This window comes from Miscanthus floridulus, chromosome 10 (genome assembly GCF_019320115.1).
Source record: "Miscanthus floridulus cultivar M001 chromosome 10, ASM1932011v1, whole genome shotgun sequence".
Lineage (NCBI taxonomy): Eukaryota > Viridiplantae > Streptophyta > Magnoliopsida > Poales > Poaceae > Miscanthus > Miscanthus floridulus.
The window spans coordinates 108,057,542-108,128,713 of NC_089589.1; the positions used below are offsets into that span (position 1 = coordinate 108,057,542).

The following is a 71,172-nucleotide window of genomic DNA, read 5'->3' on the forward strand; positions in this document are numbered from 1 at the left end:
AAGGGCTTCCCCTGAGTGGAAAAAGAGTGCAGCTCGTTTACATTTGTATTGAAACTTTGGAATGTAAAAACTAGTCTACTTCTATCATAGAACTTGTAAAAAAATTGAAGTCTAAGGGTAGTATCTCTGTAGAGCCTCAATATTCCAGGTGTGGTCAATTTCTTCTCCATTCATGTTTGACAAGTGAAATGCTCCCAATTTGTTTGTTCTTGTGATAAGATATGGCCCTTCCCATTTCTGTTGAAACTTCCCAACTGTGTCTTCATTTCTCTTTGTTTTCAGAATGAAGTAGCCTGGGGATAATTGTCTTGGTCTTACTTTCTTGTTGTACCAATTCTTTGTTTCTTTCTGGTACTTATCAAGGTTCTGGATTGCTTTCATTCTTTCTTCTTCGAGCAAATCCTTGCTTGTTACTTGCTCTTCTTCTTCAATTATTTGTACGTTTGTTCTTGGGCCTTGAAATTTTATTTCTTCGGGTGTCAATGCTTCTTCTCCATACAATAACTTGAATGGTGTAAAGTTTGTTGATCTTGATACTGTTGTATTGTGTGCCCAAACAAGTTTTGGTAATTCGTCAACCCATTTTCTCTTAGGAAGCCCCACTAGGCATTTTGAAATTCCAATGCATATGATTCCATTTGCTCTTTCAACTACCCCATTTGACTGTGGGTGTCTGACTGAGGCAAAGCATAGTTGGATTCCCATGTTTTGACAATAATCTCTGAAATCGTCAAATTGAGTCCCATTGTCTACTATAATGTGTCTTGGAACTCCAAAACAGCATATGATGTTCTGCCATAAAAAAAATTTCATTGTGAATGAAGACATATTTATTACTAGCTTGGCTTCAATCCATTTTGTGAAATATTCTACTGCCACAACTGCATATTGGAAATTTCCTTGAGCTGGGGGGTAATTTGCCTATTATGTCAATTCCCCATCTTGCAAGTGGCCAAGTTGGTTCTATTGTTTGTAAGTTTGTTGCTGGAGCTCTTATTTTGCTGGCAGACATTTGACAATTGTGACAAGATTTAACTATTTCTTTGCTATCACTATGTGCTGAAGGCCAATAAAATCCTTGTCGGAATGCTTTCCCTACCATGGCTCTTGCCCCTAGATGTGTGCCACAAATCCCCTCATGTATTTCTGATAGCAATTCTTTTCTTTCTTCTGCTGATATGCATTTGAGAAGTGGTTCACAAATTCCTTGCTTGTACAATTGATTGTTGATGATTTTGTAATTTCTTGTTCTATGTTTCATTCTGACTTCGTTAACTTCATCTTATGGTTCATAATGCCCATGAAGGTATGCCATGATTGGTGCTCTCCAATCTTTGCTTTGTATTATATGGACTTCTCTTGGGACTTCTTGCTTTGCCTTGATAGATGCATGAGTTAGTACTTGGAAGAAAACATCTTGAGGCAAACTTGTATTTTGAGCTACAACTTTTGCTATTTCGTCAGCATCTGAGTTATCTGTTCGTGAGATATTTTTTACTGTGAAGCCTTCAAAGTATTTTTCTTGTTCTCTTAAAAATTGCAAGTATTTTGCTAGCTCTGGATCTCTTGCCATGTAATCTTTTTCAATGTGTCCAGCCACAACTTGTGAATCTGTTTTGATTATTAGTCTATGGATCCCCATTGCTCTTGCTTTTTGGAGTCCGAGTAAAATGGCTTCTTATTCAGCAATATTGTTGGTACATTGAAATTCGAGTCTTGCAGCGTATCTCATTTTGACCCCTGAAGGTGATGTGATTATTGCTGCTGCACCAGCCCCTGCGAAGCCCCATGCTCCATCACAATATATTATCCAGTCTAGTTGCTTTTTGTCTTTGCTTTGATTTTGAGATGGAGTCCAATCTGCCATGAAATCTGCTAAGACTTGGGATTTTATTGATGTTCTTTTTTCAAATTCGATGTAATGCTGAGATAGTTCTGCTGCCCATTTTGCCAATCTTCCAGATGATCTGTAACTTTGCAAAACTTCTTTCAGAGGATAATTTGTTGGTATTCTGATTTTGTGAGCATGGAAATAATGCTTTAATTTTCTTGCTGCAGTTAAAACTGCATAAGCTATTTTCTCGATCCCCGAGTAATAGATTTTTGAGCCAGACAGAGTTTCTGAAACAAAGTAGACTGGGACTTGTCTTTTTGTGTGTTCATTTTCCTGTTATTCAACTAAGACTGCACTTTCTGTTGCAGAGACATATAGGAGCAATTCAGCCCCTGGGGTTGGTGTAGTTAGAGTATTTGGCTTTGACAAGTAACTTTTAATTTCTTCGAATGCATGTTGTTGCAAAGGTCCCCATGCGAAGTCCCTTTTTGTTCCCTTGAGTGCTTGAAATATCGGCAGACTTCGCTCTGCTGATTTTGAAATAAACCTGTTTAAGGCAGCAAGTCTTCCTGTCAATTTTTGGACGTCCTTTATATTTTTAGAAACTTTCATGTTTAAGATTGCCTGGACTTTGTCTGAGTTTGGATCGATTCCTTTTGCTAATACAATGCAGCCTAGAATTTTGCCCTTTGGACTCCGAAGGTGCACTTTTCAGGGTTCAACTTTAAATTTGCTTCCCTGAGATTTGTAAATGTTTCTTGGAGGTCTTTGATGTGATCTCCTCTTTTATTGCTTTTGACTACTATGTCATCAACATAGGTGAGTAGATTTTTGCCAATTTATTCGCGTAGCACTGTTGAAGTCATTCTAACAAATGTTGTGCCAGCATTGCGAAGCCCCTCTGCCATTCTTTCAAAACAGTAGGTCCCGAATGGGTTGATAAAACTTGTGAATTCTTCATCTTCTTTTCTCGTCCAAATTTGATGATAACCAGAAAAACAATCCAAGAAACTTAGCATTTCACTTCCGACTGCTTGATCGACTAGTGTGTCAATTCTTGGTAGTGGGAAATGTTCTTTTGGGCATGCTTTATTGAGATCTGTGAAATTGATGCACATTCGCTATTTTCCATTCTTCTTCCTGACCATGATAATGTTTGCCAGCCAAGTTGTGAATTGAACTTCTCTTATAACTTTTGCATCAAGCAATCTTTGAACTTCAACTTTGGCAGCCTGAACTCTGTCTTCGGCTAGTTTTCTCAACTTTTGCTTTTTTGGTCTGACTTTTGGATCAATGTCTAGTTTGTGCTCAATTATATCTCTGCTGACTCCTCCTAAGTCTTTAGATGACCAAGAAAATATATCTTTGTTGATTCGAAGAAATTCTACAAGTTTATCCTCTTCTTCTTGAGAAAGTCCAGTACCAATGATGACTTGTTTGTCTGGGACTAATGGATCAAGAGGTACCCTTTTTGTTTCTTCACAAGTTTGTGCTTTGGTTTGAGGCTTTGCATTTTCTGTTTCTTCTTTTTTTCTTCAACGATTGCATGAACATTCTTTTGTCCTAGAGTGTACTCTTTTTCAATGTTTCTTGCCTCAGTTTAGGCTCCATGTACTGTGATTACTCCATTTATTGCTGGCATTTTCATACATATGTATGAGTACCTTATGACTGCTTCGAATGCATTTAAAGTTCCTCTTCCAAAGAGTGCATTGTATGGATAGTACATGTCAACCACATCAAATGCTATTTGCTCTGTTCTTGCATTGCTTTCTATTCCAAAAGAAACTGGCAAAATTATTCTTCCAATTGAGTGGATCTTTTTCCCATCGAAGCCATAAAGTGGATGCTCAGCTCTTCCTAGTATTTTGCGATCGATTTTCATGGCATCAATTGTTGATGTGAATATAATGTCAGAGGAGCTGCCTCCATCAACCAATATTTTTGAGACTGTTCAGCCATCAATGTTTGCTTCGATTACCATAGCATCCATATGTGGGTAATCTTTCGGCTGAAGGTCTTCTTCTAAAAATGTGATTATTAGATGGGACCAACTTGTTTTTTTATATGGGCCTTCCATTAAAATTGAATTTACTCTTTGGAACTAGTTTCTTCTTTGACTATTATTTTCATAATCCATGCTATTTCCACTCATGATTATCAATATTCTTCCTCTACTTGGGTTGATTGCATTATTGTTTATCGCTGAAACTGATGGGGAGTTGTTCTCTTGCTTAGCCTGGCTGTTTTGTGGGTTGTTGTTTGCAACTGAAGCTTTGGGTTGTGCTGATTGAACATTGGATTGCTGAGATTGATTTTGCCTCCATTGATTTTGCATGGGATGATACATTGCTAGTGGTTCATAGCTGTATGCAAGAGGTGGCTCGGGAAGTAGGGCTTGGGTATGTCCATAATGCATTGGATAATAAGTTTGATGAGGACTTTGTTGTTCTTGCTTCACATGATTGACAATTTTTTATTGGCTTGGTGCCCTATTTTCTTCTTGGGCTTCTTCGATTCTTTTCTTAACTTTGGGACACATTTTAGATGTATGTCCAGCCCCTTTGCCATGAATAATGTAGTACATATCTTCAGGTTTTAAAGGTGTTGTTCCTCTTCCTCTTCCTCCTCTTCCTCTTGCGCCGAATCCTCCTCTTTCAAATGTTCTTTCAACGAATTGACTTCGCTGGTTATACTGGTTTTGGTGAGCATAATCACTTTCAGTTGTTGAATTGTTGTCATTCTCAATTTGATTGACTTGATTGTGCAGTGTAAATGGTCTTCGCTCATAGTTGTTTGGTCTTGGAGGATGGAAGTTGTTGTTGCTTTGCTTGATTTGAGCCTTGAAGTTGTTTTCTTCTTCAATTCTTTTTCTGTAATCATCATCTGACTTGCAATATTTTTGAATGACTTCGTAAAGTTCAGCAACTGTACTTGGTTTTTCTCGAGCAAGATGAGAAGCACATTGGCCTACTCGAAGCCCTTTAATTGCGGCTATTATCACCACTTCGTCTGGGATATTTGGAATTTGTGCCTTAATTTGAATGAATCTTTTGAAGTACTGGCTCAGGGGTTCTTTGATTTGTTGTTTGCAATTGAACAAATCTATATCTATGTGGCCAGCTGGTTGGAATCCTTGGAAGTCTACAAGTAAATTTGCTTTAAGTTGATCCCATGAATGTATGGATTTTGCTTTTAGCGAAGAGTACCATTGTTGTGTTGGTCCTTTAACTACCATGACAATAAATTTTGCTAGTGTAGTTTCATCACCACCCCTAGAAATTACTACGGCTTCGAAACTCATCAAAAATTGCCTTGGGTTAGATTGGCCATCGAAAGTTGGTATCATGTTGAATTTGTACCCCAAGGGCCATTGTGCTAGCTGCAAGTTTATTGACAAGGGAGAGCTTGTGTCAATTGATATGAATGACTTTTGGGAATTCTTTTCTTGAGAAGCCTTTGTTGCTGAATTTGGTTCATCTAAATGTATAACTTCGTGGCTTGCGCTTTGAAGTTGTTCATTTAGTTCTCAAAGAGTGGCTTCGGCATCTTCTATTCTTTGTTTGCGAGACTTTTCTCTTGCTCTTGCGTGACATTCTTCAAGTTCTTTTTGCTTTCTCAGCACTTGTTCTTCTAATTCTTTAAGTCTTTGTTCTTCGGCTTCGCTTGCCTTTGAAGAGGTTGGGTCTTGGGGTGTATCTTTTTTGAGACTTTGGTCTTTGACTGTTGATGGGTCATCTTCGGTTACCCTAGTGGTAACTTTCTTGTTAGGTCTGCCCATTAGATTCGCGTGATCGTGAGAGTTTTCGAGCACACACAAACGGTGGGCACCAGATGTTGGGTAAGAATTTACACAAGCATCAAAGTTGAACACAAGACAAAGTTGTATTCATTTCATGATCGTACTGTACATGTCAGAGGGGGTATTTATAGGGGTCCTGGTCTTCGTACTTTACATAAAATACCTGTTTTATCCCCAACTCAAATAGTTACAACCCTTTGCAACTACTAGGGCAAAGCAGTCTTTTTTCCCTTTTGAGTCTTTATTCTTCAACTTTTGTACATCAACTTTATTGATGTCTTCATCTTCTAGACTTAGTTGATTTCCGCTTTGATTTTCTTCTTCTCCCAGAATGTTAGGCGAAGTCAAACTCTGTCTTCGCCTAATCTTGCTTTCTTCTTTTCACCTGTGAAGATGAGATTTCTTCAGCAAAGATGGAATCTTTCTAACAAAGTCAAATTTCCACCTTCGCTTTACTTCTTTTCCCTACAAGTAAACTTTGTTATAGAAATCATGATTTCAACTCTAAAGTTTCAGGGGCTGATTTTTTTTTGTGAAGTTAAATCCCCAACACTAAACACAGCGAGCATATATAAAAACAATGAGCATATATAAAAACAGTGAGCATATCTAAACACAGTGATCATATAAAGAGGTTGAAGAGGTTCAAACTTACCCTACAGGGGTGTCTCCTGTAGGTAGTGGTGTTACTCATCATACTTCATACGTAGTATCCACAATGTAAACTCCCAGGCTTCTGCTTGGGGTACTGTGTGTTTCGCATATAAAAATGTTAAGTAATGCTTTTGACTGCAACATAATGGAGTACTTAAGTAAGTTACACTTACCGCACATAGTGTTTTGACACATGTTATGCTTCTTTTGTGGATCATGCCTCCCTTTGTGAGTCTTAACATAGTACCTGTACGCCCTGTTCGAATGAATTTAACAAATGCAACTTGTTAGTATCCAAAAGTGAATGTTACATGGTATATAAGAGGATTGTCGATATGTATACGTCTTGAGAATCGATATAAAGTCTTTGTATGTCGCCGAGTCCTTATCTATTGAATCAAAGACCCACGCCATGCCCATCCCGATATCGACGCCTATACAAATCCAGTGGCGGCTGCATGAATTTAATCATAGAAACCAATAAGCTCTTTTGCATCGAACAAAACAATGTGTATTGTTAAAGCTTTAAGTATATAGTTGGACTTACTCGAAGTTGTATGGCAACCATATAACTTGGTTATTTTTTAGGTATTTAAAAGCTAGGGCTATGTATGCCGCTGTCTTAAGGGCCGCCTCCCTTATTTCCTTGTTCCGGATTTCCTCTTTCTCCTCAACGATCTTTCCAGCAGCTAGCTCATTGCCATCCAGTGACCATTCTTTGGCGTAATTGAAGTTTGGCGGTGCTATACATTGAGGGTCTACGTACCCAATCGCACACTTGGCATTTGTTTTGAAATGTGCACTTGCATTCTACAAATCACGTTGTGGGTTAGTTACAACAAAATCCAAAGATTAGAATCATATTATATCAAGAGGGCAAGGACTTACAGGCACCATGTGCGAACTAGATTCATTTCCATTTCTCCGAGGTGAAACATTGTCTGGACACCATTGAAGTCAAAAGCAATTACCCCATCTAGGCCTCCAAATGTGTTAGCGGGGAAGCGTGCTTGTATGATTTGTATTTTTGTCTGGAGAGCACGCAAGTACTAATCATGGAACCTTTTCATTCCAAGTGGTAGGCGCTGGATATCCCAGTTTGGTAGGAAGGGCTTGCCTCTTTCATAGGTTTTCGGGCAATCCTTTGACCATTTGGTGTCATCAACATTTGGATACCTCTTTGCCGGTTTCTGGATGTGGATGAGGGCCTCCTCGGATGGTGGGACTTCTTTGACTTGGTTCTCAGGCTTGAACTGGTCATGGGCATACCACTTACACGTCGACGTGATGTCTTTTATCGGTGTATAAATTGGCCTTATGGTGATTGGAATCTATTGCCGAATTTCTGGCTCCTTGCGGGCACCCACTTGTGCATGAATTTCTTCTGAAGTGTGATTTCTCTTTTTAATCTCTTGCTAAAACTTATAACTAGTCTTTCTCCCACATAATAACTCCAAATGTGATGAGTTTTTTCCTAAAATTTTCTAAAATCATGCTCTATCAAATTATTGTGGTCATCTTCTCATGTGGCTTTGTTTGAAAAAAAATAAAAATTTGAATTTCAAAAATATGGAAACATGGAAAAACATATTGAACGATGTAGGATCGAGTCAATCTAAGACAAGCAATTAGAGGGGGGGTGAATGATTGCAGAAGCCAAAAATTAATTTTAAAACTTCCCCCTAAACACAAAACCAAAATAAGCCTTGTTTTCAATTCTGGACAGAACACTGCACCTATAATAAAACTAATCTCGAAAAAACACCGTAGCTCCAATTGATCTCAAAATTTATCACAACAAACTAGATGAAATTTGTGAACCAACCCAAATGCAAGCACATCAATCGGAGGTCTAGAACTTGAGATATAAAATAAACAAGCACGCTGCATCTGATGGTGACGAGAATTGATTGAACCCTAACTTCAAAATCTATTAAAGTGTAACCAATCAAACTGCTCAGATCAACAGCACAACAGTTTTAGATAGATCAAATCGAGTCTAAACTTGCAAGCACGAAATCAAGCGAAAACCAAAAGCTAGCATGTAAATCAATGAGCAATAGAGGAACGAGATTACCAACACACAAATTGCCAAACCTTGATTTTTATCATTGCATAGATGTGTTTACAAGATGCATCTCACAAGCATCCTTACAAAGATCACCACGTGATCCCAAACTCTAAAAACAATCGTTGCCGCTGCCTTCTCTTTTTCACGCACATGCCTATCCTCTACCGCACTATCTCACAACCAACACACTCGGTTTCTATTTATCTGCCCCTGAACCGAACCAGGCTTGGCCACGTGACCCACGCACGCCCTGGCTAGCATGTAGCTCGGGTTCACACCACGGCAGCCATCACTTCTGGATTGCCTCTCCTTTTAACCAGACTTGGACACCTTGCCACGTCTTGGTCACACAACCAAAACTGCTAGCATGCAGCTGATCCTCTTTTTCTAATCAGAACTTGAAACTTGACCAAGCCAAGTCTCCTAGCTTGATTTGGTCAGCCTCCAAAATGTGTCCAACTTGGACACTATTCCCATGCACCACACGCATGCACGTCTAGAACACATACTTGACCAAACCAAACGTGCACACATAAGCCCATGCATGCACCAATCATAACACCGTCCTAGCTGCACCAGCCAGAACCAACACCAAGCCATAGCCCGTACATCTCCCATCTCATGGCGTGGTCATCTTCACGTACATTGTTCTCTTAGCCCTAACATCTCGCATGACATCCTTGACCGATAGGACCTCAGTTCCTCCCTGAACTTAGTCCTGAAACCTCAGTTCCTCCCTGAACCTAGTTCCAGTCTGTCATCGACCATGTTCCACATCAAGCAACACCTCCACATGAACAAACACGTAAACTGCATCCGAGCCCAAGTCCACGACTTGACCCAAGTCAATCTACACAACACCTATCACAAGCATAAATAAGTAGCACATGCATATCACTCTTATGCCATAATGCAAATCACTTTGCAATGCCAATTTCATATCAAAACAATTCTTCATCACATGATCTCACAATCTACCCCTTGATGAAAACATTGGCAACACCATATAGATAATGAACATTGGCATTCACATCCGCTAAATTGTTCTTTTAATCGAAGGCAAAGTGAAAACCAAAAGATCATCTCAAAAGATCCAAAAAGAGAAACCCTCCCTCTTTCTTATCTCACAAAATCTGCCATGTGAATATGCAATGTGTAAAACTCTCTCCCCCTTTGACAATGGATTCATCAAAAACTCAAAAGAGAGCAAAAGGTTGTTCTTTTTCATTTATCATTTTAAAAATAAGCATCATAAATGATTTACATATGAACAAATTCTCATCCAAGCCATGCAAGAAAATAGTTGCACCTCACATCTATACATATGTAATGTAATTTAAGCACAACTAAAAATCAAGTACTATTATTGATTTATTACATGTCATGGTCTCCTTTTCTTAGCTGCCTTAATACTTGAAAACATTGATTTTTTTGTGCACTTCATTGGTGCTTGAAAAGCTGATTTATTGATGATTGCAACAAAATATAAATTGCAAGGAATTATATGCACTATCAGCCTTACTTATCAACCAAGCCAAGCCTATGTCACTTTTAGAGAATCAGAAGCTCAAGGAAAAGGTTTTGGTCATACACAATGTGGCAGAACAGCCCAAGTTATGATGATTCACACGCACTTATCATTGTCTTAAAGACTTCTGACCATTATGCGTGGGACTCACACAACTCCAGTAGTCTATCGGGTGTCCTCGGGGATCCCGAATCATCCACTTTTCACATCCGATAAGGATCATTACAGAAGACATTGCAGTATTACAATAGTTGATACAAATATATTACATCAGAGTTAAAGAGCGGAAGTATTACAAACCATAAGTTTACAAACCATTTATTTAAGTTTTACAAACCATAAGTTTTTGCCTTCTCAAACGAAGTAGGGTAGCATGACTAACACAACTTTATTCATTACATAAAGGTATCATCCTGCCCAAGGATGAGAGTACAACACATCTACTAATGGCTATCATCTTCTAGAACTGACATACAATAGGGGCAAAAGCCTATCTGTTGTTGGGGTTCACCTGCAACAAGGGTTAACAAACCCTGAGTACTGAATTGTACTCCGCAAGACTTACCCGACGAAAAGAAAAGACTCCAAGGATATGCAAGCTTATGGGGAATCAAGGTAAGTCTAAAACAAGAATCAAGATTAACTTTGCATAAAAGCTTACTATTGATTGATCCTTACTTTCAATGTTTTAGCTCAAGTGAAATCATTACAAGTCTCCAGTTTGCACCTGGTCTAATCCAACCACTTCATTAACCATCATATCAGGTGATCATAAGTACCAATGTTTCGTTAGTTAAACTACGATGAAGGTGCGAGAATCAAGTCTCCTGTTACCGTAGAGCAAACGGCGATTCGAACCGATTAAACCCAGCTGGGATTCCCAACCACACGACATATGTAGGTCCCAGACCTACATATATCAACCCTCACTCGGATCCTCCAAAATGTGAAATGGTCTGCGCTATCCGAGAATATAGTACTTCACCGTCCTACGTCACCCGTGATGTTTTCGTAAGGTGGGTACACGCTACTCTCACCATCTCCCACTCCCAGTGCGTAGTTAGCTTTTCACATAATGGAATAGCCGAGGTCTTAGGCTTACCGGAGTATGTGGCTAGTACTACAAAATCTTGATCCAAGGGCCAACAACAAACGGTCCTTAATCGACACAGACGAAACAAGCACGGCCAGGCAACCCTGTCGGCTTAACCACCAAAGATAATTTCCATGTCCCGTCTGGTCTCAAGTTATTCAAAATTCATTATTAAGCCTCAGGACATTTCCTGAGCATATAACCATTGTGAATGATGAAATCACCACTAGACTCTTATCAACTAAGCATGGCTAAGCATAACTACCCTATGGTAACTAGCAGGGTGACAAGGATTAGTATTGAAATACCAAGGTAGTCATGCAGCAATTGGTAATCAATCAACTCCTAATCTTACTTAATGCAACAGGCATAAGACTTAAGTGATTAACATTTACAAAACACAAGGAATGGGTTTATGCTCTGAGGCTTGCCTTCGATGTTGAGGTTGTTAGATTCCTCATATGGACCACAGATATCAAACCCAACCTCCACAGAGTGAAAACCACCTCTGGAACTTGCTCAACCAAAGGCTCACCAGACTCGTTCACTAAATGTAAATAAAGATGCATGCTTTAGAATGATGAAATGCTAAGCATAGATTATGAAGACTAAACAAGATTACTTAACTTGAGTACAACTTTCTTTCACTTTCTAATTAGGTTAATGTCGACGAAATATGGTCGGCAGTCCACCGAGGGGGGTGCCCATGGTGGTAGATTATCGGTAGACGGTGCGTGTAATCAGGAACCAGATGGTGACACAAGGCGCAGAGACAGTGATTTAGATAGGTTCAGGCCGTTTGATCGACGTAATACCCTACGTCCTATGCCTTTGGTGTATTGTATTGAGGTGTATCCATTGTAGATCTGTACGATCTGTTGGAGATGTCCCCTGAGGGGGACCCCTGCCTCCCCTTATATAGTCTGGAGGAGGAGGGTTACAAGTAAAGTATCCTATTTGGTACTATTACAATATCTAGTACAACTTGTAATCTTGCCGTGCACGCCTTGATCTTACGGGCTGGACCACCTCTGATGGTGCGGCCCATGTCTTGTCTTGAGGATACCGGGGGCCATACCCCCACAGCTAGTCCCCGAGCGCCTTGTATCCTTCGAGTAGTGTCGTCTTGAGCTTGCCAGAAGGATGTAAGGGGCTCAAGATAAAATTTGAAAAATATTTCCTCCAAAGTGTGCCCACTTTGACTCTGAGCCGAGAAGAGACACTATCATCCTTGTAGAATCGGAGGCGTTTGATCCATCAGGTCGAGCACATTCACCGCAAGGTAAAGTGTGCCCACTTAGTCCCCGAGCCTGGTAGTAGGTGACGTAGGCACGTGGTGCCAGGGTCTAAAAAGAATTCCCAGTTAAGTTGAGAATCCAATCATCGTACAGGCGATACGAGATGCACCGGCAGGTGCATCGTACCGATGTAGTCCCCGAGCTTGCTGGAAGGCGAGGTATGAGCCTTGTAGCAAGGTCTAAATGAGAAAGAATATCCTGACTGTATGCGAGTCACCAGTCGCATGTAGTTGAGACGCAAAGTCCTCGAGCCGTGGTCTGAGAGTGGTCGAGGCAGTCCCCGAGCACAGGTCGAGGAGCGAGCGACGAAGTCCCCAAGCTATGGTCGGAGAGTGATCGAGGCAGTCCCCGAGCGTAGGTCGAGAAGCGAGCGACAAAGTCCCCGAGCTGTGGTCGGAGAGTGATCGAGGTAGTCCCCGAGCGTAGGTCAAGAAGCGAGCGACAAAGTCCTCGAGCTGTGGTCGGAGAGTGATCGAGGCCGTCCCCGAGCGTAGGTCGAGAAGCGAGCGACGAAGTCCCCGAGCATAGCTCGAAATTCCTGCGATATAAATATGTAGAATGGTAGTACATGATGTACAAAATAATAAATTATGGAGAAAAATCAACGGTGAAGAAATAGCGTATGACGCTCAGTAGTCATTTGCAAATGAGCATGATGTGATAAAGCAGTTGGTGCTTTGTAAACATCAGTGTTAATATGAAGTTTGTGTTTATACTTAATATAAACTGCCCGACTAGTTAGTATGTAGCTGAGTCTCCAGCCCTAGCTAGCCCGTTAACCATAATGCGGGGCGCGGAGCCCGTGCACGTGTAGGAAGAACAAAGCGTCGCTAAGGAGCCGCTGCCGACCACCCATAACGCAGAGGGCAGACGCTCGTGCACATGTAGGGAGGAGCCAGAGACAGGGCCTTTTCTGGAGACATCGAGCGTCAACATGACTGATCGAGGATTTGCATTAAGTATAGTTGTATGTTATCTTTAAGATGGTATACATGGACAAACGTTATTTGAAAAATAATCATGACAAGGACGTTGTGGAGAAACGTCGTAATGAAAATTATATTAAATATAAATATTAGAAGTGTACTTATCTTTGGATAGAAATCTGGTCGATGGCGATAAAGTTGTCCGATCCTCGAGCTTTCCGACCTGTCGTCATGACGGTGGTCGCGGTTGTCATAGCGCCGTTCTTCGTGGCGATCATCATTGCGACGTGGTCTGGTGGTCCGGTTGTTGGAGCTCGGCGGAGTCGCTCGGGACGTGGTCTAGTGGTCCGGTGGTCGGAGCTCGGCGGAGTCGCTCGGGATGTGGTCTGGTGGTCAGAGCTTGGCGGAGCCGCTTGGGGCGTGGTCTGGTGGTCGGAGCTCAGCGGAGCCGCTCGGGACATGGTCGACGTGGTCTAGTGGTCGGAGCTCGGCTGGTCGACGTGGTCTGGTGGTCGGAGCTCGGCTGGTCGACGTGGTCTGGTGGTCGGAGCTCGGTTGGTCGACGTGGTCTGGTGGTCGGAGCTCGGCGGAGCCACTCGGGACGTGGTCGACGTAGTTGCCGAAGGACGCCGCCGCGATCAGTCGAGTTGTTATTGACATGTTGAAGAAGAAAGTCCCATCTGATTCGTCAGAAGATCAGCACGCACAACCCCTAAAAGGGGACCCCTACCTGGCGCGCCACTGTCGACAAAATATGGTCGACAATCTACCCAGGGGTATGCCTAAGGTAGTAGATTGTCGGCAGACAGATGCTCAAGCCACAAACAAGATGGTGACGCAAGACACACGAGGTTTTATCCAGGTTTGGCCGCCAAGAAGGCGTAATACCTACGTCCTGCGTCTGATTGTATTGCTGTATGTCAATGAGAGATGTTTTTTAGAGGGTTCCCCTGCCCGCCTTATATAGTCCGGGGGGCAGGGTTATAGATCTGGAAACTAATCCTAGCCAGTTACAATTGCCATAGGTGGCCGGATAAGGATTCATATTCTAACCGACTAGGATCTTGCTTGATCGCCAAATCCATCTTGACTCCTTGCGCGGGACTCCAAACAGGTTGGCCAGGCCGCGCGTTGTCTTTTGGTGGACCGGACCCTCTGATCTGGGCCGGCCCAAGCCTAGCCGTAAGGGTATAGGGGTTAATACCCCCACAGCTAGTCCCCGAGCACCATGTATTATGCTGGGACACGCCATTTTAACCTTCTCTGAACAGTGAGGCTTGAGTTCTTGACATCTCTGACCGCCGTTGTCACCGAAGAAGTAGGTTGTCCGAAGAATGTATGGTGTTCTTAAGAAAAAAGAAATTTCCGTATTGGGAAGTGTGCCCACTTGTATTTCTGAAAAGAAATGTAAGTGCGTGTTGAAGCGTAGCGTCTTTGATCATCAGAGGCATAGGGGTCAAAAAACAAACACATTCACCGCAAGGTGAAGTGTGCCCACTTAGTCCCCGAGCCTGGTAGTAGGTGACATAGGCACGTGGTGCCAGGGTCTAAAAAAGAATTCCTAGTTAAGTTGAGAACCCAATCGTCGTACAGGCGATACGAGATGCACCGGCAGGTGCATCGTATCGATGTAGTCCCCGAGCTTGCTGGAAGGCGAGGTATGAGCCTTGTAGCAAGGTCCAAATAAATGCCTCTCAACTGTATGCGATTACCAATCACATGTAGCCGAGGAGAGCGGTCTCCGAGCAGTGGTCAGGACAATTCCCAAGCACGATAGTAATCCTGACAATCAGTCAAAACATAGGGGCCGATTAAATAAACACATTCACCGCAAGGTGAAGTGTGCCCACTTAGTCCCCGAGCCTGGTAGTAGGTGACGTAGGCACGTGGTGCCAGGGTCTAAAAAAGAATTCCCAATTAAGTTGAGAACCCAATTGTCATACAGGCGATACGAGATGCACCGGCAGGTGCATCGTACCGATGTAGTCCCCGAGCTTGCTGGAAGGCGAGGTATGAGCCTTGTAGCAAGGTCTAAATAAATGCCTCTCAACTGTATGCGAGTACCAATCACATGTAGCCGAGGAGAGCGGTCTCCGAGTAGTGGTCGGGGCAATTCCCGAGCACGGTGGTAGTCAGAGCAGTCCCCGAGCACGGTAGTGGTCTGGGCAGTCCCCGAGCACGGTAGTGGTCGGAGCAGTCCCCGAGCACGGTAGTGGTCTGGACCATCCCTGAGCACGAGACATGCAGCGAAGAAACGAATGCTGCTTGAACTATTATTTGGTGTATTTATTTATCTTCTTACTCTATCAAGTCCAATCTGACACGTCTGGTCAGAAAAAGCAGACGGGTATAGCACGCTATACTGCCTTCCTGTCCTTTCAAGCAAACAGTCGCTTGGCACCTGTAAGGAGGTGCGTCAGTGTGGGCCCTCTCATACTAGCAATGAAAAGGTGCGTACACTGGTAGCGAAGGGGTGCGTTTATTGGCGTAGATCTTGAGGTTGTGAAAACAACCGTTTGCAGCGCGTGCACACATCTCCCAAGAATCTCAGGTGGATGAAACGACGGAACTCTTGGTTATTTATAATATAGAACTGGTAAGTTATTTTTTACCAACCCCCATTATCATTCGCCACCGCAGCCTTCTTCTTCCTCTTGCCAAACCCTATTCCTCCGAAATCATCGCCCATCACCCCTCCACCGTATCCACCCCTTTTAGCAAGGATAGATTAATGGCGAAGAAAAACGCCCAGAAGAAAGCCAAAGTCATGGCGAAGGAGTGGTGGAAGTCAAGGAGCAATGATCAGACCATCGAAGACCTCATCACCATGGGAGTGCTCCATAACAAGGCACTCATGGGATGGCGCGCGCCGGAAGGAGAAAGCTACCCCGATCCACAACCAGGTGAGATTGTGGTTTTCGAGGATTTCTTCAAGCGGGGTTTTGGGGTTCCAGTGCACCCTTTCCTCCAGGGGCTCTGTTTATACTACGAGATTGGGATTTGCAATCTACATCCCAACTCGATTCTTCTTGTCTCCACCTTCATCCATCTTTGCGAGGCATATGGTGGCTTCCAGCCCCATTTCACCCTCTTTCGCCATATGTTCTGTCTGTGGAAGAAAGGGAGCGGCGGCTCAAAGATAGCCAGAGGTGTATATCTCAATCTGCGTGACGGGATGAAAGCCCAGTACTTGCACTGCCCTTGGAACACATCGCTAGACGAATGGTACAAGAAGTGGTTCTACATCCGTGAAGAGCCGAACACGATCACCCTGTGCGACGTGGGGTTGATTCCGGAGAAGAAAAATAGCTGGTCGGAGAAGCCCGGGCACTTGGAATAGATTGCAGAACTTCTCAGGATGATCCCGTGGGGGAAGCTGGATGGTCCAAGCATGGTCGGAAACTTCATCAGCCGAAGGATCCAGCCCTGCCAGAGGAGGATACATCCTGGTTACGAATACCAGGGGAGCGCAGATCCAACGAGGACCAGAAAAGAGGCGCTTGACAAGACCGAAGTCAAGGCCAGGATTGGGGAGCTATTCAACTTAGCGGATCCCAATTATGTCAGGTTAAACGACATCGAGCACGCCTTCAAGCTGGCCCGACCTCCCCCAAAGGTAAATTATGCTTCCTTGTACCTATAGAGTTATGTTGTAACAAAAATTGAATGTGTTGTCGCCTTTATGTTTCCCAGAGTAATGATCATGACAGGGCATCAGTGTTCGTGTCTCCACCCCCTGGTGTGGATTGGCTACAAGTTGCCGGCCCAACCCCCCAGACTAGTGCCAGGGCCAAAGACATCGACTGGGCCGTACTTGGGGTTGGAGAGGAGGCAACAGCCAGGGCTGCTGGCAAGCGGCCAGCGGCCAACAAACGTCATCAGGCCATCTTCCCTCTGTCGGATGATGGAACAGAGGATGCAGACATCTTCCGACTCGTCCCTTGAAAGAGGAGGAGACAACTGGAGTCGACGGAGCAGAGTGGCTCCTCTGTGCCAGCAGGGATCGCATCACCGACCACTGCAACACTAATGACAACCGGCAAAGGGGTTGAGCGCCAGGCCCCGGCACCGGTACTGGTCATGGAAAAAGACCTAGTGGAACCTGCCGAGCACGTGGAGCAAGCACGGTCGAAGAGACGCTCCTTCGCCACGTCATTCTGTGCTTCCAAGCTGTAAGTACTTGCAACCTTGATGTAAGCTTACAATTTGTATTGAATACTATTATCTTCTGAACTTATCTCTGATATATTAGGTCGGCGTCCACCGAAAATCCCGACCAGCTAGCCGGGTGCGGCATGGCTTTGCCAGCAATGGCGGAAAGAACTGCCCAGCAGCCGGATGTGGGGGAACCTGTAGAAGAAAATCCACCAGAACCTCAGCAGTCAAGTGGCCAGACGACAGTCCCCGAGCAGCTGGTCGAGAAGAGAGCCGAGCCAAGTACAAGTGATCCGAGCACTACCCCTGCTGAGGGGGATACTTCAGCGTGAAGGGGACCGGACCAAGCCGAGGAGCAGCAGCCGAAGGTGGCACAGAGCACGCTTGCTGATGCTGTGGCTCGTGGGAAAGCCATAGTGGTCGCAGAGACTACAAACTCCAGACCAGCGCCGCCTCCTGAAGAAGAGGACGAAATAGAAGAGATACTGGGCCGTCCCCAAGACAAACGACAACATGTATATGTGTCGCGCTGGTGGAACGACGAGTGGGTTATGCATGAGGAAATCCCAGAGGTCGAAGAGACCCTAAAAGTTGAACGAGCGGCAAAACGTCTGGTGACAGAAGTTTAGGTATGTTTGGCTTGACCACTTGATCCTGCTATTTAGTCGAACTGTCTGACTTAGCTTGTTTATATGCAGGACTTGATGAAGACCGCAAGGTACCAAAAGAGGTGCTTCGACCAGATTGAGGGAATCACGACAAACAATAGAGAACTGGCAGCCGAGGTGGAACGCTTGCACCGCCAGCTTGAAATTGCCGACTAGGAGAGGACAAAGCAAGAGGCACAGAACCAGAACCTAGTCATCTAGCTCAGTAATAAAGAGCAGGAAAAAACAAGTTATCACTTGATCACAGTAAGTGCATGACACGTGTTGTTGCATTGTTGGTATTAACAGCTGTAGTGCAGGCTTAGAAGCCAAAGTAGTCCGTCTCCAAGAGGAGAATAAACGTGTGGCCGTAGAGTGTGGTCGCCTGAAGGAGGACAACAAGAAACTGGCACACGACCAGTCGCAACTTCAGGTCCACACAACCAAGATGAAGGAGGAACTGAAAAGTAAGTGTTCCAGACCACCTTGCTCATTCTGTTACCCGCATTATCTTGTCGTGGCGTGACATTTTAATACCTTGTGCGGTTTGCAGTTTTGAAAGTCAACGCCAAGAAGCATCTAGAAGCCATGATGAAAGATCGTGATGGCTGGAAGGCGCGATGCCTAGAGATCACTGAGGACCGGGACACATGGAAGAACCGGTGCCAGGAAGTGGCAACTAGTATTTTGCCCGTCCTCAACCTTATCGACCCAGCGCTTACAGAGGAAGCGTCAAGGACGCCGCAGCTCGGACTGGTCAAGAGATGCCGAAAGGCATGGGAATGGTTCCAAGAGTTCTTGAAGGAGGTGGGTGAGTACACAGGCGCACATGTGCTAAGCATGGTGCGTGCCCACTACCCCCTAATCGATCTCAAGCGCCTGGAGGCTGGGTACCTGAAGGAGGTAAATCCAGACAAGGCTGAGGAACTTCGGATGACCCAGCTAGACCTGTCTTCAAAGATAATTGGCGACATTAACCTATGTGGAGGTGGGACGGCACCTGTACAGGGTACGCCATCAACAAGCCAGCTGGAAACGCCATCAGTTATGAGCCAACCGGCGAAGCCTGCGGTCTCGACCAGCCAGGCATCGGCGGGGCCATCCTCTTCAGCTCGACCAGTACAAGAGTCCCCGAGACTCAAGCGGGATGTCGGAAGTAGCGAGCAGCAGGTGCCGCGTGCCCCGACCAGCCAACAGGATAGGCTAGAGCTGTAGAAGAAGGATGTAGTTGTGTTATTGTAAACTTGTACCTCTTCGGGCAAGCTTGTAATAGCGTAACTGTATATCATTATAAGCTTATTTGTTTTGTATAAAATGTATTTAAGCTTGAAACTCGTGTTGGCATAACTAAGTGAGAACATGCTAGCATTCTGTTTAGTTGTACTAGTTTACTCGACTTGTCATCCTGAAAAGTTTGTATGGCCCTAATTTGGCATGTGGTCGGAGTGTGAGGTGCGGGACCTGTGCACACGTAAACGCGACAAGTCAAACCAGGAGGGACCTGCCGATCACCCGTAGCGTAGAGAGCGGATCCCATGCACATGTTGGGAGGAATCGGGGACAGGGCCTGCTCCAAAAACCGTGGAAGCAATGGTGGTCAGCTTTTACTGGCTAAGTGAGAATAACCATAAAATTCGAAGTGACACATTAGAGTGGTCGGAGAAATCATAATAGCTTCATTGAAGTAAATCAAAAGTACAAAAGGAGTACATATCTCGGTGGTTAAGCATAGAAACGTCTAAGCTTGTCGATGTGCCACGAGTTTGGTACGTCCGTACCGTCCAGGTGAGCTAACCTGTAAGACGTTGGTCGTGTGACTTCCTTGATCACGAAGGGCCCCTCCTATGGGGTTGCGAGTTTATGGACACCAGCCTGGTTCGTCTTCCACTTCAGGACCAGGTCCCCGACCACGAAAAACCGCTCTTTAATGTTCCTGTTGTAGTACCTACGCAAAACAGCAAGGTATTTGGCCGTACGTATACAAGAATCGAGCCGCTTTCTTCTGCGCTATTCACTTACCAGTTCTTGATCACGCGCTTTGTTGTTTATTATTAACAAGGTTGATTATGAGAGCAACAATCATAAACTTAAGTTGCCAAGGAATAGCAAGGGATTAGTGTTCCAAGGTCCACAATCAATCCCAAAATCACATCAACACTAGTTAAGGATTTATAGAAGTCATGTGGTATTTATTTAAATAATTAACAAGGCATTTTAGTAGACCTAAACTAAGTGGACAATTTATAATTATCAAAACAGTACCAAAATTTTTGTGAAGACAGATCTAAGCATATTAAGCATACACAAAAAATTTCATGATTAAAGGATAATTATTTTAGCCTATAAAAAACATGGAAGGTTCATTTATTAATAAAAATATGTAACTTTTAACCATAGCAAAACTACAGATATTGACCAACTCATAATTTTCCATGATTAAGCATATCATAACAAGCTCACACAAAACTTTTCATAATTTTATCAGCTTTAATTATTTAGTTATGAATTATTCAAGTTTCATGATTTATTAGCATTTCCAGAAAATCAAAAAAGGATTAAATTCCTTTCTTACTCACCCCCTCTGACCGCGCCCCTTGGGTCAGTGCACAGGACTCCCGCGCTGACCGCGGCAGAGGCGCCGTTGACCGGCGGTTTCCTCGCCGGCGGTGACCTCGCCGGCGACGGGGCTTGCCCCAGCAGACTCGCCTCGCTCTCGCGCATCTCCTGATGCCACTAATCGACCATCTAAGGAAGCACAGCACGCACGCCAGTGGCCATGGCGGCATGGCAGAGCTCCCGCATGACGGCAGCGAACAACAACGCGACCTCCGGCGACGCGAAGGTCACCGGCACACTCAGCACGCACACGCGAACGCACCCAAGGGGTAGGTTGAGCACGCGCAAGCTCGCAACACATGCGACCGCAGCTACGGCGGCTCAGCTATACAGAGCACGTCGGTGTGGTGGCGCTCCGGCCATAAGGGCCCGATAGAGACAAAATTGTCGACGGCATTAGCACGAGGGGCTCACCGAGACTTCAAAATGCCAGGAGTAGGGTATTACGTCATACTGATGGCCTGAACCTGTCTAACTCGTGTGTCTCTATTGCCTTCTTGTTCTTGATCATGCGCTTCTCTGCCGATCAATCTACCTTCGTGGGATACCCCTCGGAGGACTACCGATGATATTTTGTCGACAGTTGGCGCGCCAGGTAGGGGAGTGCGTGTTGTTTCCTTATCGAACAAGATGACTTTTTCCACAGGCTCTTCCTCCCTCCCGTGGCCTGACCAGATCTTCACGGTCGGATCGATCTCCTGGATCATCAATGCTGATGGAGTCGGAGAGCTTGAGCCAGTGTAGATCGATTCTGCGTCGATCACCCCAACACCTGCGACTGCAGATCCAATCTTGGAACCGCCTCCGAGGTCCCCTTCATCGATGACTCGCCACCTGCTTCCTCGCTACCAGAGGAGGCAAATCAACAGTGATGATCTGATTGAATCCATCGATCGGGTCGGTCTAAAGCTCGCCGATTGCCTCTCCATCGCCGAATCAGCTCTAAACACTTTGGTTTAGCACCGACCACCCTCCGATCTAGATCTGTCGAAGGCTGCTCGGAAAACTCTAGGAGTTGTGGCTCTACCCTTCAGGCTCACCAACGCCGCCGCTATCTACCAAGACGCCCTGAGGGGCAAAGTCGACTGCCAGGTGGGAGACGTCCATCCTCTCGCTGACCAGATCGCTGACCAGCTCCCATCGACTGTCAACATGCTGCACGCCAGTCGACGCCCTAAAACGTCCCTCCAGACCGTCTCAGAGGAAAACCTAGACTTTGAGTCCTAGGGCTCTACGGAAACCCTCGCCGAAACCATCACCAAGCAACTCCCTCTCCCACCCTTCCGGGGTGGCACAATCTTCAACGTCAGTGTCGACAGCCCTCCTCAGAATGGCGAAACCGAGGAGGAACGTGTCACTCATGAGAACCAGGACGTCAACCGCACACAACGTCGAGCAAATGAGATCACCCTCGCGATAGCCGAGCAGCAGCTTGACTCGCAAGGAAGGCCACGCCAACTCCACCGCAACCTCGACGACGCTGTCAATGAACCTCGCACCAAGCGCAACTATGATGAGCAATACAAGAAGATCCTCGATGGCCCGTGCCCTCTCCACAAGAACGCCAAACATAAAATGAAGGACTGCCTCGGTTTGGCTAAGGAGTTCCAAGACAAAAAGCTAGATGACTACGCCAACGACAGAGCCGTAGGCCGCCGACCACCTGGGGCAATGGCAATGCCTTCTAGGACCACGACAAGGTGGTCACCACCATCTTCGGGGGCCTTGCCTCCACCGAGAGCAGAAGAGAATGGAAGCTCGCCTCCCGACGGGTGCTTGTCGTCACTTTAGAAGACGCCGCCGCCAACCCCAGCTATCGCCCTTGGTCCGAGGTCCCCATCACCTTTAGCAGGGCCGACTAGTGGGCGGACATCCCCTACACAGGCCATTTCCCCCTCATCCTCGACACAACCGTTCAGAAGGTGGTTTTCAAAAAAGTGCTCGTCGACGGTGGGAGCGCTCTGAATCTCCTCTTCGCCGGAGCCCTAAAGGAGTTGGGCCTTGGGATAACAGATCTCACACCCTCAGACTCCTCCTTCTAGGGTGTGGTACCTGGTAGGGCTTCCAAACCGCTTGGAGAGATCACCCTACCAGTACAGTTTGGCACGGCAAGCAACTACCGCATCGAGCATATCAACTTCTACGTCGCCGACTTCAACACCACCTACCACACCATACTTGGTTGGCCAGCTCTAGCCAAGTTCATGGCTATACAGCACTACGCGTATCTAGTGTTGAAGATGCCTTCGCCTATAGGAGTCCTGGCCCTATGGGCCAACCTCTCCATCGCCTACGCCTGCGAGACAAAGAGTCTCGCCCTCGCCGAAGCCACCGACCTCTCCATCCAGATGGCCAATGTGGTCACTGAAGCCAAGACGGTGCCCGCCGACGACATGGAGATCCCAGAGCTAGAGCCTCCTCGCACCTCCGCCAAGTCCAAGGAAATAAATGAGGTCGGCCTCGGCCTCGACGACCCCTCCAAGACCATGAAGATTGGGGCTCACCTTGACCCCAAATAGGAAAGTGCGCTTATCTCCTTCCTATGTGCCAACGCCGACGTGTTTGCTTGGAAACCCGCAGACATGCCGGGGGTACCACGGGAGAAGATCGAGCACTCCTTGAATGTCTCGCCGACCGCCAAACTGATCAAGCAGAAACTCCACCGATTCACGCCAGACTAGGAGGCTATTAAGGTAGAAATAAAATGGCTCTTAGCTGCCGGATTCATAAAAGAAGTCTATCATCCTAAGTGGTTAGCAAACCTTGTTCTCATTCGCAAAAAGAATAAAGAATGGAGAATGTGCGTTGATTATACTAATCTTAACAAACACTGCCCTAAAGACCCCTTCGATCTGCCTCAGATAGACGAGGTTGTAGACTCCACTGCCGGCTGCGAACTGCTCTCCTTCCCCAACTGTTACTCCGGCTATCACCAGATCTCCCTCAAGGAAGAAGACCAGAACAAGACGTCGTTCATCATGCCCTTCGGTGCGTACTGCTACACCACCATGTCCTTCGAACTCAAGAACGTCGGGGCGACTTATCAAAGGGCCATCCAGATGTGCCTCGATCAATAGATCGGCCGCAACGTCGAAGCTTACATCGACGATGTGGTCGTCAAGTCTAGGACCGCCGACAATCTTATCGCCAACCTCGAAGAAACATTCGCCAACCTAAAAAGGTACCGATGGAAGCTGAACCCTTCAAAGTGCATCTTTGGAGTTCCATCTGGTATACTACTAGGCTATATCGTCAGCGCTCGTGGCATCGAACCCAACCCTGACAAGGTCTTCGCCATCACCAATATGAAACGGCCAACATGCGTCAAGGATATACAGAAACTTACAGGATGCATGGCTGCTTTAAGCCGCTTCATATCGCGCCTTGGTGAAAAAGGTCTACCGTTCTTCAAACTCCTCAAGGCCTCAGAGCGCTTTTCCTGGTTGGAGGAGGCAGACACAGCTTTCGAGTAGCTCAAGTTATTCCTAACAAAGCCTCCGATCATGACGGCGCCATGGCCAGACGAAACTCTCCTAATCTACATCGCCGCTACTTCTTGCGTCGTCAGCACAGCCATCGTGGTCGAACGCGAGGAGGCCGGGCACACCTATAAGGTGCAACGTCTGGTATACTTCATCAGCAAGGTTCTTAACAAGCCCAAGACTCGTTATCCTCAAGTTTAGAAGCTATTATATGCCATCCTGATCATGTCACGCAAGCTCCATCATTACTTCGAGTACTACAAGATCGCCGTGGTCACCGAGTTCTCTCTGGGGGATATTCTCTGCAACAAAGAGGCCAACGACCACATCATCAAGTGGGCTATTGAGCTCAGCACTTACTCAATTGAATTTAGAAGCAGGCCTACCATCAAGTCACAGGCGCTCGCTGATTTCGTCGCTAAGTGGACCAAGATCCAAGAGCCCATCACCGCTACTTGCCCCGAGCACTGGGTGATGTACTTCGACGGTGCCCTCAACATCAACGGTGCTGGTGTGGGCATTCTGTTCATCACACCGACCAAGGAGAAGCTCCGATACGTTCTCCGGATACACTTTCCAGCCTCCAACAACGCCGCCGAATATGAAGCATGTCTCCATGGACTCCGTATAGCCATCGAGCTTAGCATCAAATGCCTCATGGTGTACGGGGACTCCGCGCTGGTAATCAATCAGCTCAACAAAGACTGGTCCTGCTCTAGTGAAAAGATGGATGCATATTGCGCTGAAATCAGGAAGCTTGAAGGGAAATTCTACGGTATCAAGTACCATCACGTGGTAAGCGATCAAAATCAGCTCACCGATCACCTATCCAAGTTAGGCTCCTCTCGCTCTGTGATTCCACCGGGGGTCTTCGTTCAAGATCTTCTGGCGCCATCTATTAAGGAAGAGAAAGAAGTTTAGGAAATTCCCCCCGCCGAGCAGCTAGTACTTACAGTACCTTCGCCGGCCGCCGATTGGAGGGAACAATTCATCAAGTACCTCACCAGTGCCGAAGTACCCACCGACAAGACTGAAATCGAATGCCTAATTCGTCGAAGCAAGCATTACGTGCTGGTGGACAACAACTTGATGAGGAAAAGTGCCAAGCAAGGGATACTGTAGAAATGCATCACCCAAGAAGAGGGAGTGAAGCTGCTTCTCGAAATTCACTCTGGTTCCTGCAGCAACCATGCGGCCTCAAGAAACCTAGTCGGCATAGCTTTCTAAGCTGGTTTTTTCTGGCCCACGGCCATCTCCGATGTAGAAGACCTCATCTGACGTTGTGAAGGATGTCAATTTTTCACCAAGCAAATACACGTGCCGGCACAAGAACTGCAGACCATCCCAGCTTCCTGGCCCTTTGTGTGCTGGGGACTGGACATGATCGGGCCTTTCAAACCAGTGCCAGGTGGTTTCCGGTACATATACGTCGCCATCGACAAGTTTTCCAAGTGGATCGAGTATAAACCGCTTGTCTCGGCTACAGCAAAGAAAGCAGTCGAGCTCTTCGAAGATATCATCCATAGATTCGGTCTCCCGAACAGCATCATCACCGACCTCAGAACTACGTTTACTGGCCATCACTTTTGGGACTTCTGCGAAGACCGGTGCATCTCCGTCAAATATGTCTCCGTTGCCCATCCTAGAGCCAACGGCCAGGTCGAACGGGCGAACGGCATGATCCTTGATGCCCTCAAAAGGAGGTTATATCAGAAAGAAGAAAAGCATCCGGGCAGATGGCTCAAGGAGCTACCAGCTGTGGTCTGGGGACTGCGCACTCAAGCTAGTCATAGCACCGGTGTGTCTCCATATTTCTTGGTCTACGGCTCAGAAGCCATACTACCAGCGGACATTGCCTTCCGAGCACCTATGGTGGAAAATTATGATGAAGAGCAAGCTGCAGCTATTCGGACAGAGGACATCAACAGGGCCGAGGAAGAACACCTAATCACCTGCATCCGCACAGCCAAATATCTAGAAGGCTTGCAGAGGTACTACAACCGCAACATCAAAGGTCGTTCATTTGCTGTCGGCAACCTCATTCTCCGTAGAAAACAAAAGACCGAAGGGATGCACAAGCTCTCCTCCCCCTGGGAAGGGCCTTATGTCATCAAAAAGGTTACCCGACCAGAGTCTTATCGCCTATGTGACTTAGACAGAATCGATGTCCCCAACTCATGGCACATCGAGCACCTTATACGTTTCTATCCTTGAAGCGCCCCAGATATGTACTCTCCACTTTATAAATAAAGTTTTGGTCTCCATAATTTGTCTCCATTTTTTCTCCATTACGGTTTAGTCTCCACTTACGGTCGCCGAACTCTACGCTACTCCATAATGAACTCCAATACGAAATCGCCGACCACGTTTTCACCGAATAAGTTTCTCCAAATCGCCGACCACGTGTCTCCAACTCTCCGATGTTTTCGCCAAACGAGTTTCTCCAAATCGCCGAACACATTTTCTCCAAATCTCCAACGTATTTCGCCGAACGGTTTTCTCCAAATCGCCGAACGCGTTTTCTCCAAATTGCCAACGTATTTCGCCAAACATGTTTCTCTAGATCACCGAACATTTTTCTCAAAATCTCCAATATATTTCGCTGACCAACGAGCAGCATACATTATGTTCTGATCTCTGCGGAGAAGACCCAGTCTTCGATCTCTCCCAACATGTGCTATGGGCTCCGCGCTCTGCATTATGGGTGGTCGGCTATGGTTCCTTGGTCATGCATGTTCCTCCTACACGTGCACAGGCTCTACGCTCGACGTTATGGACTATGGGCCAACCAAGGCCGAGAGCTCAATAAGGAGCTAACTGCTCGGACGCCACTTATACTAAGTTTATCTCCAAGTTATTTCAACAACCACCGAGCAGCACACGTTTCGTCTTGTTCTCTCTAGAGAAGACCCAGTCTCCGATCTCTCCCTACACGTGCCATGGGCTCCGCGCTCTGCGTTATGGGTGGTCGGCTATGGTTCCTTGGTCACGCCTGTTCCTCCTACACGTGCATGGGCTCCACGCTCGACGTTATGGACTATGGGCTAGCCGAGGCCATAGGTTTCAGAAGCGAACTAACTGCTCGGATGCTACTTATACTACGTATAACTGCGTCATGGTTAAAACTACGAAGATTTTTCACCAAAATTCCAGCAAACTACATAAACATGCACCTTATAACATTCATACACTTACATAAATGTTTCTTGCGCTCCCACGCGCTCTAACTACCTTCTCCAGATGTTACAGATAATATTCTCCGAGTAGATCACCGACCTTCGCCATCACCGTCCATCTCGTCGAACAGGTCGATGTCACCGACCAGCTTTTTTGCCACATCCTCTGCCTCATCGTCCAGCTACTGGTGCTCCGCCTTGCCCATCCCTTCGGCGAATCCGGCCCCTATCGCCTGAAGGTCAACGGCTGGATAGTAGGACCGAACCACCGCAAGGGCGTGAGTAATGGCAGTGGCAATGGCATCACGGTTGAAGCTCTTAAAGTTCTCCAACACCACCTTGCACCTCTAGATGATGGTGTCCGAATGCGCCAGCCTGCCGTCGGGCTGAGGAGCCGCCTCCAGGTCCACGCAGTCGAGCACTAGTTTAACTCCGGCAACCACGGCGTCGAACTTCTCCCTTTGGATCCTGGCCTCCTGCACCAGCACATCAAACTGTGCCTTCGCCCTCTTACCATAGTCTGTAAGAGTCACAAGTCTCCATCAAGCAAGGGAACTACTTCAACAGTAACTTCGGTCAGGAAGTACTCACCCTTCAGCTCACCGGCCAGTTTGTCTCCTTCGCCTTCTCCTCTCAGAGTTGCTCGATGGCCTGGCGCAGCTGGCCGAGCTCTGCATCTTGCTCTACAAGTACAATGGTCATCAATAACAATGATACTTTATCAATGCCAAGCAATTTCGTCGATCAGACATACCTTTCTTCTGCTTGAAGACTTTTCGCAGCTACTCCAACTGCTCGGAAGCACCCCTCAGTTGCTCAGAGACAGTGGTCTGTTGCTCGGACTTGCTCCGCAGCTGCTCGGACGCGGTCATGAGCTGCTCGGATAGGACACCCCTCTAGTATTCCAGGTCCCGCGCATTGGACTCTGCAAGGTCTCGCTCGCGTCGGGCCCTCTGGATGTTTCTCTCCGAGAGGTTCATCGCCTCCCTGAGTTTTTTGTACTCCTCGGTGAGGGGCTTCATCCTCTTTATCAACTAGTGCCGCTGCTCAGCAGTCTGAGTTATCCCCTGCAATTGCACAATGATAATGACGGAATTTGATCTCCAACATCAAAGACGAGTACTTCGAATGCAGTACTAACCTCGATTTGTTTCATTACTCCGACGAGGGCGGATTTCAGTCTCCTCATCTCCTTGGTGGTGTCCTCCTCCTCGACAACTACCACTTCATCGCCGCGCTTGCGGAGGATTCAAATAGATTGGGGTTGAGGTTCTACACGAACGATCTCTTCCACCTCGTCCTCCTCTGCCGCAGCTCGGTGGTCGGTGGTCGGTGGTCGGATAGCTCAGACACGCTATCACACCCTTCGATGCCTCAGGCAGCGCCGCTTGCTCCTCCGGCACTGCAGGCTTCGCCGGCAACTCCAACCTCTACTCCTGAGGACTCGGCGATTCCCGCCGTTTCCTCGGGCATCGTCGCCGACCCATCTGCTGTTGGTGCCAATTGTTCACCGCCGCCTAGTCCGCCAATAGCGGCGGTCGACTCCTCCACAGGCCGCCGAGCACCCTGGGACTCCGACATGGGATCTACCGGCACCTCCTCTGCTCTAGGACCAGCCTTTGGTTGCTCGACAGTCTGGACGGGCAGGGTCGGAACCTCCGTACGCCTTGCACTGCATCAGATAATCTTGTCAATCGCCAAAAAAAGCTAAGAAACGGCGGCAAAGTAACTCCAAGACAAGGACACTTATGGTTTGGCCTGCCCGAGCCCCCAGGCGTAGCCGTGGGGTCGACTCCCGTGCTCTGGGGTGGAGGTCCCGCCTCCTCCACAGTTGGCCTCTGCTCCGCCTGTCGCTCTGAGACTTTCTCCGCCCGCCGCTCCGGGTTTACCTCAGCCTGCTGCTCCAGGACCCCCCTCGCCTATTGCTCGGGGACTCTCGTTGCCTGCCCAGTGGGGACTCTCGTCGCCTGCTGCGTAGGGACTTCCCTCGCTCGATGCTCGGGGACTCCCATCGTCTGCTGCGTAGGGATTTCCCTTATCCGGTGCTCGGGGACTTCCCTCGCCTGCTGCTCGGGGACTTCCTCACCTCCCCTTGATTGATCCTCCATGCGCGTGTTGCGCGGAGGTGCCTTCATGCTCGGTGGAGGTGCCACCGAAACTTCATCATCATCCGACCACTCGGACATCGCGGTACTCCGTGTCCGAGCGGTCTGGTCTCCGCCAAGCGAGATGCCGCTCGGCTTGAGGGGAGCGGCACCCACCGTCTTTCTCTTCTTCTAGGCTAGCTCGTCTGCCATTGCCCGCTTCCCCAGGACTTTCTTTGACACTAGGGGAGAATTCTCCGTCTGACCAGTGTCCGTATCTCTGGACTTCGACGATGGTACTTTCTTTAGGTTGAGCCGGTGGTCGGGCATCCACCGCCAGCGGCCAATCGCCTCTCAGCATAGTCAAGAAGTACACCGCTCATTCCTGTGAATGGATCTTTGCATAAGTGAATCAGTTCACTGCTCAGCGACAGTCATGGATAAAAAGCATCAAGAACCCACAACTGCGATATTTACCTGAGGGGGCAGATTCTTGCAATTAAAGGGCTTCGTATACCCTGACATGCTGAATGAGGCAAACGAAGTGAATAGCTCTGTAGCCCATTCTTGCACTACATCTCTCGATAGCATCTCCGGCCTCTCCCGGGTATCGTCGGTCTCCCCCTTGAACTCAAAGGCTAGGTGCACCCTCTCCTTACAGGGCTGGACGCGGCGCACTATGAAGCTCGCCGCCACCAATCCACCGTTGGTCTTCACTCCCTTTATTAAGCCAAGGAGCTCCCTTACTTGCTCCATGTCGGCACTTCTTGGCATCTCCGACCAGCTCTTCTGACTCTCTGGGATGTGGTCGGTGTCGCAGCGGATGGTAGGGTGGCTCTGCCTCATGTAGAACCACCTGGTGTTCCATCCCTTCAGCGACGTATTTAGCGGTATGGTAAGATACTCACCCGCCATTCCATCGCGCAGCTGAAGATACACTCCGCCGACCACCTTGGAACCGCTGCTGCCTCTCTTCTTCAGCCAGAACAGGTGGTAGAAGAGGTTGAAGTGGGGAAGGATTCTGAGAAATGCCTCACAGAAATGGATGAAGATAGATATGTGCAATATTATGTTTGGGTGGAGGTTGCACAGGCTGACTCTCCAGAACACTAGCAAATCCCTCAAGAATGGATGAATAGGAAACCCCAATCCCTGCCAGAAATAATCCTCAAATACTACAGCTTCGTCGGTATGAGGCATTGGGTAGGGCTCACTGAGGGCTGGCCGCCATCTGGCAGTGACGCGGTCAGAAAGAACGTCCGCCTCCACCAATCTATTGAGCTCCGCCTCCCCCGTGCACGACTGCACCCACTCTTCGTCACGGCTGGCTCTGGCACTCTTCTTCTTTGGGCTCGCCTTCTTTGGATTCGCAGCTCCTTTCTTCGGCGCCATCTCTCAGATTCGGTTGAGGGCTAGCGGCAGAAGCGGGCGCGGCTATGGATCTGGAAGCGCGAGGACTGAGGAGGAAGACGAAATGGCAAAGTGGCAAAGGTGGGAACGCGGGGTGCGGCGGCGTAGTTATAAAGCGCTTCCAAAAACCTTTTTGCATTCGAGGGGTTTTGGGAAATCGCTCCCACAGTTTGCGCCTCTCCGAGTTCTCCGACGCGGCTTAATGGGCCGTAACCTAGGTTTTCATGCAACCACAGCCCATCTCACTCATAAATCGCCGCCGTTGGTTATCACTCGCCGAATAATCACCGACTTCTCCGCCATTTATTGAGGCTCAGTAACCGTTACTGTACAGCCATTACTCTGGTTTTTCTTCATGGTTGGATTTCTCCGATATCTCCGCTTGTGGCTCGGAGACTGCGCCACCACTATGACTTGGTTCCTCACTACGCGGGGGGGGGGGGGGGTTCTTCTGTTGTCTGGTGTTTCTGACCCTGGCACCACGTGACTGCGTCACCTACTGTCAGGCTTGGGGACTAAGTGGGCACACTTCACCTTGCGGTGAATGTGCTTTTTCTCAATTCGGGGCTACGCTCGGGGACTGGCTGCCTGCTCGGCTGGTCTTTTACTATTCTTCTACTTTGGACCCTGGCACCACATGACTACGTCATCTACTATCAGGCTCGGGGACTAAGTGGGCACACTTCACCTTGCGGTGAGTGTGTTTGCTTAAATCTGGAAAACTCCGCGCCCCTTGAAGCTGAAAAAGAGTACCTCCTTTTCTCGTGGTCAGACTCTAAGTGGGCACACTTGGTCCACTGCGAAGAAATTTTTGATTCTAAACTTGAGCTCCTTACACCCTTATGGCAAGCCGCACTTGGGTTATACTGCTCGACGACAGTTCACGCTGCTCAGCAACTGCTCACAACTGCTCGGCAACTCATCACGGTGGTCGGACCATGAGTTTGACTGCTCGGCTTTGTTCGCTCCTGCTCGGACAAGCACAAGACGGCGTTGCACAACGGGTACAAGGTGCTCGGGGACTAGCTGTGGGGGGTACGACCCCGGATACCCATGGCAGACCACATGGGCTGCGCTCCCAGGGGCGGCCCAGCCCACAAGACGAAGGCTTGCGGGGCACGATTCTGCTTGGCGCCTCCCGCAAGACACCGGGAAGATATCCTGAAGATACTACGAGATCTGTTAGGATACGTATGATCCCAAGATTCATGTAATCTGTTATTACTTTCCGGTTATCTCTCGGATCTAACCGACTTATAACCCTGCCCTCCAGACTATATAAGGCGGGCAGGGACCCCCTCCAAACTCACGCAATATCATACGATAGCCAATACAATCCAACAAAACACAGGAGTAGGGTATTACGTCATTCTGACAGCCTGAACCTGTCTAACTCGTGTGTCTCTGTTGCCTTCTTGTTCTTGATCACGCGCTTCTCTGCCGATCAATCTACCTTCGTGGGATACCCCTCGGAGGACTGCCAACGATATTCTGTCGACAAGACGTGTGCTAATTCTTCTTCGGGGAGTTGCTCTAGCTGTTCATCGGTTAGTGAAGACAAGAATGATAATACAAAGCTCGATGAAGATTCATTATTAGACATGCTAGGTTGAGATATCAAAGCAATTGACTTATTATGATTTTTTCTAGTAAAGACATCTAGTTCATGAGTTTTTAGTTTAGAATAAAACACATCTAAAGTAAGTGTACTCATGACAGTAGATTCTCTAATAGTTGTAACTTTCATCTCCCAAATAGACATATCTAAAGCTCCAAGTAATTGACGTGCATTTTTAGCATCAGTATATGTAACATTAACAGCACATAGATTACTTAAAATTTTATTAAAGCGAGCAAAGAAATCATCTAAGGCTTCACTGGGTTTCATCTCAAAACGCATGTAATCATTTTTATACATATCTTGACGTACCTCTTTAATTGTAGATGAACCCTCATGATAATCACAGAGTGCTTTCCATACCTCATAGGCAGATTTGAGATGCACAACACTATCAAAGTTGCCCCTTCCAATTCCTTGAATGATCAAGTTCCTCGCCTTGCTGTTAGCCTCCACTTGTGCTATGTTCGTCGCTGTCACAGCATCATTCTCGACACCTCAAAAGGTTTGTAGACCTTCTCCCATATTGCAAAGCCTTGCGCTTGAATATAAGACTCCATCTTCGCTTTCCAGAACTGAAAATCAACACCATCGAAAACAAAAGGTTTTGTCAAATACCTATCCGTCGACATGTTTTCTAATCACCGGTTAAGATTAATTAGAAAAATAACCTTGCTCTGATATCACTTGTAGGATCGAGTCAATCTAAGATAGGCAATCAGAGGGGGGTGAATGATTGCGGAAACCAAAAATTCATTTTAAAACTTCCCCCTAAACACAAAACCAAATTAAGCCTTGTTTTCAATTCTGGACAGAACACTGCACCTGTAATAAAAATAATCTCGACCAAACACCGTAGCTCCAATTGATCTCAAAATTTATCACAACAAACTAGATGAAATTTGTGAACTAACCCAACTAGAATCACATCAATCGGAGGTCTAGAACTCGAGATATAAAATAAACAAGCACGCTGCGTCTGATGGTGACGAGAATTGATTGAACACTAACTTCAAAATTAATAAAGTGTAATCAATCAAACTGCTCATATCAACAGCACAAAACCCTAGCACAGTTTTAGATAGATCAGTCTAAACTTGCAAGCACGAAATCAAGCGAAAACCAAAAGCTAGCATGTAAATCAATGAGCAACAGAGGAACGAGATTACCAACACACAAATTGCCAAACCTTGATTTTTATCATTGCATAGATGTGTTTACAAGATGCATCTCACAAGCATCCTTACAAAGATCACCACGTGATCCCAAACTCTAAAAACAGCCGTCACCGCTGCCTTCTCTTTTTCACGCACACGCCTATCCTCTTCCGCACTATCTCACAACCGACACACTTGGTTTCTATTTATCTGCCCCTGAACTGAACCAGGCTTGGCCACATGACCCACGCACACCCTGGTCAGCATGCAGCTCAAGTTCACACCACGGCAGCCATCACTTCCGGATCGCCTCTCCTTTTAACCAGACTTGGACACCTCGCCACATCCTGGTCACACAACCAAAACTGCTAGCATGCAGGTGATCCTCTTTTTCTAATCGGAACTTGACCAAGCCAAGTCTCCTAGCTTGATTCGGCCAGCCTCCAAAACGTGTCCAACTTGGACACTATTTCCATGCACCACACGCATGCACGTCTAGCACACATACTTGACTAGACCAAACGTGCACACATAAGCCCATGCATGCACCAATCACAACACCGTCCTAGCTGCACCAGCCAGAACCAACACCACACCATAGCCCGTACATCTCCCGTCTCATGGCGTGGTCGTCTTCACGTACATTGTTCTCTTAGCCCAAACATCTCGCATGACATCCTTGACCAATAGGACCTCAGTTCCTCCCTGAACTTAGTCCCGAAACCTCAGTTCCTCGCTGAACCTAGTTCCAGTCCGTCATTGACGACGTTCCACCTCAAGCAACACCTGCACATGAACAAACACGCAAACTACGTCCGAGCCCAAGTCCACGACTTGACCCAAGTCAATCCGCACAACACCTATCACAAGCATAAATAAGTAGCACATCCTTATGCCATAATGCAAATCACTTTGCAATGCCAATTTCATATCAAAACAATTTTTCATCACATGATCTCACAAAGGAGCATATGGTTTCAAATGAAAAAGTCATAAACATAAAAGTTGTAGAACTCATCAATCTCTACAACTTTTGTTTTGGTCATATTTTCATTTGACTAAATTTGAACAATTCAAATTTTGAACTTCAATAAATGATGTATTCAAACAAATTTTTGAGACACCAAATGATTTGAACTCAAAAAGTCATAAACATAAAAGTTGTAGAACTCATCAAGACCTACAACTTTTATTTTGATCATTTCTTCATCTAACAAAGTGATAGTAACATTGTTCACAAAACTTACATATCTCTCATATAGTTTATGAAACCATACGAGAGATATGTAAAATTTATAAACAATGTTCTTATTACTTTGTCGGATGAACAAATGACTAAAATAAAAGTTTTGGATCTTGATGAGTTATACAACTTTTATATTCATGACATTTCCAGCTGAAATCATTTACTTTTTGAAAATATTGTTTGAAGTTGCCATTTTATGAAATTCAAAATTTGAACTTTTCAAACTAAGTCACATGGAAAGATGACCAAAATAAAAGTTGTAAATCTTGATGAGTTTTACAACTTTGATGTTTACAAGATTTTCATTTTAGGGCATTTTCTATCTTAAAATTCAATTTGAAGTTCACAAATTCAAATTTTCAATTTTTAAATATAATTTTTTTATTTTTTTTAAAAAGAAAATGTATCATTCTATATATATTAGCAAGTTGTTTTTATGTGTACGGGCAAATATAGCAAATTATTTTTAATATATTTATACATTTATATATATATTTATAAAAAAATATGCAGAACTAATATTTAAAAAATACGAAAATATTTGTAGGGGCAGCTGGTGAATGATCCGCCCCTACAAATCAAAACAGTAGGGGCGGCTGGTGAGTGAGCCGCCCAAACAAATGAACCCATTTGTAGGCGCGGCTCGTATCACCAGCCGTCACTACTGTGCCATTTATAGGGCCGGCTGGTGTGGCAGAACCTCCTAAAGTATAGGACCCACATACACTTGTCACTGTCCAACGACCTTTGACAACAATGCATATGTTCCTGGTAACTTAAGAAGTCTGTCGGGTGTCCTCGGGGAACCCCGAATCATCCACGATTTCCGAGCAGGATCACGTTATAGAGTCATTGCAGTATTACAACATTTATTCAAATATCTACACCAGAGTAAAAACAGCGGAAGTCTTACAATAACATAATTTACAAAACAGTGGTTTCAAACCTCATAACTAAGTTCGATGATTATTACAAAACGAAATAGTGGAGTGGCATTATAATATAACATAAACACACAATGAGACTGCCCTGCCCAAGGGCCACACATTTACTTCTCATCGTCAGAACGAACGATAGTCGTGCAGCACGATCCAAAACAGATCTGCTCATGAGGCTCACCTGCAACAAGGGTCAACGAACCCTGAGTACAAAAGTACTCAACAAGACTTAACCAAAATAAGAACTGATAACTCAGGAATGCAGGCTCAGGAATTCAAGGTATGGTTTTAGCAATAATCAACGGTATTTTGCGTAAAAGCTCTTTGACAAAATTCTTTATTTCAACAATTTAAACTTCATAAAATCATATATAAAGATGACACGATCCGTAATGAGATCATGAAACTTCATATCCAACACCTTCATCAACCATTCTCAAGTTCCAGTTATTAATACTACGATGATGAACAGTGAGTTGAGTCTCCATAACCGAGGAGCAACGACGATTCGAACCGATTATAAACCCAGCTGGGACTTCCAGACCACACGACATATGCAGGTCCCTAACCTACATATACCAACCTTCCCTCGGATCCTCTAAAACAAGAACGGGTCCGCGCCACCCGAGAATACAGTACTCCACCATTCCAGCCCATGGCCACGTGGGTACACGCTATTCCCGCCATCTCTCCACTCCCAGTGCGCGAGTAGCCATTCTCGTAATAGAATCGCCAAGTAAAGGCTTACTGGAGTATGTGGTTAGTACTACAAATTCTCACCTCATGCAATTCAACAACGGACGTGCCTTAATCGACACAGGCGGAAAGAACCCGCTCACAAGACCTCCATGTCTTGTGGCTCACACACACCGAGTCTGCCCGGTCTAGATTTATTACTCTACATTCCCATATCACATGATAACATAAGTAACCAATGTTCCATTTAAAACTTGCAGGTGGCAGGTAGTCACCCGACTTTCATCGTTCTACGCATAGCTAAGCAAAACTAGGCATATACGAATTTAAAACTGGTAATATGGTAAATATGGAATAACAAGGGTGGTAATGCACCAATTAGGCTCTTACTTAACTCCTAATCACTTAATGCAGTAACGGAAAGCAAAAGCAAAGTTAATTTGTAAAACACAAGGTAGGGTTGTATGCATCCGGGGCTTGCCTTCGTTGACGGAAAAGTCTGGTTCCTGCGACGTCACACAAGTATTCGATCCGACCTCAACAGACAGATCAACCTCCTCCGCAACTTGATTAACTACCACGTGTTCACCTTCTTTTACTACACGTAGTAACATTGCCATGTTTAACATGATGCGGAATATGAAACATGATGCTCGATGATGAATGCAAAAAATAATAAATTGGATACAATTTTCCTTCGCAGTACAGTTACAAACCAAACTAACCAACCCATATTCGTAACTGATGTGACCACGCCAGCACCGATCACTTTGGTGAACTCTCCGACCACTACGGTGAACTATCCGACCACTACGGTGAACTATCCGACCACTACACTAGCTGATACACCACTCCAATTCCATACTGGACCGAGCACAGCGATGACCATGGCGGCATGATGGCACGACCGCACTACACTGGTGACACAAGCACGATAGAGGTTAAACACTAAGCACAGAAGGGTTCAACACCTCACCCCGAACATGACTGAGCAACGAGCAGGGTCGGAGGAGCAACGGAGAGGCGTGACGACGACTACGGTGATCACGGCGGAGCAAAGATCGTCGGTGAGGGAGAACCGGCGACTGCAGTGATCAAAATGAGTAAACAACAACTGATTAAGTACTACAGCATCGAGACGAAGCCGTAAGTACACTGATTACGGACAACGGCTCACCGGAGGGCTCTGGCCACGATGACACGCCCGCGGCGGTGAAGTTGCCGACCGCGAGGAAGAAAAACGTGGACAGCGGATTCTTGGCAATTTCCGGCGACCAATGTTAGCTGGCTGGATTCGCAAGGAAAAGACAGAACTAGGATGGCCTTTACCGAGATGGCAACGGCGGTGGTGAAAACAAAGGAAGAAGAAAAACGACGACGACGGCGTCTTGGTACTTATAGCGCGGCGCAGAAGCTCAAGGAAGCCACGACGGAGCCGTTTCCGTGCCAGCGCGACATCAAGGACGGCCACGACGCGCCTGGAATGCCGAAGAAGGTCCGACGGCAATGTAGCTTAGGCGGTGGACACTGTTCACACAAATTACAGAAATGCCATTTGCCCAAAATTCACAAATTACTCTCAAATTTTCATAACAACTCAAAAATCTCCAAAAACAAAAGTTGTTCAAAATCAAAAGTTCTACAACTTTTCTTCTATAACCATCTCCTAATTCGGTCTAGATTTTGAAATGAACTTTTGAATTTGAATAGGGAAATTTAACGAATTACGCCTTTTTGAATTACTCGAAATTTTTCTAAACAACTTGAAAAACTCCAAAAACAAACTTTGTATAACTTGTCAAGCTCTACACTTTTGCTTTTGGGCTCAACCCCAAAATATGCTTATATTTTGAAATGGATTTTTAGGGTAGGATTTAAATGCTGAAAATCAGGGTTTTCGAAATTTCAAAACAATACAAGTATTTCAAACTTGATTCAAACAACACAATTCAACACATATAACATTAAGTAAACTTGTTTTAGTAATTGCATATCCAAGTTTTCAATATGTCCAAATGCTTTGCAATGCATATGATGTCATGACAAATTTTAGTATTTTAAACACCCGGGGTGTTACAGCTGGCCTCGTAGGACCCCGGCGGGAGCAGTAGGGGCGGCTGCTGAGTGAGCCACCCCTACCAAAAAAAAAGATGTCGTTGCTACAAACTAGTTCTATAGTAGCGGTGGCCATGTTTAGGACATATCAATTTGATTGCTGGACAATTGCATAAGTTTATAGACATCTGTACGAAACGGCACAATGAACAGATGGGAGCTGTAATTCTATAGGCAGCACATACATACAAATATTATATGCATGTGTATTTCGGCTGGATTAAATGTGCATATTCATATATGTAGGCATTGACACATAACCAGATAACTGTCAGTCTGTCACTACTTTTTCACATGCAGATTTTGGTTGGCCTACACAAGAATCTACTAGTGTTCTGCTACCATCTATCAACTCCGTAGATGATCATACGTGGTTTTTGTGAACGGCAAAAGTAAGTTATGGTTTTTCATCTTACAATACACATGTACACATCAAAGTCAAAAGCACACGATGACACGACAAAGTTTCCTAGTTAGCTAGAAACCCCTGAAGAAGGCTACCTATTTAAGTACTGGAAGTCTGGAACTTCCACATGGAAAGTTCTATGTTCTATGCACAGCTTCAAGAGTCATCACCGCTATTCGAGTCCACGGACGAGGAAGATGAGGATGGCGAGTCAGGAAACTTGTACTGCACTTGAGGCTGTCCCCACGTCTGGTTCATGAAGCTCTGAGCATGGATAGGTTGGGGGCGGCGAGATGGATGTGGGGAATGCTTGTGTCTGTGGCTCATATTGATTATTTGCATCACAATGTCCATGATCGTGGGGAGTAGTCTTGATAAAATCGTAAGAGTAGTAGACAGCTGCACATAGAAGAAACTCAGTTTGAGATTAGTGCGGAACTACAGTAGTAAGATTCAATTGCACTGAAATGCACTAGGCAGAAACGCAAGAAAGAACAGCACTGCTTGCGATGAAGAAAACAAGAAGTCGAATTCCAAGGAGCAGAATCATATGTAGTAACTTTTGGATCTAATTTCTGAATAAAAAGAATTTTATGTTCTTACCGTGCCATGACGAAAATAAGCAGTGATGTCATATTGCAGCCATATGGCATATGACAACACAAAGGCAACAAAGAGCCCTAGAAGGTACAATGGATTCCTGTAACAAAAAAAAGACAAATGAACCCGTTAAACATGCTGACAATGAAATCTGCAATCTGGAAGTGCCGCAGTCCTGTAGTCTGGCTTAGCCAAAAAATGGAAAGCAAACAAATAAATTATTCTAGTAAAATGATTACCTAAGAAGAAACATAAATTCGTTGTAGCCTAGTATTGCCAGAAGCAGAATAGTCCATGCAGGTGGCAACCAGCTCTTGCTACGCCTATGTGCTTCCTGGCATGAGGAAGTCAGATTGAAAGAATTCGATTAACAAAATGCAAAATGAATTCAGATAGAAATTTCATAAACATAATTCAACAAAATGCAAGTGATACAGATGGCCTGACAAAACAAGTATTCAAAATATATGGAAAAACAAGCAGGGATGAAATCTAATATTGGTGTTCAGAAGTCTGTGAAACCAAGAAAATCAGTTCCATAAGTTGATTATCCAACAAAACTGTGAACATGGATCATATTTATGCAAGTACTGGCTCCAAACAGGATGATCAATTGATGACAGTAACAAAAAATTATACCTGCATAGACATTGCTTGTGCAACAGAATACTCTGTCTCTGCTTTGAATTGCCTCCAGATGGATTTACACTGCACTGGCGTAATCAGTGTATCCTTTGGTGAAACCTGCACAAATACATAAAGCATTCCAAACTATTTCTCTGTAGAACATCCTAAACCATAAATATCCAAGTGTAGTATAGGCAACAAAACCTCTTCCCACGTGCTTGAAGCAAGTGGATCAGAAGCAAATTCTATGCTCCTCTTGTGGGAAAGGGGTCCGCCATCTAAAAGAGCAGTAGTCAGAGCCCGTTCTATTTTGTTTGGTTTATCATCTAACCGAATAGCTGCCATTACAGACATAAGTCTTAAAGCCTGCAGTGAAACATGAGAACCAGATTATGTTTTTCATGGATGAGCATTATAAATAAGCTCAGACACCCTAGAAGTATTGTGATACTGATTAGCTGAAAAATGTCATCTCTAAATACCCCTAAGCGTGCTTCTCTAGTGATTGAGCGGATATCCTCATCTCCCATCCATGTCCTTGGCATCAAATCCCTATCATGGCTCAACACAGTGAAAAACCTACAGATAATCCAATCATATTAGGTACAAAATATATGAACACTCATTGTAGTAGGACATGAAAACTGACATTGCATTATCCCTTTTCCATTTCCCCTCAAATAACAAAAAAAGAGCAAATTCTACCTTTCTTTCATGCGCATCAGAACGTTTCCAGCTTCTTCTCTAGCTTTCATTTCTACTACGCTTCTTGCATGTTCCCTCAAGTCTGAGACCATCTTACTGCAAATTGTCTGGTCTAGTTCAAACTCAGAAAGGGAAGCTGAGAATGCAAGAGCAGCATTTTCAGTCTCACGCCTATATAGTCTCCTAATGCATGCCCAGGAGTCTCTCTCGCCAGTTTCCAGTATTGATTGTACAGGCCCAGCAATTGCGTCTGACAGCTTCTGCAATATGCAAAATGGTAAAAGGTCAAAAGATATGGATGGAATGTTCTGAATTGACCATGACATTTAGAGGTTGTAAAATCAAGGAAAGTAACCTCATAGTTAGCTTTCAGTTCTGCCAATTTTGCGTTCCTAATAGATTCTACATGAGCTTGTATATGCTCTTGCAGTTTATTCCTAGCTTTTGAAGCATCCCACTGCACATGTTTAACTGCTGTATCTGCATAAAAAAGAACTAGGGCCTGAAATCACTGAATTGTAGATTGTCAAATATAAGAGATACATAATATCATATAAGCTGTCTGCATGTGTGTTCCTCACTTCATTTGCTCAGTTCTGAACAAACCAAGTAGCGGTGAAGGGATAAGGCAGACCAAAAAAGAGAAACAGAAAAACAAAAACTGCTGTTTGTTGCCACTGCCTTTTACTCTTATTGTGGCTGCTAACTTTGTGCTATTGCTATCGACCACTGCAGTGCTGTTATGTGGGAATGTTCTCTTATGGTCCTTCCATAGGTCACGGTTCAGACCCTCATTGCCCATATATTTTTTATGGTTACAACTAGCCAGGTTGGGCACTTCATATGCACTTGCATATGCATGGTCTGTGCCTTTGGGACCGTCCGCCTATTCCTGTTCCTTCCCCGGAATTTGCAATACCTGAGAAAGCTACTCTGTAGTACACGACGAAGCTTGCTACAAAGGGTTTTCTGTATGTAGTGCTATTCTATTCATAACAAGCATCATCCATTCCAGGAGGACACATGATACAACAAAGGACTCCAGGAGCCTAGGATTGCACTAATGGTTTATTGTCCACCAGAAGCTCAACAAAATCTTATTGTAGACCTTAATTATTTTTTTTAGGAAACAAGAGGGGTAGCCCCCTGCTGGTTAATATACATCAATAGTAGAAGAAAAAAGAGGTGCAGTAGCGGTTGTTCACATACCTCTTATTCCAGCATCAAACTCTTCCACTGAAGCTTGAGAACACTGACGAACTGATTCTGCAAATCCCTCTGTGTTCCTTAATGATTGTTCCAGATCACTTTTGAATTTGTTAAGAGCCACAAGATGCAGGTGCTCCATTACTCTCTCGATAGCAGGATATGTGTGCTGCAAAACATGACTTTTCTCATGACACACTGAGATAAAAAGGCCAGCTACAAAGAAGATGAAACAATCCACCAACTACCAAAGAAGTTGTAACAACAAACATCCGGTTTATAACATTATATCAGCCAGAACTATGTATGCATCAGTGCATAGGAACTTAGAAGCGCATGATAAAAATTTATTTACTAAAAGCACTGAGTGTTTGCAGTTTGCACTAAGATGACAGTGGTTGGAACATATACTCAAATATATCAAATAATAACTGGAGAGATAAAATTTTCATGAACCACTGATTCTTAAGCAAACTTAGTAATAGTCCTTGAGCTTGACCATGGTCCTCTTCAAGCATATAACAAATAAAATCATCTAGGATAAAAACTCTCAAATCAGGGGTTATTTTTTGATCATTTGGAAATGAGTTACTGTTAGAGTAACTAGGAACAGTACCACATTGTCTAACCACGTGAGGTGTTAGTTCTATATACTCTATATAATCAGCCCATAAGACCCAATGCAATACAACACTATCTCCACCAATTATATTCTCCTTCATTGTATCATTCGCCTACGTTTAGATCCTAACCCTAGCCGCTGCCGCTTCAGCACCGCGCGCCCCCAGGGAGAAATTGATCTCCGCCGGGGGGCAGCGCCACCTCTTTAGGCGCCGGATCCTATTGATCCCGCGCCCTCTTCGTCGTCGTGAAGCGACAGATCAGGTCTTCTCGCGGCGCCGTGCTACCTCGCCGCCCTCTCCGCGCTCGCCGTGGAGGATGCTGGGCGTCGCCCCATCCCGCGCCGCCGTGGTGGTGGCCCGGGCAGATCGACCCCAACACTGCGCCGCCATGGTGGCGGCCGGCCAATCTGTGTCATCCTCGTGCGACCTCGCGTGACCGCGACCGCCACGCTGAGGTGCACTATTGCCGGGGTACACCTGATCCGTTGCTGCTGTATCTTTTTTGTTTGCCCGATCACTGATCGGGATTGAGTCGCCCATCGCCAATCGACCTCGCGCATACCTACTCCGGCATCGGCATCGACTACAATGACATCTACATCTTCGACTGTGTGGCCTGGCCAGGGCAGGCGATGCTGAGGGGACGCCTTCCCGCGTCGCTTAGCGCTCCCGCTGTGACTGCGGGGGGATGTTAGAGTAACTAGGAACAGTACCACATTGTCTAACCACGTGAGGTGTTAGTTCTATATACTCTATATAATCAGCCCATAAGACCCAATGCAATACAACACTATCTCCACCAATTATATTCTCCTTCAGTTACTCACATCTAGCATTGAAGATTGTAATTGTTGCCGCTTAGCAGCTCTTACACCTTCATCAAAATACATGGTTTCCATGTCATACCTGCAATAAAAACGGTACAATAACTTGTCGCATCGGCTTACAAGCAACAATCAGATTAACTCACGAGAACTCAGCATTTTGCTTAGTGTTATCCAGGACTAAAAATATGATCAGTCACCTCAGATATCAAACACTCTACTCCCATTTATTGAGAATTTGCATGCCTCCAGTATAGTTTAAATTATTTCAACACGAAGAGGGTAGAGCACTTAATCCAGTACCAGTATTAACGCATTGGAATTCATAGGAGTAACAAAGGGAGAAAAAGGAGGGCCATTATAAGAAAACCAGTAATTAGATCAACTTATTGTCAGATACCAACTTAGTTTCCATATAGACAGTCCACGATTAAATGTCAAACAGCATGAAAATGCATCAGCATTTTGTCTCAATATTCAAGAGAATGAACTGAAGCAAGTAGTTAAATCTAGCAAATTCATGTTTTGAACACACAGATTCATGGCAGCAACTGTGTTTATCTTAACTTTCTAAGAGAAAATCTATTATGATAATTAGTTAGATCACCCACTCTGATAGATAAGAGTCAAGAATAGCACTGAGCTTCGTTCCGAAGCTTGGTGGCAAACCAGATTTTACAGCTGCATCTAGCTCCAACCAACCCTGCAGAGCAGAATAATTCCCATTCAGCCAATCAAACAAATACAGTAATACAGAATGACATAAGAACATTGTCACCTTATCGGACAAAAAGTTTTTGAGCTTTTCATTTGCAATCTCTTCACATCGAACAGTAGCAACCATGACCTAGACAAAATACAAGAAAAGTTACATTTCAAATATATAGTGTCGACATGTCCACACACACAAATTATTACTATTTAGTTTTGTAGCATTGATGGCAAATAATGGCACAATAACCTTGTGAGCAGGAAGGTTGAGGTCCTTATTTTCACGTATTACTTTCCAAATCTGCAGTGCACTGAGACAGAAGCCTGAAGCAGGTACCACACCTCTTCTATCAGCTGCAAGACCACCTAGTGCAGTTGAATGATAAAACCTCTGCCTTAGTTGTCCAACCTGCAAGGAAAAAAATATATAACAGTACAGTAAAATGTCTTCTGTATCATTAAATCATTAAAGTGAAATAAGGCATGCATAAATCTGAACACATAAGTTCCACTGAAGATGAAAATTTCATAACAAATGCAATTTCATCCAATAGAGAAGAGAAGGGAATGGGATACACTGAAGAGAGAGAAATAGAGTACTTGTACGTCCAGTCTACCTGCTCCTTAAATAGTTCTTCTTTCTCTTCATAACTCGATAGAGCAGTGACCTCCACCTTTATATTGCAGAAAATATGAGTCAGTTGATGCATGAAAGCCTTACTTTCAGAAAACTGATGCACCGACATTGAAGAAATCACTAAGTGCTGCTTCCTTGTAAGCCTCTGGTTTCTGAACAGAGTCCCATATCTAATAGAAAAAGACAGTGATTGATGAGAATTGCGACATGACAAGGAGGAAAGCAGGTAAGCCGATAATAAAGCATTGGCACCTTCTGAATATCCTCCTTGAGAGCTTGTGTTAGGTACTCTAGTGGAGTCTGCAAATACAGGAAAAAATCAGAGCACAAGAAAAGTCAAACAAACTGAAAATATCAAACTGCAGAAATAGAGAAAGAAACTGGACTCAGTCTCTGGAACTGTACAAACCTTTGTTTTATCACGGATAACAAGTAGCAGTGTTGTCTTGCGAGGGCTGAATAAACGCATCAAGACCTTAATAAAGAGAGAAATGATAATAAATGACTGAACATGGGAGAAAAGGAATACTCTCACTGTAAGAAGTATCACCTGAAATACTGTTCTCAAAAGAGGCCTGTTAGCAGCATGTTCTCGCCCAATATCATGACACCACCTGCAGATCATATAATACTTAAATATCTCCCTTGCTCACCAAAATTTTAACTTTCAATTAAGCAGTAATATGTGAAATAGAAACTCACAAATTTATCATAACAATGTCTGAAACTGCAAGAGCAAACAGAGCACTCTGCTTCTCGAAAGCTGTATCATCCTGCAAGACGAAAACATTAGTATATAAGCGATAGATAACATTAGCAAAACCATAGTAATCAGTTGCCCATCAGTGGTAAACCTAAAACAAAAGAAATTCCATATTTGTGAAAACTATAAATGACTGACTATGTATAATTTAAGTTGACGCAAGGAAATGTTTGCTCAACACAGAGAATGGGTATGATTAATTCAAACCAAACTAATTACACTAAAAATAATGGATGCTCAAATGAGTTGCTTGTATTCAGGCAGCCATGTGGTAAACTAGTGACTAACGTGGCGAAGGGACATGTATAGCTCCAAGCAACCAAATGCATTAATCACCCACATGGCATATTATTGGCAACATTATTCACAGTATAGTAGTCCTGAATCTTTAAGATCCTTAGTTCCTTACAGGAGAATTAACAACGGCACTAATGTTGCATGTGAATCAATCCAAGTACTATTAATTGCTAAACACAGCCAATTTCTTCTTGACAGGTTAAATGCCATAGTACATAGTAAATCAGGTACTTGCAAATTGTAATTTGGCAACCCGTCAGCACATGATGCGTCATGGTAAAGCACAACGCACAAGAGAACACAAGAACATGCTATAGGGGATTAGGGGGAGGACCAATAACAGTCAATTAGTAATGTCAGAACATGGAAAACACAATTTGATGAGAAAGAAGAACACTGTTCAGGAACATTTAATAAGTTCAGAAATGGCTGCAAGTAGAACTTTCACCTGCCCTCGCTCCCTCCCGTCCATCCCCTCCAGGTCCAGCACAACAGTGAACGGCTCGATCCCAACAGCCTTGGCGATCCAAATGCCCTTGGTGGTCTGGTGCCTGGTGTGAAACAAAACGAGCAGCACATATCATACCAACAAATGCAGATGATGTAACAAGCAATGCTTCTGTACGTGCTCGGTGTTTGTTTACCTTCCTTTCAAGGCATCCATTTCCCTGAAGCTTGTCCCGAAGAGGTGGTTGAGCAAGGTGCTTTTCCCTGGCCGGTGTACAAAGCAGCAGCCGTTAGAGACGGGCCCTGAATCTAATCCAACTACTACCAGGACAAAATTGCTAAATGAAGGAATCGAAATTGAAGCCTAGAAGAGCTCGACGATCATTACACGCTACTACATGGACGGGGAACCAATCAACTGTGCAGTAACCATGTGTAATTGTTGAAGTCGTTCCAAATTCACTTCAGGATATAGGCCGGGCTTCTGACGGAGCGAAGCGGAGGCCCGTCGCCGGAGGCTTGGGCCGGAGCGTAGCGGAGTCTGAAGCCGGCCCATCAGGTCTCACCCCTTGCTATGGTTTCGTGGAGACTTGATTCTCTTGTAAGCCGCCATAGGCGTGTAACCCAAAACTCTTGAGATAGTGAGATTGTTGCTGGCTGGTGCCCATGGTTTTTCCCCTTCACATCGGAGGGGTTTTCCACGTTAAATCGTATGTCTCCTCTATGGCTTGATTCTTTACTTCATATTCATATACGTCGTTCATAACAGTAATATATTGAAGCAGACGCAAACTGCCAACGGCTGTAATTGTGTGTGTGTGTGGGGGGGGGGGGGGGGGGGGGGGGGGGCTTGGCCACGCCACGATAACCTGGATCATTCTCGATTCCTCACCGACCAAGCACCATGAGCAACTGACACCAGGGTAAGCTAAGACACAGACACGAGAATTTCATACGCGACATAACTGAATGTCTGAAACTCTGAATCCGTTCACTACGCCGACTCTGCACAAAACCCCAGCGAGGACCCCGCCGCAGCACCCATGTACCAGAAGCAGAGGGGAAGGGAGGGGGAGGCCGGAGGAGGAGCAGGGGAGGGGAGGATGACGCCGCTGACGTACGTACCGCTGCCCTGGGGCCCGAGGATGGAGACGACGGCGTAGGAGAGGCCCCGCCCCCGGAGCCCCTCGGCGGCGGCGAACCGCTCCATGGCGGCCGCGTCCATCTCGCCGTCCGCGCCCACCACCTGCGCCGCGTGGCACTCGCCGCCGCGGCCGCCGACTCCGACGACGCCTCCCGGCGCGTCCATCGATCCCTTTCTCTGGCTCGCCGGAGAACCGACCGAAGCAACCCACGAGTTGCAGCAGAGCAGAGCGGAGGCGCCGCGACGGCGAGCGAGAGAGAAAGAATGAGAGGGGACGCGCAGAGACACGGACAGGTGTCGCGTTGCGCGGCTTGCGCCGCTATTGGGGTTCATACGTGGGTTTACGGAAGGAATAGAAATAATAGAAACGGCGGATGGATTGCGACCGGAGACGGAACGGTTGGAACCTAGCGAGCCAGAGAAGGAGCCATCCAGTGGCTTGCAACAAAACGAATCCGTGTATTTGAATCATGCGTCCCAATAGTTTGGTGGTCACCTCGCTCATGGTTCGGAGCCGTCCGATTCTTCCTCCCTTCGATCGAGCGATCCAATTATGTTGAGAAATCCCACGTCACACTTGAGCCAAATCAGTCTTCCAAGACATACGTGGCTACAACGAGATAGTTCAGACAGCAACTATTTATTTATTTATTTTTCCTCGTACCCGCGAGCCGCTGCTATTCGTCTCTCCTTGCACAAGTTTTCCTTGCGAATGAATTTTGTATGATGGTTGATGATAGAATGTTCCATTCATCCATATTTTTGTTTCAAGGTCTCAACTTTTCAAGAAAGCATGGGAGTACCTAATAACATAGGGAGTGACGGAGACATCGAGCTAGACCTAGTGGTACTGGAACTGTTGTCGTTGATACTTAAAGTCGTTGCGCCTGCGCCCTGCGTGACCGCTGTCCGCTGCGCGTTTTTGTGATGTGGAATAGAAACATTCGCCCAGCTTCGCGATCACTTAAAAATCGTAAAATCGTGCCTTTGCTATTTGTCGTAAAGATACGAGGGCCCATTTGTTTATGACTTCATCTGTGAAATAGCAAAGCCTTCAGACCATTTCGGGCCATCTGAATGTTGGGCTGGTTTCTATTCCTTAGGCCCGACCGCAGGAGGCCTTATTATCTTATATTACCATGGTAATGCTGGGCTGCTCCATGGTTCAAGAAGAATCGAGCGCTGCTTCATTGGTCCAAATTTCCAAATATCTCCTGGCTTATTATCTAGGGGGTGTTTGGCAGAGCTTCTCCTAAGGGGTTCTTCCAGAGGAGCTGAAGCCCCAGTTTTGGTGGTTCCTTCGAAACGGCTGCAGCTCCTCTGTTTTTACTGAAAAACAGCTCCTTCTACAAAACGTTTGGTAGGTCTTTTTCGGAGAAGCTAGAGCCGGAGCTGGGGAAGAGCCCTACTAAACAGGCCCTTACCTTAATTTCACTCGGTTTTTAATGACTTCTTATTTGAGGGGATTGGGGGCGAAGATATTGGAAGAGGCAACTTGAAGATCTTGTGAGGAAGGGTCATAGTCATAGGTAGGCAACCTGTTGGAAGAATCATATTCATTCATATCTTGTCTACAATGACAGTACCACTGTTCTGAGATACAAGCTATATATATCCTAAGTTTGTCTTAAAGTTAAAATATCTTAAGCCCAACTAAAAGTTTATAGAAAAGAACAAAATGAGCATAACTATTACAGGAGAAGTAGATGCTTCATACACGGGACACGCAAACTTTTTGCGCGATCGAGAAAAAAAAAAAGAGAGTAGGACACGATATGAGAGAGACCTCGTTAAACACATGGGACGAGATGTGGCCGTCACCAAATCAAGTCGATCAGCATGAATACTATGCGATGTTTTGTACAAGCCGAAACGGTCCCTTGTCCAGAAGCTAGCTAGGACAAGGAGTCGGTTAAAAACCACTTAAAAAATATATCACACAAGGTGGGGGCTGATCATCGGCGGCGGGCGGCGGGCGGCGACCGGCTGAGCTGTGGTGCAGTGGTTTTGTTGTTGCGCCGTTTTCGAATTGCGGGGCCCGCGGGAGCTTCGCTGCGCTGCATGCGCTTGGACCGCTTCAGCGCGCTGCAAGCTGCATGGGTGCACGGGCAAGCTGTTTGGTTCAGAGTGGCAAAAGGTTGCCATGTTCAGGTGCTGAATTTTGATGGTCTGAGCCTGAGGTTGGGATATATGAATATATGGCCAAGTCAGTCTCCTTAATTAATGCGTGGCCGGATCATCAGTCTCGTCTTGAGTACCTCAGGTATCTTTATTTACAATAATACACAAGCCAACAATAGTTAAATAAATAATGACGATGCTCTCAATCTTCAAATTCGTTGCGTCATGTTGTTCTCTAGAGATGAACGAACAAGGCCGGGCCAGCAACGTAAGGTGTGTTTGATATGGTGGATGAGGTTAGAAATGCCTAGGTGCGTTTGCGGGAGAACATAGTTCGCACGATCGCGCTTGTGAACGAAAGGAAAATGCAGCCATCCATTTCTACGTGCATGTTGCCGAGGAACGTGGATAGAGCACTCACTTCGGGTGGCCGTAGCGAGCTCCGCTGACGCACTCACTGAGGCCGGTGCCGAATGCCAAATCTCCTCGTCGACGTCAGGCAGGTTCGGAATAGCAAGCATATCCCCCTTCCGGGCTTTGGAAATCGGCTCGCGCTTTCCTCGTACCTTCCTCAGGCGCCCGCGGTCCGCCCGGTCCAGCACGCCGCGCCCCACGTCGTCGTCTCCGCGGATGATCGTCTTCCACCTCTCTCCACCCGTGTCTTTCCCCCGCCTGTATATATAACCAAACCAAGTTCACCCGGAGACTAGAAATTTCGCCGTAATACCACAAAAACACATCCACCAACCAACCACCAGAGCGGCCGCTACCGCACGCGCCGGCGCACCGCCACCGCCGGAGGCAGAAGAGAGCATCAGGGGCCGGCCGAGGCCAAGGCAGGCAAGAACCTCCTCCGTCGGGGCAAGCAGAAGAGGAGGAACAGCCAGGAGCTAGCGGAGGACGATGCTTCCGGGCGTGGAGCTCGCGCGGCGGCGGCGCGTGCACTACCACGGCGACGTGGCGTCGTCGTCGGCGGGCGCGGCGGAGCACCACTACTACGCGCACGCCCACCACGCGGCGCCCACGGGCGTGGCGGGGCCCGCGCTGGCGGCGCGCATCCGGCTCGAGGAGAAGCTGCGCGGCGCCGCGCTGCCGTCGACGTCGACCTCGCCGTCCAGGTCGGTTGCCTCTCCCTCCCTCCTCTGTTTCCTCCCCTGTTCTGCATATGCACGCTTCCGTTGGGAAGACGACAGAATCTTTTCAAAAGATGGGGAAGGAAAAACATGAGCGATTATCGAAAGATGAAGCGATTGGACAAGAGCAGCAGAAGATACACGATCGCCCTGTCGATTCCCTGTTTGACATGACAAAAAAAAACAGCTAAGGGGTGTTTAGTTCCTTCAGATTACCGAATTTGCCACTATGCAAAAAGAAGATTCCCTGTCACATCAAACTTGTGGTACATGCATGGAGTATTAAATGTTGATGAAATAAAAAACTAATTGCACAGTTTGGTTGTACTTTGCGAGACGAACGTTTTGAGCCTAATTAGTCAACAATTGGACAATTATTACCAAATAAAAACAAAACGCTACAGTAGCTACGGTGTCCGCACCGAATCCGGCGGCGCCGATTCGGTGCCCAACTAAACGAGGGCTAAACCAGGCCGTGTGTCCTTCTGTTCATCATGCTTGGCCGAGGAGGCATTCGCCGCTGAATTGCTGAAAGTGACATGGTTTTGTGGGGGCATGCAGTTTGCTGGATCTTTTTAGGTAATATAATCGGAATAGTTTTAGTTTAAGTTGTCGCTGTTAGCAAGAGCCCATCTGATTACGGCACCATAGCCTGCGTCCTGCGGGGAGTTCGATTGCAGCATCGGAGCAACTCTGAATTATTGCGTGATCACTGATCACTACTACTAGAAGCAGTACTAATATAATAGGCCTAACAACACCCGCAGTCGATAGATCCTGGTTCTCTCTTTCGTCGATCCATCCCAATTTCCCATGATGCGTTGCCTTCTAGAATATTCTGCATGCTGTGTTATTTATGCTACTTATTGCAACTGGGTGGCAAGCGGACGATGGAATCCTGCATGGGCTGTGTGGTCTGGCTTTTTCCGCTCACCACAAAGAAGAAAGCTGAGTCAAAAGGAGAAAACAGAGAGTATCTTGCCATGTGATGAGAAAAACACTTTGGATCTGTTTCGACTTTGGATCAAGGGCCAGTTTAGTTCCCCAAAATTTTGCCAAATTTTTCAAGATATCCCGTCACATCGAATCTTTGGACGCATGCATGAAGCATTAAATATAAATAAAAAATAAAACTAATTACACAGTTTAGACGAAATCCACGAGACGAATCTTTTAAGCCTAATTAGACTATGATCGAACACTAATTGTCAAATAACAACGAAAACCGCTACAGTGCATTTTGCCAAATTTTTTGGCATCTAAACCAGGCCCAAGTATCACGAACGGGTCAAACCTTGGTTAGACGATTCAGCACTCCAAAGTTCAGAGTACGAAACGTCAGCAAGAACCCACAGTTGACTGGAAAACTGCCTAGCTCAGTGGTCTGCTCAGACTTCCATTTCCATACTTTTCCTGTTTTCTTCAAAACGCGTTCGGCATGACAAACATCAGAATGACCTAACCTCACGCTTATTGTCTTTTGATTCGAGTTGTGTGATTGTCTCCTAGCTAACATTCGGCACCTGAACCAAACGCAGGTGGAGCAGGCTGATGCGCGACGGGTCCGGGAGGTCGACCCCGAGGCACCCTCGGAGCACCCGGCGGCGAGACGAGCAAGACGTTGTCCCGGCGACCGGCGCCGAGCCCGAGCCCGAGTCCTGGCGGCCGGCGCCTCCCGACCCAGCGGCCCTCCTGCAGGCGGCGGCGGATATGCCGGCGTCGACGCGGCGCCAGCGCCGCGCGGAGCTGACGCGGACGCTGTCGAAGGTGGACGTGTGCGCGGTGTGCCTGGACGAGGTCCGGGAGGAGCGGCGGCAGCGGGTGACGCGGCTGCCGTGCTCCCACAAGTACCACTCCGAGTGCGTCCTCCCCTGGCTCGCCATCCACCCGGACTGCCCCTGCTGCCGCGCGCTCGTGCCGTCCGCCGACACGCTCGTCCACCAAGTTTAGCTCTAGCAGGGGGAGGGGGCTAGCTAGCTGTTGTTGCTGCCGCTCGCGATCGCGGCTGGTGCTGACGGCATGGGTCTCGTCGGCTTCCTCTGCTGACGGCAGAGGGATGGATGGCACATTGGCACTGAAAGAGTTCTTTCGGCTTGTTTGTAACGTACCAGTATGTTTCTTGTTTTTGACGAATGTTTGTATGTTTGTTAGCCGGCAGCTGCAAAAAAAATTTTTAAAAAAATAGCTGCAAAGTTTGTAGCATAGAGACAAGGGAGACGAGCTCTGGACCTCTGGTGCTGTGTTTGTATTCAAATCCGGAAATCCCTGTGAATCACACGAGCTGTGGTACGTGGAAAAAGGTTTCACTTTTTTTTGGGTTCAGATGCCATTCCTGCTCCTGTAGGCTGTGTGCTGTTCCATGATTTGTGTTTTTTTCCCACTTCTTTTTCCCTGAATGATGGATAGCTAAAAATTTAAAAATGGCGTGCAAATGACGGTTTTGACAAGTCGTCTAGGGAAAAAAAAGGAAAGACAAAAATTGAAAGAACTAGTGGCAACATAAAAAACTGAACTTCTCCTAGTGTCACACACACACACAATTTACTTTTAATATCAAACAATTGAATTTTACAGGTTTTTTGGTACATAGGTGAGAGGGAGGATGAAATTTGGATTTTTGTTTGTGCAAGGTGACTTATAATTTTAAACAGAGATAGTCTTTTTTTTTCTTTTGAAATTAAAGTAAAACTATGATTAGTCAGAACCATGAACGTGGCGACAGCGGCCACGAGCGCCGCTTATTCGGCAAGGAAAAGGCCATGAGAGCCCATGCCACGGTGGCTGCCTCGGCGTCCGTGTCACCTCCACGGGGCACGGCAGCAGCCACACAGCCACGGCGGAATCTGCCACTTACCGGGGAATTCGTCGTTGGTACTTCAATTCTACGTGATCCACTGAGGCCGGGCCTGGTTTAGATTGGGTTAGAAATCAGTATTTGGCACGGTAGTATTTTCATTTGTATTTGATAATTATTGTTCTATCATGGTCTAACTAGGCTTAAAAGATTCGTCTTGTAATTTACAATCAAACTGTGTAATTAGTTATTTTTTATCTATATTTAATACTCCATGCATGTGTCAAAGATTTTATGTGATGGAGAGAGAGTGAAAAATCTTGCAAGTATTAAATGTAGATAAAAAAATAACTAATTACATAGTTTAATTGTAAATTACGAGACGAATCTTTTGAGCCTAATTAGGCCGTGATTGGACAATAATTATCAAATATAAATGAAAATGCTACAATGACAAATACTGATTCCTAACCTCAAACTAAACAAGGCCTGAAAGAAAAAAAGACAAATGAAGAAAACTTTAGGCCCTGTTTAGTTCCGAAAAATTTTGGCTTTTGGCTACTGTAGCACTTTCGTTTGTATTTGGCAAAAATTATCTAATTATGGACTATTTAGGCTTAAAAGATTCGTCTCACGATTTCTCGGCCAACTGTGTAGTTAGTTTTTTTTTTCGTCTACATTTAGTACTCCATGCATGTACCGCAAGATTCGATGTGACGGAGAATCTTAAAAATTTTTGGTTTTTGGGTTGGAACTAAACGGGGCCTTAATGAAAGGAAGGAAGTATGGCAAATCTGCCACCCCTTGCATGCCGTGCATCTCCGGTAAGTGCCAGCGTCCGCCCATCGGACAATAACCCCGGACCGATACTATTTTTGCCTTTGTTTAAGTTCTTCGAAAGAAGATTCTTCGTTACATCAAATTTACGATACATGTATGAAGTACTAAATGTAGACGAAATCAAAAACTAATTATATAGTTTGTTTTAACTTTACGAGATGAATCTTTTGAGTCTAATTAGTTAATATTTGGATAATAATTAACAAATACAAATGAAATGCTATATATGCAAAATTTGCGGGTGCAAACTTTGCTGAACAAAACGCGCCCCTACTTTTTCCCGTCCACAGTAACAACGCCCAGCTTCCCGCCCACCGTAAACCCACGCGGCAAGTAGCGTGCGTGCGCAGACGGCATATGCTGTCCCATCGTGTAAGGCCCACTCGTCCACAACGCATGCAATGGCTTTTAAGAAATTAAAAAAGTCATAACTCTTAAACTAAACATCTAAATTAAATTCCCATTACATAATCAAAATTCTTGCAATAAATCCTTCCAAATAAGATCTCACGTGGATATATTTGATATTTTTTTAACGAACATTTCTCTTATAAAGATAGAACATTTTACATTATCGAGTTCAAAGAACAATGTTTCGTCTTTGTAAGAAGAATATTCTTAGTTTAGGTTCATGAAATTGATATTATAATATACATAAAAATAATTAACATGAATACTAACATAAATAAAAAATAATGAAATCTAGAGCAAAGCATAAGAAAAAAAATACGTAATAGAAAAATTTTTAAAAGAATATCAGGTGGGTACTTTTCAAATATTCTAAAAATATATTATAGAACATCACATGTATACTAAATGAACATCACTAAATTCATCATAGAACATCACAAAAAACATAATAGAACAACACGTGTACTACATGAACATCACATAATACATCATAGAACATCATTATACACTACGTAAACATCACATGCATACTACGCGAACATCACAACATACATCATAGAACATCACATTTATACCACGTGAACATATAAAAAACATCATAGAACATCACATTTATAACACGTGAGCATCACAAAAAAATATCATAGAACATCACATATATACTACATGAACATCACAAAAAACATCACAGAATATGACATTATATAACACGTGAACATCATAAAAAACATCGTAGAACATCACATCTATACTATAAACATAGCATCTTATGAAATATAGAAAATAAAAAATTAAACATAATAAATAATTAAGTAAGGTAAAATAGAAAAATAAAAAATTAAAAAAGAAAAGAAAAATCATATGAAACGAAAAAGAAACAAAAATAAAAAATAAATTAAAAAAACAAAATTAAAATTAAAAAGAACATGAAAGCAAAGAAAAAGAAAATAAAAAAGAAATAAAAGAAACATAAAAAATGAAAAGAATAATAAAAACATATAAAACAAAAAAATAAATATAAATAAAAATGAAGCATGAAAACAAAAAATAAAAGGGAAAAGAAAAGAAAAGAAAAATAATAAGAAAAGAAAAGAAAAAATAAAACATACGTGCCTACCTACCTGAACGGAAAAGAAAAAGAAAAAAAGAAAAGAAAAAGGAAAAGAAAGAAAGAGAAAAAAGAAAACATACATACGGAGTACCTACCTACCTGGACGCTGCTGGAAATCCACGCGCTCGCTCGTGCATGCATGTGGACCACGCGTGGGCCTCGCTACTGTGCAAGCGCATCGTGCGGGAGCCGTTCGGCGCACGGCTTCCGTCCGGCCGTTCGGACGCGAAGAATCGCGTGCATATCCTCCCTCTGCATCCGCCGTGAATCCGTGGTTGTGCGTTTCCTTTCCTTGAGTCGACACGGAAAGAAAAAAGGGAAAGGAAAGAACGTGTGGTCTGCATGGAGAAAAACGGGAGATGATGCAGGGGGAGGGGGAAATCGGCCGGAGGGAGTGTCGGTCGCCCACACTTCGTCGTTCTACATAAAAACGATGACATTTGACGTTTTTTTTAGTTGTGTAGTTGTATGTAATATGTGTGTGTGTGATTGATATATATATATATATATATATATATATATATATATATATATATATATATATTATATATATATATATATATATATATATATATATATATATAGGGAGAGGCTATTCAGTAGCCGGCTACAAAATAAGTTATTCTGTAGCCACCTCCATTTACTATAATTTTATATACTAATTTACCATAATATCAATACATATTTACGATAGTTGGGTTACTATAACACATGGGGATATTTACCATAACGTTATATTAAACCACTTAGTAAGGAGTTACTATAATCTTGTAAATTAACATAGTAACTATCGTAACTCAAAGTGGCTACAGAATAAGTTATTCTGTAGCCAGCTACATGATAGTATTTCTATATATATATATATATATAGCCTGTTCGTTTATTGGTTTCAGCCAGCCCAAACCAGCTAGCCAACAGTGTTTTTCTCTAAAAAAAACCAGCACCAGCCAGCCCAAACCAGCACCAGCACCAACCAGTGAACAGGCCCATAGATATATAACTACTATCATGTAACTGGTTACAAAATAACTTATTCTGTAGCCACTTTGAATTACGATAATTATTATGTTAATTTATGAGATTATAGTAACTCCTTACTAAGTGGTTTACTATAACGTTATGATAAATATCCCCATGTGTTATAGTAACCCAACTATAGTAAATATATATTGACATTATCGTAAATTAGTATATAAAATTATGGTAAATGGAGGTGGCTACAGAATAACTTATTCTGTAGCTGGCTACTGAATTAATATATATATTGTAGATCGTAGATTAGCTAACAAATGGTGTGGAGATGGCAGTTTTGATAAGTCGACGACTAGTGAAAAAATGAAAGAAATAAAATTGAAAAAGTTAGTGGCTATATAATTTTTTCACTCTTTTTTCCCTTATTAGCTACTAACAAGTAACAAATGGCGTGGAAATGACAGTTTTATTAAGTCGCCTACGGAAAAAATAAAGGAAAGAAAAAAATAGAAAAAAATGAAATCCTACTAGTGTTAAACAAACACACAATTCTTTTTTATCAAACTATGAAATTTTTGCAGTTTTTGTTTTGGTACATAGTCCGTCAGTCCCAAAATACGGTCGTCCTAGAGATGGACACGGCAATCAAGGGAAAAAGGAAAAAGACAAAAATATCTCTAAATTTTCTCTTTCCTGCTCTCCTCGTTCACATCCGCTTCCGCCAGTCACCTGCGCCCCCGAAGCCAAGCCTGCTTTCACCTCGCCGTCGGTTCGCTCCGCGTTGAGCTCCGCAAGGGAGGCCACGACCTGCGCCACCCGTCTTCTCTGCGTAGCGCACAGCCAGGAAGGCAGCACCAGCTCTCCCGCCGCTGCCTAGTCCCGGCCGGATCTAGCAATTCATGCACTTCCCTGACCCATCCCACCACCGGCGCCCTGCCCTCCTCCACGCCTCTCTCGCGTGCGCCCTATCCGTCCCAGACGCCTCTCCGCTGGCGCAAGGGAAGGGGAGGCCGCCGGCGAGGGTGGGAGAAGTAGAGGAGGGAGGGGTGAGACCGCTAGATCTCTGCGCGCTCCGGTGTAGCCTCGGAAGCAGCGTCGCCTCCAAGCCAAACAGAGGAGAAGAGGAGGGTGGGTGTCGGCCTCCTGCCGGTGGAGGAGGAGAGGGCGGCCGGCGGAGGTGAAGAGGTTGGGGTCGTTCATGGACAGGAAGAGAAGGGGTGGCGGAAGATGAGAGAGGAGGGGTGAAGGGAATCCAGGTAGGACCCTTAACTAAAACGACTGGGTTTTTTTTTGGGACACAGTTCAAATGCTACAACGATCCTTTTTCTGGGATAGAGGGAGCAGATCAGAGGAAGGATGAAATTTTGAACTTTTGTTGGTTCTGACGTTTTTAGTCTTAATTAATTTCAATTTAGGTCAGGCCTTATACTTTGGGCTGGACTGGAATTGGTCTTTTCTGGCCCATAGACACCCAGCCAAATTCGCCTTGACAATTTCGTTCTTACCCAACGGAACTGCACACACCAAATCTTCTTCGTTTGTATATAGATCTAAATAGTGTCTCAGTCCCTAACAGGATGCAATTCTATCTTCATTTTAGCCAAGCTTTCTAAATTTTAAGCAAACTTATAGTAAAACTATGAACATTTATAACATCAAATAAAGAGGCAATTATTTCCTTGGCCCTAAAAAAATTGTTGCTTATTTTCTTGGCCCTTTGGTTTCTCGAACTTGTCTATTTGGCCCTAAAATGAATTTTCTTAGGTTTCTTGGTCCTTTCGTTAGTTTGATGGGCTAACGGTGTTAAGTTGTATGCAAAAATACTCTTTTACCTCTTGCGCTAAAAGGTGCAATATAAAGGTCTTTCAGCAATCTACAGATACACTGTAAAGATCTTTCAGGCTGTCTACTATATATCAATAATTTTCAAAAACAAGGTACAATATTTTTTCAAGCATGAAATCATTTTTTTTATATATTTGCACATGTTTGACAAGTCAGCTTGTTTTTTAAAGTATTATTTTTAGGCCATTGCGAAAAAAATCCACTGTTCGCCTAAACGGTCGTTTAGCCCGTTTAAACACCGTGTAAACGCTACACGGTGGTGCGCCGTTTCCGTTTAATCACCCGTTTACCACGTTTAATTGGCCGTTTAGCCTGTTTAATGGGACGTTTTGCCCGAATAATGGCTAAACGTTAGGTGACCGACTGTTTACCGTTTAGCGTTTAGAAAAACACTGAAAAAATCCATGGGTGGATTTAGGCCATTATGATTTGTCAGGCATAGCATGAATAAGCTGACTACATGCAACTCTATCCGAATATTTTTTTAACAAAGTTGACTATAAGCTGATTTGTCAGGCATGTGCAAATATATAAAAAAAATAATGATTCCATGCTTGAAAAAGAATATTGTACCTTATTTTGGGAAATTAGTAGGCAGCCTAAAAGACCTGTATATCATATGTGTAGATTGCAGAACTGTTGCTTTTGGTGCTAGGGGTAAAAGAGTAATTTCATGTACAACTTAACACCTTGGCCCATCAAACTAACGAAAGGGCCAAGAAACCGAGGAAAATTCATTTTAGGGCCAAATAGCCAAGTTCGAGAAAAAAAGGGCCAAGAAACTAAGCAGCACCCGTTTGAATCCTTGGAATTGAATTTATTCTAATAATTACAATTTAGATATAGATTAATTAAGCTAATATAGTTATATATGGAATACATTTGTATATTTATTGTTAGGCATGCAAGGGACATACTTATTTTGTTGCATTTCTATTGTAGGGAAGTGAGTTGAAGGGTGTGCTATAAGTTGAAGAGTATAATTATAGCATAGTGATCTATAGAATCCATTTCCCTCTCACACACTATAAATTTGAGATAAGCTTATTTATGAGCTTGTGAAAGTTATGGAATGTCAAATTCCAAGCCAAATAGCCTAATCCATTAAGTAGATTTCAATTCCTCCAAAATCAAATAAAATGTATTATAAGAATATATTTTATAATAATAGATCTAAAGGAATTAATTTGGTATGATAAATACTGTAAGTTTTTGGTACGCACTTGGTCAAATACAAGACAACGTTACTATTTATTATATAACTAGCAAACGTGCCCGTGCGTTGATGGAGCCCGAAACATCTTGACCGGACTATGTATCATCGCTAGACGCGAGTTGTTCGAACTCGAGTTACAATCATATAAAGACGAAGGACACGAGAACATTCTAAGAATTAAAAAAAAGTGCGGAGAATCTGAAATGTGGATACCATTTTTTATATATTTAGATAAACTTACCATATTTTTTTACTTCTACTAAACATATACTATATTTCTTTTATCCTTTAGACAGAAGGTACATTCAGCTGACCGTGACCAATCCATGATATTGGTTAGCGGACCCCAATTCTTCTCCCCAGCAAAAAAAAAAAAAAAAAAAAAAAAAAAAAAAAAAAAAAAAAAAAAAAAAAAACTCCACTTATTTCTTGTCCACCTACAAATATTTTCATAGCCTCTCTGCTGGCAGGCAGCAACTTTCCATGCCTCCTTATTATTTCTTATCCTCTCACAACGTTACACCTTTTGTTTCTCTCCTTTCTCTCTTACCATCCTAAGCAGCTGGAGGCACATATGTGTGGCGTGCAGGAGGAACCGGAGGAGGTGACTGCTTATGCGCATGCTGGAGGATGCAAGACACGTGCATGGTTGATTTTGGTTAGTTGGGAAATGATTTTCATCTTTGTTTTATGGTTTGAATCGGCTACACAGCGTGGACCGTTGAAGAAATATTATACTTTTTGTAAGAATAGATCTGATCTGTAGATTTGCTTTATATGTATTTGTTTTATACGATAGGATTCACACGTGAAATTGTTCTGCTTGATTGATTATATATATGGGTGTATTTTTCCTACCCCAGGAGTAGTTACTCTCACTTTCAATAAACAACGTTGCGTATGTGTGCATACTCATTTACCAATTTGAGTATGTTTATATACTCATTTTATGATACTCCAAATCATACTACGTGATTTTTTTTTCAAAAAAACCCATATTTTTAAATATGTTATTATAATACTATAACAGTAGTATACACAATAAGTATAACCATATACTCAATGTATACTTGCATACTTGACATACATACTACCATAGATGGTCTATTATGATCACATACTTCGTCAACATACACTTTGTCGGGCCATATACACCTTAAATCCAAAGATAAACATAGGAGAGTAACTACTCCTGGGAATAACTACTCCCTGAGAGTAGGAAATAATTTCCCTATATATATAACATACATTTAAAATATATGTGTATAATCACTTCAACATATGCAACATCTAGACAAAAACTTGCAACATATTTCTGAAATAGGTGAAATATTTGGAACATACATTTGCAACATACGTGTATAGCCACTGCAACATATGCAACATCTAGATAAAACAACTGAAACATTTGGAAAACACACTTGCAACATATGTGTTTAGCCACGGCAACATATGCAACATCCAGATGAAACACTTGCAACATGCGTTTAAAACAGCTGAAACATTTAAAACATATACTTGCAACACACGTGTATAACCATTATAACATATGCAACACCAGATCTACTTTTACAACATCCAAATAAAACATATGCATCATACATCTGAAACGCATGAAACATACGGTTGCAACATGTGCTTATCTACTTGCTGCCGCCTAATGAAGGCTCGTTGACGCAGGCGCGGGGGAGCACAGCGCGAGGCGTGCGGCACGAGGCACGGGCGAGGTGTGTGGCACAAGGTGGATCCGCCGTGAGGCATGAGGCGGTTCTGTCCCGGTGGAAGCGTCCAGATTTTTTTAACAATTAGCCTGTTAGACCTTGTCCACAAGCCCAGCGAAGACGCGTATCTGACCGACCGGACGCTCGGCAGAGAGCATTACTGAAAAAACAAACAATGGGATTTCCCCTCCCGGTCCTCTCGATCCATACAGGAGTGTCGAAAAAAAGAATATAGAAGAAAAAAATAGAAAAAAGGGCCGAAACTATTTGTGATTTAATATTAGAAGTAAGATTTTACCACTATCTTTTTCCTATTTCTATCTACTACGCGTAATGATATCATTACTATCCTGCTGCTTCTTTTGTAAGACTCGCTTATGTCTCTTTTCCTAGCTATTTGTGGATTAGAGTCCTCTACCTATTTGACAGCTATCACCAAATAGAGTCTGATATGCATCGCTGCTACAATTCTTCGTTCTGTTCGTTTGGGCTGGTTTAGCTTATAAGCCATGGCTGAAAGTACTGTTGGCTGATTTGATATGAGAAAAAAATATTGTTCATTGATACGAGCAAGCGAACAGACTGCTTGGCCGTGTGTTCTTCCGTCTATACTACTTAGACTCTCTCCAAGCCTAATACTCCTTGGACTCTCCTGGTTCAAGACCACACCTCCTCTCCCTCTCTCTTTGTTCGGATTCTTCTCTCTTTTTTTTCTCCAGATTTGTTTATTTCCGTCTGCTCCTATGTTCCGATTTCATACCGTATTAGTCTTCTTTCCCCCTTTTTTTATATTTGTCTTTTTTCAACTCCCGTTCTATGTTTTTCTTCTGTTTTTTCTCAAATAATTACCGTTGTAATTTTTTCTTCTATTTCTCATAACCATAAAAAAAATTCTTCGGTTTTCTCTTAAAGTAACTACCTAATTTATACTTTTATCTTTTTTCTATTTCTATTTCAATTAGGATTAGGATTCCTATTAGGATCAAAGAAACCAATTGAATTAGGATTCGTATCAATTCGGGTGTCTAAGTCTTTAACTCGTATGAGCACGGGTTATATATATAAATTCAGATGGAAGCAACTCTTCATTGTCATGTAGTTAGAGGAAGACAGAACAAAAAATAGGCTAAAATTTTGCCTCTTTATTATAATATATATAGATATATAGATATAATATAATAGTCTAGAAAATATGCCCGTGCGTTGCAACGAGAAAAAATCAAACATTTATGGTGATGACAAACGGATTGATACATATCATTTACGTTTAACCATTTTATTATATATAAATTTAAATTCATGTCGACAGTAATATGACAATGTACTTTTGATCCTATATCGAATTAAAATACAAACTTGATTTCTTTCCTTCTATCTATCATAAAGCACACCAATATTTATTGAACAAAAATATATCATAACTTCAATGTTTATTATCCATATGTTGCTATAGTTAAATATCGAGTTCCATCATTTTTAAGGACCTACAAAAATCTGTAATTTTAATCTCTGATTAAAGTCAACAAGAGTTAGCCCTTGTCAGGGATTAGAGATACATTTATTATTTAGGCTGAATTAGATAACAAACTGGTCAAGATTTCAACTCACGTTTTAATTACTTGAACTATCAACTAATCTAGGTTTTAATAAAAATAAGTTTTATTTATAATTAAAATTACATCAACACAATTGAAATATTTATTTACTTAGGGATAGGAAAGGATCAATTGTTCACATACCTATAATATATTATATTTATTATTTGTTTTTTACGTTGTGAAAAAACAAAATTAACCTGAGCTGATGAACTGACGCACCAGAAACAAAAAAAATCCAAAGCAAAAAGGAAAACAGATAGAATTTGCAAAAAAAAAAAAAAAAAAAAAACGGATGGAAACGAAGCGGACACTGACGAACGAATGGACGCAGCCAAGAGACAAAAAAAAATCCAAAAACAAAAAAGGAATGGAATGGAATTTGCAACCAAAAAATCGAACGTAGCCGAGGCGAGAGGTCCACTTCGTACGGGATGCACGTCTCTCCTCCCAAACACGTCACAGACGTTGTTCCCGTCTTCATGTCGAGCAACAGCAAGAACATCGCGCCTTTCCTTTGATCGCCGAAGCTCTGGCCAGCTCGAGCCGATGATCCATCCATGGATGGCTTCTGCCCCATAGCGCCCCCCACTCCGCCATCATGTCGATCTCCACGTGCCGCGCTCCACTACCGGAAACAGTGAGTTTGCCGTGTGCCACACGCACTCGGCAAAGACCAAAAAACACTCGGCAAAGGCTTTGCCGAGTGTAACACTCGGCAAACAGCACACGTCATCTACAGTGTCGGCAAACACCTGTTTGCCGAGTGTTTTTTATCGCGCACTCGGCAAATAGTTTGCCGAGTGTTAAATTTGACACTCGGCAAAAAAAAGTGGTTTACCGAGTGTTTTTCCAAAATACACTCGGCAAAGAATTATTGTTTGCCGAGTGTTTTTGATAATACACTCGGCAAACATATTTTCCAAAGAAAAAAATATTTTTTTTCTCAGCATGCCATCACTGTTTGCCGAGTGTTTCTGGGAATAACACTCGGCAAACCTATTTTCCAAAGAAAAAAAAATAACGATCTCATCAAACAAGATGGATATGCCTTACATAGCAGCCATACGAGGTATTATCAGTATCACAGTATGGTAGATGGACACGTGATAGCAAAATTACATAACTAAAAGATAAAAAAGAAATGGCTATAGGGCTTGCAGCGGAAGTCTGAGCCCTATATCTCATCTCAACTAGTGATAGGCGAAGCTCCTGACTCTTCACTCACTGGGTGCCAGGGGTGGTGCTGATGATGTCTGAGTCACCTGGAGCAGAGACATTACAGGAGGTAACAATTGTTCAGTGACAGTTCCGAGCGGAAGAAGATAATGACAATTTAACAGAAACGAACCTGGGTCGATGATACTGAGGCAGCACACCCTGTAGTACTTGCCGCAGGCAGTGCCAAGATCAACGTTGTCTGAAATGTCAACAAAACAATGGGTTGAACACATAATAGCAAAATTTACAACGCCAACCTTAGTCGATTAAATGAGTGGTGCCAAGTACAACTCCAAATAACTAAAAACAAACAAAACTTGCAATAGATAATCCTGAAAGGATGAAGGTGGTCTTACTTCCTTGGAAATGGTGCACGCTAACTTTGGCCAGCATAGCATAGTACTCAATCTCAGACTTCCTAAGTGGAGGGCAGTTGTTCGCGATGATGATCAGCTTTCCTGAATACAGACATCAGAATCAGACTGTAAGAGCTCAAAATCATATGTACTCGGAAGCCAACACCACCTTTTCTTAAGTGTTCCCAGGTCCCAAAACAATAATGTTTGCACAATGTTAACAAAGCGTTAACGGGAAGCCACGTAATAATTAGCAAGCAAATCTGAAAGATTCAACAACATTGAAAGTTCAAGAAAAATGGGATCTATGATGAGGCAGGACACAGCGAATATATACAAATCATTATTATTAACACTACATTAAACATTTCGTCAGTATTCTGCATGCTGAGACGACCCCATCACTCAAACATACTTGAACCACTTTGTTGTGGTGTACTAAGTTAGCAAATATGTTAGGTGGACAGTGCCAACCATGGACACTCATCATAGAAACCATACACCTAAAGATAAGTCACAGTATTATTAGTATGCCTGCATGATAAGCTAAAACATGTCAAGCATTTTCGGCTATTTGTGGTACAGTATGGATACAAGTATGCAATGTAAATCGAGAGCTAAAAGATATAGCCATTTGAAGTCACAACCAGAGGAAAAAAACACATAAAATAAGAGCCATGTTGACAGGTAGTTTGAAAGGCACTGGCTAAACAAAACCTAAGCATGACACACAGGCTGATTACCAGATAATGTTATCTTGAGAGGCATAAGACTTCAATAATTATGGATGTGTAACTTGCATTCCTAGATTCACATAGCCAAGATTAAATCACAGATACAGTATCAGTAAGAGCACTGTTTCCCCTAGAATAAAATCAACATGTACTGAATTTGTTTCATACTACCAAAAAATTAAATATTATGCTTCCCACAGATGGCCAAAAGTGCTTTAAGAGAGCACAGTGGAGGGTAACCAGATGAATACAACACCTTTTGAGCTCACAAGTAAAAAGCAGAACACAAGAATCATGGGAACATATATTGGACTCAGCCACTCAGCAGCGGCGAATCTAGACTAAACTGCTGCCGGGGTCGCACAGATTCATGAACTCAATTTGATGGGGTCGTAGCTGGTCGGAATACGCGGGGTTCCACTGATTCGTACAAAGTTATCGGGGTCGCATGACCCCGACAACTTTGCACTGGCTTCGCCGCTGCCACTCAGGGCATTTAGTTGCAACCGAAGTGGCCAAAATCAGAAAAACTATGAACTGTGTACAATTATCTGTTTTTCACATACAAGAACATACCTGCGTTAACTGCCTACTTTCATGATTTCCACGCAGAAGGGTTATGTGTGCAGGATACCTAACGGCAATCGGAACATTCAGCAGCAAGAATTAGCCATAGATAGTGACGATTCTTGGAAACATTCTACATGGGAACTGAAGTAACGATGAGAATTATGAATCAAAGCCATCTCATCAGAATGTTGGTTCATTGGGAAAATTTATGAGAATGGATGTTTCTTTTCACACTTGCAGTTCATGCTGCGTAAAAAGGGGAGGAAATTTCTGTTTCTATGTTCAAACACAGTAAATTCATTCAGCTACCACATATGTTAGGTGGACAGTGCCAACCAAGGTTAAACGTATTCAGATCAACTCCAGGATATTATCTGTATTTTTCAGAAATCAAAACAGCATACATTATTTAAGTTTTAACTGCATGATAAACTAAAAGATAATTTGATCCGTAGAGCAGCCAATAATCTAGGAAAGATAATGTGAGAAAGTGAGTCAACAAGGTGCGAAAGGGTATGAATAGTCAATTGGCAATCAATCAATACAAGCCATTAGCCAATTTCATAAAAAATGATTATGCATTAAACCCTAAGGAGGTTCTATTGTACTAACAACACAAAATGGTGAAGCGGCTATTACAATAGGAGCTAGGCAGCAGAAACATTGCAACAATCAAGTAAACAACTGAGTATGCCAAACAAGAAACTGACTAAATACCTCGCTTTTAGTAGCAATAGGATGGTGAAAACCTCCAGACTGTTGAAGCCACGGTCCACAAAATCACCCTGCGAGTGAACCACATCTCGATTAAGATAAACATAGCCATGCCAAACCTTCCCAACAACAACGGCTCCCATGAAAAAGGCAATGAAGAAAAAAGGCTCCACAATCCGCACCATGAAAATATAGTTCGTCTCTGGGATGTGGCCCCCCATCGCGAAGAGCTTCATCAGGTCATGGAACTGCCCATGGATGTCACCGCAAACCATCACGGGGCTGTTCACCGGTTGAACTTTCGACTCTTCGATGAGGATCTCCTTCACCTGGACAACCAGTAAAGCAGACCGTGGTTACACACAGACACCACCAGCAGACGCAGCAAAGGAAACCGTTTTCCCCCTCCATCAACCTCCACCCACCAAGAACCCTAGTAGCACAGCCGCACAAGCTATGCACTCGCGTGCCACCGCCCTAGATAGCAACGAGGTGATAAAAACCCTAAGGGGCGGAACGAGCTACTCAAAGGGTAGGGAGCTCACATATTCGCAGAGAGACTGAAGCTCGTGCTCGGTGAGGTGCTGGCTCTCCTTGACCTTGGAGATCCACATATCCAAATCCATGGCGGGGCGGCGGCCAACCGGGTGAGAGCGATTAGGGGTGGAGGGGCCGGGGGGCTCGGTGGAGCCCTGGAGGGGAGGGATGGGAGGGGCCGGCCGCCGGCGGGGAAGAAGAAGGGGAGGGAGGGGAGGGGCCGGATCCGCGGCCGCTGGCGGGGAAGAAGAAGGGGAGGGGCCGGATCCGCGGCGGAAGAAGAAGGGGAGGGAGGGGAGGGGCCAGATCTGCGGCCGCCAGAAAAAAAAGGGGAGGGAGGGGAGGGCCCGGCGCCGACGGTGAAGAAGAAGGGGGGGAGGGGGCGAGTGCGGGAGGAGGGTTGGGGCGGGTGCGGGGTGCTGGGGAGGGGAGGCCGGGGCGCGGGTGCGGGAGAGTGGGGCTGGGGAGGGGAGGGGAGGGGAGGGGCGGGATTTTAGGTGCGGAAGGTTTTTTTATTATTTTTGCTTTGCCGAGTGTTGCGTGTGCACACTCGGCAAACCTGCTTTTTTGCCGAGTGTTTTTCCGTGACACTCGGTAAAGTCCCTATTTACCGAGTGTTTTTTGTTTGACACTCGGCAAACTCCCCTCTTTGCCGAGTGTTTTTAGTATAGCACCCGGTAAATAATTTTTTGCCGAGTGCCCGAGAGAATACACTCGGTAAACATAAAAACACTCGGCAAATTTGAGGTTTCCGATAGTGCTCAGGAGCCTCCTAACGACAGAACCCAGACGGACACCGCGTACTGGTCCGTGGCGACGAAGCTCGGCTTCCCGTCCGGCGACGACGCCAACTGGGATGGTTAGATTGATCTTTAATCCTAAACTGAGCCCAACGGTCCAGTTGGCCCTTTGATCCACGTCCTGATCGGAGGCGCTCAGCCCACTATGGCTGGAGGGCCCATGTCATACTACGCTATATATAGAGGTGGGGGCCGGCGGCTCTGAGTACGAGGTTTACCGTGAGCCGAGTTCCCCACCGAAACCTAAACCCTAATCCCGATCAGAGAGCGGCGCAGCCAGTGACAGGAAGCCACCAGCCACGCCGCCCTGCTCCACCGACGTCGACGACTTCATTGACCTCTTCCCCAAACGTCGCTGTCCGTGCGCAGACTCCACCGACGAACGAGATGGCGGCTTCTGGACCATCTCCCTCTGCGGTGTCAGGTTCGACACGTTCTTCTTCTATTCCTCTCTGTCTCTCTACTCTCGATATCGCATTCACAGTAAAGAGAATCCGCCAGACCTTTACGATCTCAACAGGGATGACGACGATCTAGACCCTCTCGGGCTGGAGGTCCTTGGGGACGTGGACTGAGCCCACAACGGCCGCATTCATATCGTAGGTCAGGATGTACTCACCGACGTCGCCCTTGCTCAGCAAAAAGGCACCGCAGACGTGCATGAGCTAGTGGACGCCGCCACAGCGACGACCGCTGCATCGTTGTCTCTGTCCCGGCTCATGCACCACCAAGGGCATGGGTGGTCGTTGGTGGTCTTGACGGGACTCCATTTAGCGCCGCCGCCGGCGTCCGAGTCCAATGACGACACGATCTACACCCTAATGCCCGCCGACGTGCAGTCTAGGTTCTTGCCCCCATGTCCGCGACAAGCAGCATGAAGGAGCAGCCGATGCCGTCGGTGGCGGTGAGCAGGGCGCAGTAGTCGATGACCACGGCAATGCTGAGTAATATCTTCATGTAAGGCCCTTCTCCTCTTTAATTGCGTTGATGACAACAATGCCGTTGAGTTATATCTTCATGTAATAACACCCTTCTCCTCTTTAATTGCGGAGTCCTCTTTGATCAGCAGCGGATCCAGGAAATATTTTAGGAGGGACTGAACAACACTGCTGCTCGATCTTAAGTCTTAGCCCCCCCTACACTATAGAACTTTGCCTAAAAATTCATAGGAGCTCTATAGTAATTTGCACTGCTTCGGTAGGGGTAGGGGGGGCTTGATCGAGCCCCCCCCGCCCCACTGCTCGATCCGCCCCTGTCTTTGATCACGAACGTAGGGGCATGTGAAGGTGGACGTGGACCGGCCATTGTGATTGGCAAAAAAAAAACACGGGATCGACAAAAAAAAACAGGGAAAATAAAAATGAAAAATAGAAAAAAGACAAAAAAAAGTTTTAGTGGTTTAATATTAGAGTAAAATAAGTATAAAAAATATTAGGTAAAATAAAATAATGTACGTATATAGATACAAATTTCTATTTAGATTAGAATTTTCTATTCAAGTTATATGGGATGAGAGGATCTATTTGGATTAGAATTATGATTCGTAGCTGGGCATTAATGCAATATATGGTGGACGTATTATGTTATGGGAAGTAAAAAATCGGGTTGAAAGAGTCGCTTTGCTATATAGAAAGTAAAATAAGATTTTGTCTATTTGGATTCCTATTCCTATTCAGTTTATTCAGGCTCGGAGAGATTTATTTGTCATAACTATCTAGGGTCATATAAGTCTAGACGGAAGAAACTCTCGACTATCGGTAGTTAGGGGGAGGTGGACGAAAAAATGGATGGACGAAAAAAATGGCCAGAAATTTTACCTCTTTATGATTAGGTATATATAGGTATATGTATAGATTTGAGAACTATAATTTATTTTGTGACGGCATCCAAAAAATAAGCAAATGGTGGCAATCTTATGAAATGTATAATTAAGCATGTATCAAATTAGAATACAATAGATTTTTTCTCGTGCTGCTAAACACAAAAATATTTGCTCGTAGATATACCTTAAGTGTATTTTTTATAATATCCATACGTTGATCCAGTTAAATATCAAGTTTCATGATTTTTTGAAGACACGTAAAAATCTGTTACTCAATGTCAGCGTGGAATTAGTTATTCATATATCAAGGGCTAGTATGTCTGATGTTGAGAGAAGGACTCTCTCCATTTTCCACATCGTTCCATTGTCGAGGATTGCACTGGTGCATACATACAAGATGCATATTTATTTATATATCAGACTGGATAACAAGCTACTACTCAAAATTTAGTTTCACAGTGTTTGATTAGTTGGACTATCGACTGAATTAGAATATTATAATAGTAGGAGTTTCGCTTGTAATCAAAATTACATTAATAATTTGTTGGTAGAAATTTTTATTTCTGAGTGAATGGTCAGGAGTTCAAACTATATATTGTGTTGTTATTATTCTTTATTTTATGTTATTATTATTTATAATCTTGTGTCTATTTTCACATTGAACATGAAAAATAAAATTAATGGAATGGAAACACGTTTAGTTGAATGTGAAAATTAAAGAAGAAAACTGGATGGAGAAAGAAAACGTAACTGAACCTAACCAGAACTGGACAAAAAGAAAGAAAGAAAATGAAAAAAGGCATGAAAAAGACATCCGGACAGGAAGGGAAATTGGAAAAAAAAAAGGTGTGACCGGCAAGGACTGGGTTCTTCTTCCTGATGCAAACGGTATTAACGTTAGGTATGTACTCTTATATATTTTTCTATTCGAATTAGAATTTCTATTCAAATTAAGATATATATGGATCAGAACTTCTGGCAACTAGATTATCTGTCCTGCATATGTCATATAAAGCAGGAGGGTTGTGCGTGTATATAGTCAAACGGAGATAGTTTTCACATTCATATAGTTAGTTAGCGAGGGCCGAACGAGAAACACTACAGCATGACTGTTTATAGAAGA

The 71,172-nt window shown here is 44.4% G+C and overlaps 2 protein-coding genes and 1 pseudogene across 3 annotated transcripts; 1 reads left to right on the plus strand and 2 right to left on the minus strand.

The window, feature by feature from the left end:
* Positions 1-27,297: 27,297 nt before the first annotated feature.
* On the minus strand, positions 27,298-33,026 carry LOC136489238 (uncharacterized; annotated as a pseudogene).
* A 5,672-nt stretch (positions 33,027-38,698) lies between these two features.
* On the minus strand, positions 38,699-47,843 carry LOC136485276 (protein ROOT HAIR DEFECTIVE 3 homolog 2-like). Of its 2 annotated transcripts, XM_066482189.1 has the most exons (22): positions 47,518-47,843; positions 46,590-46,656; positions 46,394-46,496; positions 45,588-45,658; positions 45,436-45,499; positions 45,295-45,360; positions 45,138-45,185; positions 44,993-45,055; positions 44,866-44,922; positions 44,499-44,657; positions 44,316-44,384; positions 44,149-44,240; positions 43,541-43,619; positions 42,094-42,259; positions 41,240-41,364; positions 40,885-41,144; positions 40,662-40,758; positions 40,384-40,545; positions 40,192-40,296; positions 39,792-39,886; positions 39,556-39,652; positions 38,699-39,351 (listed from the first exon to the last, which is right to left on the minus strand). In XM_066482189.1, exons 1-22 carry the CDS (start codon positions 47,699-47,701, stop codon positions 39,109-39,111), a joined length of 2,472 nt encoding a protein of 823 aa, XP_066338286.1. In that variant the 5' UTR covers positions 47,702-47,843; the 3' UTR covers positions 38,699-39,108. The 2 variants fall into 2 exon arrangements, with proteins under 2 accessions (XP_066338286.1, XP_066338287.1); XM_066482190.1 differs by lacking the exon at positions 45,295-45,360.
* Positions 47,844-50,218: 2,375 nt separating this feature from the next.
* Positions 50,219-53,401, plus strand: LOC136485277 (putative RING-H2 finger protein ATL71). Its single transcript, XM_066482191.1, has 2 exons — positions 50,219-50,775; positions 52,329-53,401. Exons 1-2 carry the CDS (start codon positions 50,561-50,563, stop codon positions 52,738-52,740), a joined length of 627 nt encoding a protein of 208 aa, XP_066338288.1. The 5' UTR covers positions 50,219-50,560; the 3' UTR covers positions 52,741-53,401.
* Positions 53,402-71,172: the final 17,771 nt, after the last annotated feature.

Excerpts from the sequence above, each read along its gene's own strand:
- LOC136485276 (XM_066482189.1), bottom strand. The coding sequence starts at position 47,701 with ATGGACGCGCCGGGAGGCGTCGTCGGAGTCGGCGGCCGCGGCGGCGAG. Across the intron at positions 45,361-45,435 it reads TTTTGAGAACAGTATTTCAG|GTCTTGATGCGTTTATTCAG; the intron begins GTGATACTTCTT and ends CTCTTTATTAAG. Across the intron at positions 45,186-45,294 it reads TTATCCGTGATAAAACAAAG|ACTCCACTAGAGTACCTAAC; the intron begins GTTTGTACAGTT and ends CTGTATTTGCAG.
- LOC136485277 (XM_066482191.1), top strand. The coding sequence starts at position 50,561 with ATGCTTCCGGGCGTGGAGCTCGCGCGGCGGCGGCGCGTGCACTACCAC. Across the intron at positions 50,776-52,328 it reads ACGTCGACCTCGCCGTCCAG|GTGGAGCAGGCTGATGCGCG; the intron begins GTCGGTTGCCTC and ends AACCAAACGCAG.